Here is a 63,021-nt window from a genome sequence, read left to right as displayed (position 1 = left end):
CTTACAATCATGTACAAGCAAGATTATAATTGTAATTATCTTTCCTGTTTTAATTGTTTAACACTTTCAGTACTTAAAGGAACATAGCAGGATGCACTTTGCCTTTCTCCAAAGTACCAAGAGTTTTGGTAATGTCCATACTTTGTGCAACATAAATCATGAATTTGCTAAAGGCAAGTCATTTCTGATGAGCAAACACCAGCAGGAAAGACAGGTTTTAATTAATATTTAATCATACAAACCAACGCCTCCTCTAAAGAATGCATTGACGGTTTATAGGAATGTTTTAACAAGCAATCTGACACACATTGGAAAGGAAAACATTTAGTTTTCTAAAAAAAAAGGACAAAACTGCAGTAATATCTGTAAAGTTTTTGATCAGACTGAATGAAATGAAAACCTGCAGTCCTCCAGCTAGACAACTTCATTCTGGTTGAAAACCCAATGCCCCCTGTCGCTGCTGTGTGCTCTCTTCCACATCCTACACTACTCAGCTGTCAGCCATTCTAAAGTTAGTTGCCAGGTGTTATCAGTGCAACATAACCTATTTAAAAATGTGCTCTATTATTTTAGAATTGTGTTTTAAAATTATCTCTGTTGGGAAATGGCACAAGAAGTCAACAGGACCTGCAAGATGTGCACCAGATAAACAGCACGTCAAAACGACGACGTTTCATGGTGTTTCTCTATATTGTGAGGCATATTAGGAAAAGTTTGATACGAACAGACCATTCACCCCAACACAGTTTGTCAATTTGTATTATCCTGCGGTAAGGAAAAATAATGTTGAACTAAGAGCTAAAGACATCCAAGGTAATACTTTCATCTGTGTAGCTACCTAATTGTGACATGTTCTCTCTGCAAAGTCATTTTGATAAATGTCGTCTTACTGGACTTACTTATTATTGCTGGCATCAACCTTTTTCAGTGTTTCTAATCTGAAACACTTTGGGCCAAGTACATATTTTAAGCACAGGACAGCAATTGCACGTCAGTGGATATTCACTCAATGCTGTGTCACGGCATTTCGGCGCCATCTACAGGGAAAAATCATCACTTACTGTTTATTCTTCTTCTTCTTTCGGCTGCTCCTGTTAGGGGTCGCCACAGCGGATCATCTTGTCCGCATATTGATTTGGCAACATTTTACACCGGATGCCCTTCCTGACGTAACCCTCCCCATTTATCCGGGCTTGGGACCGGCGCGAAGAAACACACTGGTTTGTGCATCCTATTAATTCTCTTTATTTAGCTAGAATATGTAGCAGACATTTTGAGTGAGCATTCAGCCAAATATCAGGAAGCTGAAGAAGTGCAATACCGTCCATCTGGAAGCAAGATACAGGATTTTTTCATCTTTTTTTAACAAAAAGGAACAGATGGATGCCATACATTTCAAAGATGAAACTGAAGACACACCATGTCTGCTGCTACAGAACTGTCCTGCTCCGTTCCTTTCTCTTCCTCCTGTCAGCAGAAAGTGCTTGTTGACAGAACAGGCATCAGTGATTACAATTTGCCCAGCTCTTGAAGCTAAAATGAGCCTTCACATTTAAAAACATGGTTGGGGCCTCGATTCAAAGTAGGACTTAAGACTTAAGACGCTGGTTAAAACAGGGCTAAAGAATTCAAAAAGTCAAGAGGTAGAGAGGAAGTGTAAAAACCCCAGGTTACAATGACAAAGACAAGTATTTTTTTAAAATTTATTACAAAAAGTAAAAACAAATGTAAGGTGGCAAAATTACTTGCCGGACAGGCAACATGAAGGTTAACAAAGTTTAATCTGCAATCCACAATTAAAATTTTGAAAAGCAAGAGCAAAGTTTATTAAAGCCACTGGATATGTCAGACTTGCCGACTACAGTTCTGATCTCATCGTTGGATCTTATCAATTTACATGACTCTTAATCAACAGGCATGTCAAATTAAACAACTAAGTGCCAACCTCCCAGTACTTTCGTGCCCTCCGCTTTTTCTGAGAGCCAATGATGTGCTACCTGATGGAGCCAGCACTGTACAAAGGGTTACATGTTGGCAGATTTCAGCCACAATCTATTCATTTTTTTTCATTTTTTCCATTCTGTAGTGGTACATAGAACATGCAACATCAGACATCTCTTCTGTCTGTGAGGTCCAAAACACCCACATTCCTTAAACCTCATTGCTATATTGTACTTCTGGGTGAAAGCTCAATAGATGTCAGTTCTCACGCACACAGAGCCCTTCCCTACAACTAAAGACAAAATCAGTTGGATTAATCACGGACTAGCTGGAATGAGTCGCTAGAAATTACGCATATTTCCTATAATTGTGTAACCGAAGACTGTGTGTGGAAATCACTGAAAATGCTGTCTAATGTGACATGGCCTTCACCGGAGAATCAGGGAAAACAAGAACTCTTACAGAATATCAAAGATCAAAACTTAAATTACAAAAAGTAGGGTGTTACCATTGAGGCTTTCACAGACTTATATAGCCCCTGGGATGTTCCCACAATTGCAGGTGGCCCTGCCTCCATTAGGGTGAGCATAAAAAGATAAAGGAACAGAAAACATAAAATCAATTAAATTGAAATGCATGATAACTACATAAACATTGAAAATTATGTTAAAAAATTTTAGAAATATAAATTACAAAGAACATTAAAATGAGAAAAAAGAGGACACTAGGGATGAAACCCTGACGCAACACGGTATCAGTGATACTACAAGGTGCTTGCTAGCCATGACCTCATAATTACTGCCATGATTCTAAAAGAATTATCTAGCCTGGCGATCATCTGTCATAAACACCAAAGCAGACCTCACTCAGATTGTTAGTAAAATGATTAGGAACTCAATCTCCTAATCTTCTGGAAGAACTTCTGAGCAAACAGCACAAATTAGACCTCTGAATGCCTGAAGTCTGTCTGATGGACTGCAAGGGGTTTGAAAACATTGGGGGAGTTATATGATAGAAAAGACCCTTTTGGAGAAGCTGGACAAATGTATAAAAATCAGTAGCAGAGATGTTTAACTGAGAAGACTGAGACATCTCCTGTAAGAGTTGAAGTCTGCAAAGCATGGGGGAGGTTTGCCTTTTGTTATTTACCTAGGCACATCACAAGCCATTAAACCCATCAGCAGAAATAGATCACCCAAGGCTCTCAATGTAAGAGCAGTTTAAAAATTTCTGTCCCTATTTTCAATTTTTTACTAGTGTTATCTACAGAGAAGCCCAAGTGAGGAATGACTCCAGCTTTCATTGCTGTCTTCGATCTGTTTAAACACAAGCCACAGAATAAGAAACAGGGCGATTTAAAGAGTCGCCATTCAGCACAGGCCAGAGTGCTCATGATTGCCTTTCAATATGGTAGTGAAGATAAACAGCAAGTCAGGATCTGATGAGCAATGTTCTGTTCATAAAAACCCTATTCTTTATAAAAAAAATGCACAGGCTTCAGGAGTAAAACATAATAAACACGCAGGGCTCATCTTAATGAGAATGAAATCTGTTTTTCTAAAGATCGGACTGTACAGTAGCTATCCAGAGCAAAGGCTACTCAAGAGTAAATAGGAACATTGCAAGACTCAGCTTGGGACAGACCCCCTTGGTATGATAGGGAGGCAGGGAGCACAACACCTCAACCTGTATTCACTTTTATATAAACAGAACTTTGAGGAGTGTGTAAGCACTGTTCAAATATCTGCCATTTTAATGTTTATCTTAAGGATCAACCTGACAAAGTAACAATATCATATATATATTAATATAATCATTCTACATAACCAGCAACAATTCAATAGCTAAATATGAATTCTTTAAAGGCACATATTCACCTTATCTGCCTTCACCTTCATACATGCTCAGATATGACAGAGACTTCAGGGAGGAGAGTTTCTGTATTTAACATGGAATCCATATATAGGAAAATAAAAATGGATGGATGGATTTACATTATTTTTATTCAAACCGCACAAAAGAGTGCACAGCTGAACGAATTTGCTAGTCTCCAAACACAAGCATAAAGACAGTGCATGTTATACAATAGACATATTACCATAAACAGACAGAATATATGTCTAATCTAATGATGCCACCCACACTAATTGACTATAACAATGGCCCATCTCAAAGGTGTAGCACATTGTCTACCATTCGTGGATCTAGAAGATCAAATACTTCTCTATCTGGGCTGTAACATCATATCATTCCAGTTCATAAAGTGCAGGATTTATTAAATGCTCCACGTTATGCCCCATTTCTCACAGGCTATATTTAGAATGGGTGATTTTTAGTGTTATGGACACAGTCACATTACCTAAGGATAATTGCGAGCAACAGGAAGATCAGGAGATGATAAAGGAACCAAAAGATGTGGTTAGGGACAAGGCCAAAAGAAAGTCAGAAGATAAAATTAAAGAGCAAAGACAATTACGAAGGTCTGAAACAGAACTGGGCCTTTATCAAAAAATTCAAAAGTATTCCTGGGAATTGCACTGAAAGTCACACCAAGTAGAACACGATAAATATTTACAAAGTGCCCTATACCTACCCTGAGTGAGGAGTGAGAATTCCCATTTGAGAATGATGTCACAACCTTACAACACCCTTAGCTGGAAACTAGAAATCATGATGTTATGTAGTTTTCTGATACTAATGCAAAGGATGCACCACACAGATGATAATAAAAATAATATATTTCAAGCATAAGTAGTAGTAGTAGTAGTAGCAGCACCAGAAAAACATAATAAGGTAAGAAATTATACTAAGCTGCATGTAATTGTGGTTTAAAAGAAAAATTTTTTGAGCTTTCTATCCCCGTCTATATATGTGGCACTATCCTGATTCCACCAAGGAGGCTCCTGGCATATCACACTATGTGTGGTGTATCTACATCTCTTATAAGTTCAAACACAATGTATCTCACAGAATGAATTCGGGAAACAGAAAAGACAGACAAGAGCTCAAATATATTTCTAACATAAATATTACTCATTTTCATTTGGTAATGAGTAATGCAAATCTTTTTTAAGGAAATATTAGCCTAATAGTTTCTAATCGAAACAGAGAATAGGTAAATGTATGAGTATACTTTCCAATGTGGATATTATTAACAGCCAAAAGAGACAACTGTCAGCATTGTTCTTCTTCACTCTCTTCTGCTTTAGGTCTCAGCTGGCAGCTTGCTTAATGGCCATAGAACACATTTTTTAAAACTTTGTTAAAGAACACAACAGAGATTTAGTTTGATTGTAGTCCATAGACGAGTGTGGCACTGATGCCAAGTACTTTATTGACCAAGACTTTTATATAGATGATGGGAACAAGTCAGTATTAACTGCATAAGGAGCAATTCAACTTCTGAAAAGGACAAGACAGACATTGGCTTGATTTAAAGTCTTCACAAGATTGCTTTAACTAATCAAAGACATGGAGGCACTTCCTGCAAAAAACTGTGCTATTAAGAGCTGAAAGACTTCACATTGGGTGTTGATCTGTTTCCACCTAGCTCAGCCTTGGACTAAACTAAGAGCTACACCAAAATGGTTTTATCTTCAGCATGGGAACTGATGGGAAATCTTTCACATGTAGGAGTGTGCTGGCAACCAAGAAAAGTTTTATATCACCTAGAATTAGTTATGCCTTTTACAATTCAAGGCAAATTCCTGCTAAAAAAAATCTCAGGTTGAGGCTACTGAATGGGTTACTCTTTCTTCTCATGAAAAATAATCCACAAAGAACATGGGGAGAGAATCTCTCCAGAACCTCGAAGATAAAGATTCTAAATCTTTCAAATTAGCAAATATATTTTTTGCTAATCAAAAGAAAGATGCCATTCTTGCAGACACTTCAGTAAAAGCATAACTTGTTTTTAACTGCATATGTGTCAAATGACAAAAGTCTCAGGAATATTTTTATCTGTTTATGTCTAAAAAAACATTTTGTGGTGCTATCAGAAAAAAGAGAAACACTTTTGGAAATGGCTGGTGTGGCAGAATGAGATTAGCAATGAGCCACAGAATTAAATAACATTTCATTAGAAGCACGAACTGGTTTATAATTAAGAGGTTTGTTGGAGACTCTAGAAACTGAGGAGTTTGAGAACCTTGAGTTAGCGAAGATTGGTCGCATCCATGGCATGTTGCCATACCCATCACACGAGGAACCACCTGGATATGGACTCGAGGGTAGCGAGTGACACCTCACCACCACACTGGAACAGTGTGAGTCAGCTGGTCATGGAAAAAAAAATCAAACAACTGAGGGTTCAGGAAGTTAAGGAGCAAATCTTTTAAAAGTAGGGTGGGAGAAATGGGTTTTATTAGTAAAAGCAATTGGTCATTAAGCAGCTGGGGAAAAAAAAGCACTGAAGCCATTGTGGTCCTTCAGCATATGAGTTTGACACCTGAGAGCTTAAGAGACAAGAAGTTCTGTAGAAAATTTAACTGACTCAAGCAGGAAGCCATTTATGACCAAATGCAGAGCCTACTGGGAAAATCCAAGACCCCATTCCAAGATCTCAGTTTCATGTGGTTCTCTTCACTGTGACCTCTGGTTCATGCTATAGTACTAATTTTTTCACATCAGCAAGTACATCAAAGATGAAAAAACAATTTGCCATAAAATGGCCAGGGCAGCACATTATTGCATATCATCTCACTCACTGGAAGAAATATCTAATGCATGGAATATTTCCATTACAAAGAAAAACAAAAGGTATGATGTGACTGCATTACTCTTTGGAAAGAACTCACAAATTCAACCACTATGAAGACACTGGACCATTTTCTTGACAATAAAGATCTCCACAGAACATGAGGATGGGTGAAGTGTTCAGTATTGGTCTTAAAGTGAAGTACTCCCTCATTATTCCAGTCAATACTCATGTTTCCAATTTTCTGGAGAAGCAGAACTATAACAAAGTCAAATACCAATGTGATGTCATCACTGAAACAGACATTCTTATTGGGTCAGCAGCATATTGCAAAAGTGTAACATGCTAATGTATTTTTGGCAAAATTGCACTGCAGAAAATGTTAAGACTTTAATAACACATAATTCTTAAGATATAGATAAATAAAACTATATTAGTACTTTGTTAATGTTTTCTGTTTGAGGACTGGCAAAATAAATGTTAATGGTGCTTGTAAAGAGCGACATAAGCTAATAACAGAACCGTGCAAGCCTGATGTAAAGCATTATCTGAGGGAAGAAGTTTGTATATGATATTCAGCCTTTTCATTCATCTCATATGGAAGGTGCCTGGGAGCAAAAATCACTGGGATCATAACATGCAGAACTGAGTATATACTCTCCAATAATAGTACTATTCATCTCACTCACATGGTGCCATTTTCCTTAATAGTACTCGTCTCACCAGTGATTCTAGACTTCTCTTATCAATTTCCATATATCCAGACTCAAAATTTCTCCTGATGACATCAAAAATGCTGATGTTCACCTTAAGTCAATGGTTCTCAAATTCAGTGTTGGGGGTACACTATGGGGGCAGGTTTTTTTTTTTTTTTGTTCCATCCAACGTCTACTTTTGTTTGGACGACTTCTACACTATTCCCCATTTTGTTTGCTTTGGTATTAATCTAGAAATTACAAAATATGTTTATTTAATTGTATTAAGCATTTTATATGCTTATTTTTTTATCATGATTTTCACTACACTTGTTATTTAATTATGAGAATGCTAGTAATGGTGCTAAAATAGCTGCAGCCTTTCAATATTAAGTGGCATTTGCCATGGTGTCTACTCCACTCATCAATTATTGTTATTATAGTACAATCAAAACAAAAAACTCCACATAAAATAGGAAAATGACATGAAATTATTTAAGCATTTAAAGCTATGATATGATTACATGTTATTCACATAATCGTGTGGTCTAATAAAAACATGATAATTTACCCATTCCATCTTCAATATATATATGTATAGAGAGAGGAAAATGTACTTTGTATAAAAAAAATGTGTTTCTTGCAAGTGATAAAAAATACAAAAAGTATAAAGGAAGATATGTCCCAGTTTTCTTTTTAATTTGATACATAGTTAAATCAGATGGAAATAACCCGAGACTTCATGCATCAACAAATGCACAAGACTTAAATGCAGTCCACTCTGAATTATCTGAAAGCCACTGGAAATTGGTGGCTGCTGACGGGGAGAGGGGTTAAAGCACTTTATTGTAAATTGTCTCAATCTAGCAAAAAATAGAGTTATTTGGCAACAGTAACACAAAAAACCCAAGTGAAGTTTGTTCATACAAAATTTAAAGTTGTATTCAAAGAAAAAGAAAAAAAAAAAAACACTAAATTTTCAATGATCAGAAAACTGTCGCATGACCATGATCTGTACATTTGGATTTCAGCAGGAATAGCAACCTGGGACTATGAACCAAAGAGATCAATTTCATATCTATCAATTATATTAAGTGGGTATATATATATATATATATATATATATATATATATATATATATATATAAGATAGATCATTTCCCTTCAGGGTGACAGTGGTTTTAGAGCTGATACAGTAATAGATAGACACAAGACCACACGTTATCTACCATGTGTTTAAGACATCAACATGATTGTCCTTTCTATAAACTGCACCTAAGCAAAGGGTAATAACAAAGAACATAAATTTGTGTAATGTGCATGACTGGGACTGCTGCTGCAGCAACATCCTCACTTAGAGGCAGCTTTGGTGTGTTGCACAGTATTTTTTCCACCATAGAAAAAAAAGTGAAATTATGTGGGTGACAAATAAGAAGAAAATAATTTACAAAGATGTTAGTCATGGAGAAACTGCATTTTTATGATCAATAATGGACTCTGACAAACACCTTTATGCTACTTCTCAATAATTGATAAAATAAGTGTGTTGAGGCAGGTAAAAAATTACATTAAACATGTCTGCCCAAAATAATGAGAAGAAATATTCTAGGGTGGATTTCTCAGTTATTAGTTCCAAGCAGCTTTTGCAACATTTAATTGGTATGCAGTGTTGGAACTGCAGGCAAACAAACCACTTTAAAAAGGATCAGAGTGCCACATATTAAGCAAAATACCTATGCTTGAATTTAAGCAACCTAACAGCATGTTTTTTGGCATTTTGCTCATTGTTAATTTTGAGATTTACACATACATACATACAATATTTACATATACATACAAAAATCAGAGAGCTGAGTGTAGCTTGTTGATTCACCTGTGTTGTGGCAGCATTGGCTTAATCGTGATGTGCCTTACAATTAAACTGTTATTATCCAGATTGATTGCACAGAATCTCAGCATCACTGAAAAAAATATTTAGCCTAGAAAAAGCAACTGTTTACTTCTTGGTTATTAAGGATATCTGGCAGAGAAAAGGGTCAATTGTGTGTTCTTGATTTTCTAAACTAACCTATGACAATACAAATCCAAAGCGCACAGTGCAAGGTACGAGTCTCAGCCTTTTCCATTCTATGTAATAGCCTTTTATGTAAATCTGCTCTATAAATATTATATATTATGTACTATTACAAAACACATGCCTTCAACCGCTCCTTTCCATACTACAACCTAAACCTTACAATTTCATAAAGGGGATATGAATAGTAAATTACTTGAAACTACTTCAAGCAAATATTTAAAAAGTATAATTGAAATACTAATGAGAAAAAAAATTAATGATAACTTAGGCAAATAGCAAGAATAAACAGTACAGTCTGAAGTTTTAAGTGAAATCAACTCTGTTTAAAAGAAGAGATAGCAGCATTGTTAAATTAATATAAATTGAACGTTTACTTCAGATACTCTTACACAGCATTGTTCATATTTTTCCAATGCATTAATTTACCTGCATATCCCTTTAAAACCAAAGTATTATTGAACTGCATTTCTTGCAGGTCATACATGTCTACATGTTGGCATCTTGGGTTTGGGATTGGAAATACAGCACATAAAGATGTGCAACAGAAAACAATCAGTGGTGAGAACTTGAAAGAGAAATAAAAAAAACATAAGATCAATGAGGTACTATAAAGAAATGTACAACAGCCATTGATCACTCCATCATTGAAATACTCACCCTGTTCTCATTATCCAATTATATTTTGCATGCTTTTTTCATTTAAATGAAGAAAAAAAAACCCACAGGCCACCTTACTGCATCTGTAATGCTAAACTAAACTGCTTGGCAGATGTTTACAAATTATGTACAAGCTTTTCTTTGAACATCACCCATAGTACAGCTTTACTGGCAGAACAACAAATGCAAGATTCCAGTCTTTACCCAAGTAATACTGATGATAAATAAAAAAGACAAACAAAAAGAAATTAAAAAGTTTAGAAGTGAAAGCTTCTTTTATATTTTTAGTGTAAAAATAATTGTTATTTTGCACAAGTGGGAAGGTGGAATGGAAGAAAACAGCTACTGGAGACACCCGACTACTGGCGTACTTTCCCAGGGATGTAGTTCCTGTCGATTGTGTCTTCTTGCAGAAACATATGGAGGCAGCGCTCATTCTGTGCCAAGGGATGACCTGCAATTCTGAAGGGAGTAAAAAGAAAGAAAAATAAGATTTCCCAAGATCTGCCACTATGTATTACTGAATATTTATGTAGTCAAATTTCGAAGATAATTAAGTAGTGTAAAAACATTAAAACTATCGGCTATCTCTACACGTCATAGGAAACATTAAAATAAATAGGTGGATGGGCATGTCATTCAACACAACTTCTTATCAGCCCATTTCATTAAAATTCTGTTTCCAGCAAACGACCACTGTGGAATATGTGTATCAATGAAGAAAAATTATTTATTAATGACTTTTGGCTCACAGGAGTTTTGGTATAAGGTATATTTACAAGCATCTCTCTCTTCATATCAGGCATGCCATGCCTGTCAGTTTTGCTCTTTCCAGTACCTTAGTCATTACCATGTCACATTTGAAGTTTTCCAGCAGAACTACAAAGTCAGTAGACTTTGTGAGCACAAAACCCACTGGGTCTCATTCATGAAACATTTTTAAATTAATGAACATATCTGCGCATAAAAGGCAACTTTACTAAAATATTTTGCAACATTCACAAACCATGAGAAAAACCTCGACTTTTTCTTAATGCCCTATGAAAGTTCATAAATAGCAATCAATCCAGTCCAGAGACTTCATTTTTTTAAGAAATTAGATTCAATCATTATTTCATTTATTTGGAATTCGAAATATCCATGCATCCAAAGGGAGACCCTACAACAACCTAAATCAGAAGGTGGCATGGCCCTACCTAATTTTCAGTTTTATTACTGGGTGGCAAATATACAAGCTATAAAAACTGGGACATTGACACAAATAGATGAACACACACACTAGCTTGGTCCACAATAGAAATAAAATCCTGCAGTACTTCTTTATATTCCTTGCTTTGTACCCCAATAAATACAAGGTATTGTCAATATACTAACAACAGAATTGTCCTTCATTCACTCAGAACATGGAACAAATGTAGGAAGCACTTCAAGTTAGAGAATATTTTATCTGTGGCCTAGTCAAAAAACTGAAAGTTAGGTAAAGCCATGCCACCTTCTTCTTTAGGTCTTTGTAGGGTCGCCCTTTGGAGATGTGGATGTTTTGAATTCCAAATAAATGAGGTTATGGTTGAATCCAATATCTAAAAAAATGACTTATTGATGTATATTGGAATGTTTTGAAATAGAAAACGTGGGAAGGATATTCATCTTGACAAAATTAATTCTTCCAGCTAAAGTGAGATGAAGGGTAGACCATCTATGCAAGCCTTGCTTAATTTTTTCTATGCACACAGCAATATTTTATTGATAAAGAGCTTTATGTTTATTTGTGATGTTACCCCTAAGTATTTAAACTGATCTGCAAAGATAAAAGGGAAGGTGTCCAATCTAATATTGTGTGCTTGAGAATTCACTGGAAATAGCACACTTCTGTTCAAATTAATTCTGAGACCAGAAATCTTTTAAAATCCTGTAAGTGCTGTTCTCACTTAGAGTATCTGTTCAAAACTTTAAAACCTGGTAGGATCTAATCAATAACATTTTAGAATAAAACAATATTTTGATTGGGGAGAAGGGCTTAACCAGTTTGTTTCTTCATGCTGGTCCCAAGCCCGGATAAATGTGGAGGGTTACGTCAGGGAATCCGGTGTAAACTTTTCCCAGATTAATATGCGGACAACAATACAGATTTCCATATTGAATCGGTCGAGGCCCAGGTTAACCATGGCCACCAACAGGGTGCTAGTGGAAATTGGGCTACTGTTGGCCAAAAGAGGAGAAGAGGAGGGAGACGTGTCCGGAGGCAGGAGGAATTAAAAGAGAGTAGAACTGAGGGTAGGAACTTTGAATGTTGACAGGTAAGGGGAGAGAGTTAGCTGATGTGATATAAAGAAGGAAGGTTGACATATTGTGTGTCCAAAAGACTAAATGGAAGGTGAGTTAGGCCAGGTGGATCAGAGGTGGATTCAAATTGTTCTATCATGGTGTGGATGGTAGGAGAAATGGTATAGGGGTTATTCTGAAGGAACAGAATGTCAAGAGTGTTTTGGAGGTAAAAACAGTGTCAGACACAGTGATGATTACGAAGCTATAAATTGAAGGTGTGATGATGAATGTTGTTAGTGAACATGGCCCGCAAATTGGGTGTGCAATGGAGGAGAAAGAAGATTTGTGGAGTGAGTTGGATGAAATGATGAACAGTGTACCAAAGAGACAGAATGGAGATAATTATAGTGTAGTTGGCTCTGCTTGGGTGAGAGCGCAGGTTCAGCCATTGCACGGCGACCCTGGACCAATTGCAAGTTAAGGGTCCAGCAGAGTAGAATCTCTTTTGGCAATAACAAGGAGTTGAACAGACAACCTTCCATATACATGCGCAGGTCCTTAGCCTCTGCGTTAACATTCAATAAAATATTTGTCACCATTAATTAATGTGGTAACTTGCCCAGCCCTAAAATAAATACATTATAAATATATATATATATACATATATATACACATATACATATACATATATATATATATACATACACATATATATAAATATATATATATATATAAATATATATATATATATATAAATATATATATATATATATAAATATATATATATATATATATATATATATATATATATAAATATATATATATAAATATATATATATATATATATATATAAATATATATATATATATAAATATATATATATATATATAAATATAAATATATAAATATATATAAATATATATATATATAAATATATATAAATATATATAAATATATAAACTGCTCAAAAATTAAAGGAACACTTTGAAAACACATCAGATCTCAATGGGAAAAGAAATCCTCCTGGATATCTATACTGATATAGACTGGGTAATGTGTTAGGAACAAAAGGATGCCACATCGTTTGATGGAAATGAAAATGATCAACCTACAGAGCCCTGAATTCAAAGACGCCCCAAAAATCAAAGTGAAAAAATTATGTGGCAGGCTAGTCCATTTTGCCAAAATTTAATTGCAGCAACTCAAAATTGTACGCAGCACTTTGTATGGCCCCTGTGTTCTTGTATACATGCCTGACAACATCGGTGCATGCTCCTACTGACACGACAGATGGTGTTGTGGTGGATCTCCTCCCAGATCTGGACCAGGGCATCACTGAGCTCCTGGACAGTCTGAGGTGCAACCTGGTGGCATTGGATGGACCAAAACATAATGTCCCAGAGATGTTCTATTGGATTTAGGTCAGGAAAGTGTGGTGGCCAGTCAATGGTATCAATTCCTTCACCCTCCAGGAACTGCCTGCATACTCTCACCACATGAGACCAGGAATTGTCGTGCACCAGGAGCCACTGTACCAGCATAGGGTCTGACAATGGGTCCAAGGATTTCATCCTGATACCTAATGGCAGCCAAGGTGCCTTTGTCAAGCCTGTAGCGGTCTGTGTGACCCTCCATGGATATGCCTCCCCAGACAATCATTAACCCACCACCAAACTGCTCATGCTGAATGATGTTACAGGCAGCATAATGTTCTCCATGGCTTCTCCAGACCCTTTGACTTCTGTCACGTGCTCAGGGTGAACCTGCTCTCATCTGTAAAAAGCACAGGGCACCAGTGGTGCATCTGCCAATTCTGGTATTCTATGGCGAATGCCAATCGAGCTGCATGCTGCTGGGCAGTGAGCTCAGGGCCCATTAGAGGACATGGGGCCCTTGGGTCAGCCTCATGAAGTCTTTCTGGTTGTTTGGTCAGAGACATTCACACCAGTGGCCTGCTGGAGGTCATTTTGTAGGGCTCTGGCAGTGCTCATCCTGTTCCTCCTTGCCCAAAGGAGCAGATACTGGTCCTGCTGATGGGTTATGGACCTTCTATGGCCCTCTCCAGCTCTCCTAGAGTAACTGCTTGTCTCCTAGAATCTCCTCCATGCCCTTGAGACTGTGCAGGAGACACAGCAAACCTTCTGGCAATGACACGTATTGATGTGCCATCCTGGAGAAGTTGGACTACCTGTGCAACCTCTGTAGGGTCCAGGTATCGCCTCATGCTACCAGTAGTGACACTGACTGTAGCCAAATGCAAAACTAGTGAAGAAACAGTCAGAAAAGATGAGGAGGGAAAAATGTCAGTGGCCTCCACCTGTTAAACCATTCCTGTTTTGGGGTCATCTCATTGTTGCCCCTCTAGTGCATCTGTTGTTAATTTCATTAACACCACAGCAGCTGAAATTGATTAACAACCCCCTCTGCTACTTAACTCACCAGATTAATATCCCATAAGTTTCATTGACTTTATGCTATACTCTGATTAAAAGTGTTCCTTTAATTCTTTTGAGCGATATATATATATATATATATATATATATATATATATATATATATATATATATATATATATATATATATATATATAAATAAATAGTTGACTAGTTGGGAAAAAAAGATTAATATTTTCATACTGATTTTATGGACATTTTGTATATTTAGTTGGTTGCACTGTCTAGCCTCACCTTTTTATTAATGGACTTGCACCTAGTTGCGATGTCTGCTTAATTATAATTTTTATTTGTAATTTTTCGATTGCCAGGGCCCATTCTTATTTAATTAATTTCAATACAGTTTTACTTCATGTTATGCATCGAGAAATGCTGAGCACATGTCAACTGTAGTGCATCATTGTTGGAGTTTTTCATACGCATCTCTTGTCTTTCTGAAGGGTTATTTCAGATTTATAGAAATTAATACTTTAGAATATATATGGAGAAAAAAAAACATTAGGTAGAAGGGCAGATAGTTTAGAATCAGCTAAATTGTTACTGACAGACTTAGACAGAAAATAGATTTGGGCAGATTTGTGGCCAATGAAAATTAAAGTAAATGTAAAGTATTACATATAGGAAGTAGAAATGTTAGCTTTGAATACACAATGGGAGATCTGGAATTTAAAAGTACACCTTTAAAGGAACTCGGAGTCATAGTAGACTCATTACCATCTTCATTAAGACAGTGTACAAAAGCGATCTGGAAGGTTGATAGGATGTTCGGTTATATATCATGATGTATAGAGTACAGGTCAAGGGAGATTATACTTAACTTTTATACATCATTACTGGACCTCACCTGGAATACTGTGTAAAGTTTAGGTGTCCATCTCACACAATATACATAGCAGCACTACATAAATTCAATGGAGAGTGACTAGGCTGACTGAAGGACTGAAAGGTATGAGCTAAAAGGTAAGATTGAAGGAGTTCAGCCCTTTTCAATTTAAGCAGGTATTAGGAGGAATTTCACACGAATTTAAAAAAAAAGTTTTTTTCATGGAAAAAACAATGGACACAAAATAAATTGAGGTAGTGTGCTGGACAGTAGAACTTCAAACCTTGAACTGATGCTAGTTTAGGCTGTTTAAATAAACGGAGGATCATGTTGGGCTGATTGGCCTGCTCTGGCCAAAATTCTTCTAGTGGTCTTCCCATAGTTCTTCACTTACTCTAAGCCACCTGTGTGATGCTCAGGTTGACCACAGCGGACATTACCTCCTAGATCTCAAGACATCAATAGTCATTAAACTAAGACATACAAATAACAACAAAAGCAAGGTATAAATCCAGGAAAAGTACTTTTATTACTCAAGAGATAGTGTTCAAAAACAAAGTGCAGGGCTTTGTCTTTAAAAAAAAAAACCCATAAAACAGTGTACTGGTGAAGATTAAAATGCAGATAAATCATCCAATGAATAAGGTAAAGTTCAAAATTGTAATAGGGTCAGGATCCATTTCTAATACTCGGCTTTCAGTCCTCTGTGACTCTTTATAAAACCTCCTCTGCTCACACTTTTCGGTCTCCAATTCTTACAAGCAGCACAGTAAACCCTTTCATCTGGCTTGTGTCCACACTGACATAATTCCTCAGTGTTGAGTAGGAGCCTCACAAGCCCTACACCCTTTCTCCCATCACCATCCCTCAGCATTCTGCAGGATCTCCCAGAGCAGTTCGTGGTTCCTGCTCCCTGGGTCCTCAGCAGGAGTGACCCTACCCTGTGAGAGCCATCCACTCGCTCCACCCTGAGCATCATTCCCAACAGCTTGTCTCATTACTACAGGACTGACTCAACCTTGATCCTGTCCCTTCGTTTTTCTTTTCTTCTTTCTTTTTATACTCAAAGCTCTCTCTTTTTTGTTTCCATTCTTTTCAGGCTTGTCTCCACCCCCCCGCAAGCTCTTTTATACAAAATGTGGCTGAGGCATCCTCATTACAAACTGTGGAATGCCAATGTAAAACTGCTGAGCTAATCAAGCAATCAGTTAATCTCCACACTGATGCCTGCACCCATTAAGCCTGAACTGCACCATTTTGTTTTTTAATTTGCACATAGCCACAGACACCTAACATATCACCACAGCCTGCTATATGTTATTTGTATTGAAATTTCCCTTACTCTGACCTGCATCCCTAGGTTACTTTCTTTCTTTTCTGCTAAAAAACACTATTCTGAGAGTGCCTGATTAAATGCCTCTACTAATTTTCTTCAAAACACTCTGAATGTCCTCTATACACTCGTTTTTCTCCTACAGAAAAAGTTAGCTTACGGACTGGTTTTACTGAATTAACTAGAATTCTTTTCTTAGTTACTTACTCTACAATAAACTCATTTACTTATTTCGTATTAACAGCAAAAACTTTGGATAAACATTTACTTGTTGCTGTTATAGTTAAATCAGTTCATGGTTGTTCTGCTCTACAACACACCAGTCACTAGAACCTCAACTGCAAGCAAAGTATACAGTTCTCCTGCACAGATGACACTAAAAAGGTAAACATATCTTATGAAGGGAAAAAAGTAAAAATGTACTGCACAAGCCACTGAGTGGGAACCAAAAAAAAAGTTCTGGGAGTACATGCCTTAATTTGACACCACAAAATTCTCAGTTCAGTTCAAAAAGATGTTGGCACATCTACCAGTCTTAACAGTAAATTTATATTTTTCATGATGAGCAGTACAGAAAGCCGATGAAGAAGCTACAAATTTATACATCAACAATAGAGTTGTTCTGGAGAAAGTACAGGCAGTCCCCGGGTTACGTACAAGATAGGGACTGTAGGTTTGTACTTAAGTTGAGTTTGTATGTAAGTCAGAACAGGTACATAAATTTAATAAATGCTATTGTTGACCGACTGTAACTAAGTGCTCTGCCAATGAATAATGTAGTTTCACCTCTCTCTGACCTTTTTATTATTTCTACTTTATTTTCAATGGTTATGGTTTTTATCTTCTTTACTGTATCACCAGCACTTGCATCAGATTTGTGTTTCAGAGACATTGTTGAAGGGTGAAGATGAAAGATTAAGATGAGCTTTTCTGCACAGCACTGTACACGCTATCACAGCAGGAAGGCACCAGTCGTCAACACGTCTGATGTACTGACAAGAGACAACTTCCTGCTATGTACATAACAGTACAAGCAGGCTTGCAATTGAGAATGAATGGGGGCACTGAGGGGCGGTTCATCCCCAGCCCACCTCACAGTCACCACCACTACAGTATGCTGCCTGCAGCGTCCGCCCACCAAGAACAAACACGGTGTGGCCAAAGGCAGGTAGTGAATCGCACCCAATCAATAGGCCGCCATCTGATGCACACTACAATGCTACCCCCCGCCACCCAGTTCACCCTCAATGGCCTCCGTTCAGCCACAACAGGGTCACCGCTTGCAGCATTACCAGCCGCACACCGAGAATGAAAGGGGCAGCTGTGTGTGGTGGGCGGGCAGTGAAACTACTTGCTGCCAGGAGCCGTCCGAGGGACACTACACTGCGCAAGCAACGAAATTGCCCCCCTCCAGCCACTGTTTGCAGCATTACCAGCTGCCCACCGAGAACGAACGGGACATCCATGGGTGGTGGGCGGGCAGTGAAACCGCCTGCCACTGGGAGCCGCCCGAAAGACACTACACTGCGCAGGCAGCAAAATCGCCTCCATCCAGCCACCACTTGCAGCGTCCCCAGGCCGAAGATGAAGGAGCGGCAGTTACTGAGGCGCATGCGTCACAGCTGCGGCACCGTTCATAAGTCGTAGGTCGGATGTCCGTAACCTGGGGACTACCTGTAGATGACAAGTTGAGAGTAGACAGAGATATAGGCACAGCAGTGATCAAGAGGGTAAGGGTACAAGGAAGAAATTCCGGGAGCTAGCCTCCATTCTGACTTCTAAAGGGGGATCTGTGGCATGGCAAAGACACATTTCCAAAAGTTGTGTAAGGCGCAGTATGCTCCAAGGGAGTGAGTACTGAAGAAAGACAATTGGGTGAAGAGGTGCAGAAGGTGGAAGTTGAAGGTTAGTGGTCTGGGTAAGGCCGAGAAAGACCTGGTTAAAGGTGGTTTCAGATGACATGAAAATAATGGGTCTTAACACAAAAACATTCTTCAGTTCACTATTTAGTTTAATTTAGTTATTCTACAGTATATGATCCTCGATGCGACACGAGGTCAGGCTACCATTTATTCATTTCTCCCTGGTAGGCAGGTAGAAATGCCCTTGAGCTTTTTGGAGGAAAAAAAATGGACAAGATTGAAGTACAGTCGTCAATTTACATTTCAGCCTCTATCAAAGAAAGTAAAAGTCAATTCAGTTCTGTTCCTGTAGCTTTGTAAACCTTTGAGACCTTTCTGTATTCATGCTTACTCAAACCAGTAAACAAGCACAGTCCACCCACTTCCTTCCCACATATTCTACTCAAGTTTTAGGCTCCTGCCAGAATAAGGCCTATTAGAACTATGCTCTGTTGTCTCCACCAGTGTCAGTAGCCCCCTTAAAAGAAAAAAAAATGCCCCTTTGGCAGGAAAACTTGTATGCTGATCCTTACCACTGTTATAACCATTTCTGATTAACAGCATTCTTTATGTGTCAAATAGGTTTGTGATGGAGTTTGCAAATAAACAGTAAGTTAGATTATTTGGGAAATAGTGGTCATTATTCTATTTAGCCCATTCTTTAGGTGTAATGAAAAAGAATGGGATGATTAACAATATAATCTGAAGGGTTCTGTGTATGAAATAGGTCATCGACATGGTAAATTACCATCACAATCTATTTGTTCAGCACCGCAGATGGTACACACTAAACTAAAATGGAAATATTAATAACTAAACAAAGGTATCCATCAAATTATTAGTTACTGAAAAACACATACTTGTTAATGAACTGTTCAAGACCTTGTCGTCGCTCCTCAATGAAAGACTCTTCAAAAATGCCTTCATCACCTCGAAATGGGAGTTGACGCTTCAAGGCTTTTCCAGGTAGTGGAGGCACCACAATCTGAAACAAAAGTACAATCTCATAACTTAATGCCCACTCTGCAACAAAAGCATGGCCTGAAAATGTCAAAGGCTGCATGACTCATGTTTCAGAAATAAAGTTACTAAATATTACAGTTCACACTGGACCAATTACTGATACAGTTTTCAAATTAAATGAAATGAGTAAAAAACAACTTACAATGGCCACATCCAGTAAGAATACAAATGAAGTGCATTACATTTGCAAGCAAACCGCAATTAATGATGCTCTGCATTTCTTCTTTCTTGCCTTTTAGTTGTCTTTTGCACAATGAGCTTTGTTGCATTTTAAACGCCACTCTCCATTTGAGACACACTACATTTGTTCTTTATGCACTAGTGAGCACTAGCAGCTCTTTGAACAATCAAGAATGACATCCAAGTGTAAATGAGGAAGCAAACAGAGTTTATTTTTACTGTTAGGAAATAATGGAACTAAGAAGGCTTAAGGGATCTAAGAAGGAAATTAAACTAATAAGTATTCTATTTAAGTTTTATGCACTTTTTTGTAACATACATAGTAGGGAAGAAAGAGTATGTTTATTAAAAATAAGTGTTAAAATACAAAGGAGATTGAGGAAGGAATGGAACCAATTTTAATCAATATAAAAAAATTAACACAAACAGTAACAATTTGCATTTGGAGATGACTGAAGATAAAAGTATTAACATTGCAATAAGCGTACAGAACTACTTTTATTTATTTTTCACTCCAAAAGATAAACTTTTTCCCCCATAAAATGGGTGCAATGTCTGCGAGTCTTATGGAGCAAATATTGCATCTATCAAAGACCGTGATGCGTATTAACTGACCTGTCACTGGTAGTGGCAGCTGTTAGAAGAGAAAGTGGTAGGCCCACGAGAAACCCCTGGGGACCTTTAAATGTCCCACTTTACTGCTGAATCTCGTCTGGTTAGTTGCCACCCACCTCTGCCCATCACTTGGGACCTAGGAGACTGCAGAGAGCCCTCTGACACTCCCAACTACAACCACTGGCCTGGGCGGGCGGGCGATCTTTCCAAAAAAAAACAAAAAAAACCATATAACGAACCTTTTAACAAAAAAATCACGATCCACAATCTGAATTGCAATCTGTCTTTTCAGTGTGGCATACACTTAAGAGAATATCCGGACTCAAACTCATCAAGACCTAAGTAACACTTTATTTTAAATATCAAACAAAGTTTAATTCAAATATTCTCTAATTCGCTAGCTAAGCGAAGTTAAGGAACACACCCCAAAGCTGGCGAGTGAGTGAGGAAGGCCCTTTCCCTTGGCCCAGATTCGCGCAAATAAATCGGTACTGCAAGCGAACTATGATACATAGCAAAATGAAAGAAGTTGCAAAGTCAACCGGAATGTTCAAGCAAATTATAGAAAAAAAAAAAAAAAGATCAAATCCGTAAAGCAGTTCTCTTGTGAAAAGCGGACAGACATACAGACATTGGATTTTATATATTACCAGACAGTAACGGCGTACTGCATAAATACACTTCACTTGAGCATTCCTAGTTTTTCTACTCTTTCTGTATGTTTAGCATTCGTTTGCTCAGAGGTTGATGCGCTTGCTGAGCTGCCTGCTTCTCCTCTTCTTTCGTCAGCATATTTTCGCATTAAAACCGATTAAGTCAGTGTTTGTGTTGCAATTACTTAGTACACTTTCCTTAATTTTTCAATTAAGCTGGCGCTCAAGTGTTCAATCTGCCTCAATGATTTAAGATTTGTTAATGACTAGGGCTGCAACGATTAGTCGATGTTATCGATGACGTCGACTACAAAAAATTGTCGACGTGGATTTTTTTTTATTGTCGACGCGTCATAAACAGAAAACTTTAATAGACGCTCCAGTCACAAAGAACCACATTGGTTTTTGTAACTGCAATGCACTACATGAATGTCTGGGGGCAATATCGTTTGTTATTGTTTGTCAAGACTGCACACAGTCCTACCAACAAATAACGTTTGAGGAGAAGAAGAATGTAGAGGAAAATAAACGTGGTTGCAATGGCGAGTCAGATAGAAGGGGGGGAAGGAGATGGAAAAAAATTGAGACAGAAACTTTCTAAAGTGTGGGAGCACTTCACCGAAAAAGAAAAAAAAGTTGAATGCAGATTATGCAAAGCGGAGCTTTCTTTTCATAGAAGCACCACAGCGATGCATGAGCATCTGAAACGCAAGCATCCTGGAGCTGTGATGCGGCCGTCCCTTAAGAGATAAGCTTTAGCGAGTAAAGTTAGTGTCACATGTTAACGATGTTTGTACTATAATGTGTATATCAAGGTTTCGACAATGCTAGTTAACCCTTACCGACACATACTTGGGTTAATGCACCCCTGGACACCAAATACTTTTTAGCTGCACTTTTTAAGTAAACGTCACAATTCACAAAGAAAATGTGAAATTTTAATGGAACGCATATTTTTTTTCATGCAAAGAGCATCACAAATACTCCAACACTAATCATTTTACACACTGCAAATGAACTGTAAAAACTATAAAAAAAAAAAACCCCAACTACTGCAACAATCTATTACTATATATTAAAGGTGCAACTGAGCCAACTGCACTTGAACAGGCTGCATGCAAACACGCAGAGGTAAACACTGATGATTGCAGACTCGTCTAGTGCAGCGGCTCAATCCCAGAGACAGTGGTGCTGCAGTTCTGCCAGGGCTGGCAGTGCTCATGAGCTGGCTGCTCAATGACTGATCAGCTCTGGCGGGCAGTCAAATTGCAACGTGAAGCAAATATGGCTGGTTGCGGGGTTCAATGAATGTATATCGCCGAATATACTCGCCCGCTGCGTGCTGGCAAATTGCACCGAGACACGACAACAGCCGGTTGCAGCATTCACTGAATATACACTGCCGAATATACTCGGCTCCGGCATGCTGGCAAACTGCAAGAGAAACAACTTTAGCCGGTTGCAGAGTTCAATGAATGTATGTCGCAGCATACAGTCAGCTTAGGCAGTTTAAGGGTTAAGTGAATAGAATTTCAGTTATGTTTGCTAACGTGTTTGGAGCTATAGTAAACGAGTGAATAAGAGTAGCTGAGCCGTCCTAGTTTTTTTTTTCTTTTTTCGTATAATATTTGAGTTCATATGAATAGTAAACCATCTCTAACTAATGTTAGGTAACTTACTGTATGTTTTGGAGTATATCAGTAACTAGCAAAATACCGGCGCTTCGTAGCGGAGAAGTAGTGTGTTAAAGAAGTTATGAAAAAGAAAAGGAAACATTTTAAAAATAACGTAACGATTGTCAATGTCATTTTTTTGTCACTGTTATGAGTGTTGCTGTCTTAACATATATACACATATATATACACATATATATATATATATATATATACATATATACATATATATACACATATATATATACATATATATACACACATATATATATATATATATATATATATATATATATATATATACATATATATATATATATATATATATATACACACACACACACAAAAACATATAAACATATCTACATATAAACATATCTACATATACACATACATATTATATATGGGGGGGTGGGGTTGAACGCACACTAAGGAGAGGCTCATCTGCTGGCTTCCTGCTGCTGCTGATAAGCTGCGTGTTCTGCTTGTCGCTGTTTTAGGAACTGGGAGCACATGATGCCTGTCTGCCAAAAGCATTCAAACAACTGCTTAGTTAGATGTCCGTGAACTTGTTTTAAATGTTGTCTCACTGCCTTGTCTCGCGTGAGGTTAAAGTGTCTCTCGCGTGACATCAAATTGTCTTCTGAGAAGATCACGTCTCATCTCCCTAGTCTCCCTCCCAGGATTTTTTTTTTTTATAATAGAGAGATGAAGAGGAAAAACCTATTGTCTGCACTTCAGCTGTAAAACTACCAAAGGCAGCCTGCCAAACATAAGGCTTCTAAACCTCGGGTTATGCAGGAAAAAAAAAAATTAAAAAGGATAAGTTATCATAATCTGCATAATTCTAGCAAGGTGATATAGATGATCAGTATCAGCCCCAAAAAAATTTTTTATGATTGTCTTTTTGTTGAAAACAGAATATCCATCTGTCTGAAGTACTTATTGCCCAGGAACAAATTAAAGAACAAGAGAATGGTTGATCCCATAGATGCCTCTATTATAAAAAAGGTTCAAATGAAATCTCAGTGAATAATCAATAAATCACTGGGAAATAATGTAGTTGTCAAACAATTGTGAAAATATAAAAACTGTTTATATTTGTTTGCATATATTATTTTTACTTTATAATTGTCACTTGGTAATGGGTGGATGATGCATCAGCATTATCACTTGTATTACCTATAACAGCTGTAAATGCAACATTATGCATGGATATAACCACTGCTTCCCAGAAGCTCAAGTTTGCGTAAAGAATGTACTTAAAGTGATTAGTTTTATAACCGTGAACCAGACTGGGGTGTCCTTTGTTACTAATGTTTGTCATTTATCATCAAACCCTTCTAAATCTAATTATGCAACCAAGAAGATATAAAAAAAAAATTGTTAAGGAGGGTTAAACAGGATTATGCAGATGAAACTGCACTTTAAAATTACTGATCTATATGCATCACTTCCACGTGACAAAATATTAGAGAAGAAATGTAATATTTCTGGGTTCAAGATTAATTTGAATAGGTGCACTTATCTTTAAAAATCTCCTGGGAGTTTACATAAATTGGAATCACAATTACTAAAAACTTGTTCAAATTAATCTTCAGCAGCTTGACTAACCATGTTAAACAAGACATTATAAACTGGTCAAATCTTTATCACACAAGAAGAATAAACAGTTAAAAATAAAAATCTTCCAAAAATATTTATACCTTTTGCAATGCTTTTCAATCTGTATTAACAAACTGTAAACACATTTCTGAGTGCAAAGAGGCCAGAGATAAACAAAAAAAAAATATTTCAAAGATATGAAGCAGAAAGAATCATGCAGCACAACTTTACATTCTGTATTAATTCCTTCCCGCGCACTTTGCATTGTGTATCAGTTACCATTACTTATAGCCAATTAAGTAAAGATGTGGTGGCTGGGCACTCACATCAACTGCATTTTCATCATCCCTAAAGTGCACAATATTCACTAACAATATTGCATCCTTTAAAAACTGTGCCCCAAATAGAACCTTACCGTAAGCCATTTTACTTACCACATGCAAGTTAGATAATAAATAAATAAATAAATTGAACCAACTTTAAGACTGGTGTTTCTGTCACACAACTTTCCCAAGTTAAAGTTAAAATTAAAGTTTCCCAAGTAGAATTTTGCAATTTTATTGTTTCTTGTATCTTTGTACTATATTGGACAGAACTTGAAGTTAGTAATTTGTTTAAAAATATAGGTTTGGGTTTTTTGTATCTTTGTGCAATATATAACAGTACTTGTTTACAAATGGTATATTTTTTTCTGTGCAGTATTTTACAGAACTTTGGATTTTTACTCTGTAGTATAGTACTTTTTTGTTGCTTGTATGCTACACAATTCACTTTGCAGCAGAGAATTTTGTTTATCCAGGCTGTTATGACCTATAGTTCAATGATTAGAATTTTATTCCTGTTTACATTAAGGGTAAGTGCCTGTTTAAAATGGTCTCATTTCAATAGTTTTGTTAGTCTTAGTGTAATGTTTTGTGTAAATCCTGTAGGCCACTTTGAAATAGTTTACTCGTATTTGCAAATGTTTGATGTCAGTAAAACTTTGACTGGTGATCTTAATGTTTTTGTGTTATTTCACTTCAGTTTTAAGTAAATAAATAAGACCAGTTTTCCTTAACTTTTTAAGGACTGAATATTTTTCCCAAAAAACATGTTTTTCTAAAAAGCATACTAATCAAGGGTTTCACACAGAAATCCACATAAAATATATGTTGCTGCATGCTGTGGCTCCACGTGAACATTCCCATAGGCATGTCAGCTACACAAACCTGTTCAGCACCACGATCAACTGGGGACGGATCAGGGGATGCTGGTACCTCACACTTGTTTTCAATCATTTGTATCAAAATCGGAATCCAACAAGTCAGAGCATAATTCAGTGAAAATATGTACAACATCGTCCACATGGTATTTTTGCTTTACGCATTCACTTCAATCTCTCTCGAAAAATGTTGATTCCATTCTTGCCATTGTTTGCTCCTTGCTACTCAATCTCAGTCAAACCAATGAAGCTAACTTTCCTTTTAGCAAAGAGAGTCCAATTAAAACATAGTGGCGGGGGTTTATCATCACTTACAGTTGATTACCACCATCTTCCCCACCTTTTGACAAAAGTCGACATGTGCCCTGGAAGACTTAACTGTTTTTTTCATTAATCTCATTGGTAAGCTACAATTATTATCCTATTAACAAGAACGAGCTAAATCAGCAAAACATTTACAAATACATTTTTAAAGTATGCAAAATATTGTCTAATTATCATCATCATGAAAGTCCCAGAAAATAGAGAAACAACTTTTTTTGCCAATATTGCAGACTCCTAGTATACACGTATTTTAAGTGCATTAAATACATTACAAAATTACTAATTATAACTATCCATTATTTTTTAACCTTTCCATAGAGTATAGTGATAGCTCTAAATTAAGCTGCATTAATGGACAAGATGCAATTAAGGGAATTACATGACCAACCATTAATATTTAATAAATCATAAAAGGTACTACTCTGATAATGGATGTGTGCGTCTAGCCATTTTTGCTAAATTTGATAAACTGGCACCAAATGCTGAAAAAAGGTACTAAACGTAATAAATATATAGGTAAAATTTACAAACTAAAAAAGTGTACCTCTAGAGAATTTGAAACAGTGCAGGGAAAGGGACCCTAAAATTGGGTGTTTAGATGATGAATGGAAGTCACTCTTTGATAATAAAAACACTCCTCAATTTGCACAAAACACAGACTAAACTCAAAACTGTACATATTTGTTAAGAGTTTGACTATCTAAAATTTCCCTATTATGAGAAATGTCACCAGGCACACAGTTTGGGAATATGAACTTATCAGACATTAATAGATTCTTTAATACTCTAACAACTCTGCAAGCAATAATATCTGATAGAACACTGCTATTCAATGTACAATCAATTGTGATAACTTACAATATGTAGACTTATCATACTCAGCTATGTATCATTACAAGTCTTCAAAACGGAAAGCATGTCAAGCATAACTGCAGTTGCTGGATCATGCTACATTAAGGATGTCAGATTACACGAGTAGAAACAACTTTTTGGCAGAGTTTCTCATTTTTAAAGTATTGCAAGCTCAGTGCATTTCGACTGCCATTAGTCACAAAGCCCAACAGCGCTGGTGGTTTTGCGATTCTCGCACAGATTATTGCAGTTTCCTCCATTTCCCCCCCTCATTTTCTATTTTCTCGTAGTGCAAACACAAGACATCAGACAGACAAGATTCAGCAACGTTTGTGTTTCAAAACGGCAGTTTTTCAGTCAGACATACAGTAAATAACCTTGCAGAAAAGAAACACAGAGACTCACAAGCGGAGCAACTGCGTGCTTTCACAATGATGTAGAAAACATTCTGGTCACTAATTACTCCACCCATGTGAACAGAGCCTGGTAAAGTACTTTGCCTCTGCACTACAACTTTCAGTCTGTGACTGATTAAATATTCATCAAACAAACTGTATGTCAAAGGGCAAACTGTCTAACTCAGTTACGCAAGACCAGATATAACTCCTTCTGCGAGATGTTTGATATACTGACAGAACAAAATTAGCGAGAAACTACCTGAGCATACCCGGAACATTGGTGCCATCAGAGTGGGTGTTCTCAGCTGCCAGTCTGACAGTTAACACACTGCGCACGCAGTGTCGATATGATCCTATTCCTAAACAAAAATGCATAAAATGCTTTTCAGTAATAGTAAGAAACAACTTGCGACGCGTTTTAATTTAACGTTAAACCAAAACAAACTCTTCTAAGGATAATATACAAGTAAAACTCTTCCTGAAAATTATTAACCTTGTATTATTTGGGGTTTTAGTATTCGCTCAAAGAGGGACAGTTACTGATTTTTAAATGTGATCAAAATTTACATTCCTAATTCACAGAGTTTTAATTAATAACTTCTCACTAATTCTATATTTTTCTTTAAAACTTCAAGCAATATTTATGCTTTTTTCAATATGCTTTTTTAAAATAAACACGTTTCATTTGTTCAAAATAAAACTGAGTTCCAGTTTAACAGAATAAGGAAAATATTTTGTTTTTATTTTTGTGGGTATTATGTAGTTGGTGTATTTTATTGTATTTTATTTTAAATCTAAACAAGCTCATAGGAAAACAATCATTATCACAATTAGTAAAGCTAAAGCCAAGAACCTGTACTTGTTCAATATTCATATTCCTACTATACATGTTAGCTAATCAAAATACTTTCAGATTTCAATTTGGATAATCATCTAGCAGTAAGCATCCAGTCATATCTCCACAAAACACATACATTTTCCTGTTCTTAAATTAAGGCATTATGATTTCACAAAATCAATGGATGGCTAAAAAGGTCTCTTATATTTCCTAAGCTCCCAGTTACTTCTAACTGAAAAACACCTAAAGTATTATCTATCTACTTTATTAAGTAAAACAAAAATGAAATATGAACAAATGAAACATACATATTGGAAGTATCATGAAATATGTAACAACACTGAAAATGATGAGATTATCAAAAACAGCTCCATCTATTCATTCGTACCTGAATGAAAAATAACATGGGCCTCAGTCAGGTCCTCACAGATTAACAAAAAAAATATGTTGAAGAGAGACATGCCATTTCAAAAAAGTGTCACAATTACATTTCTTCTTCAAGTTTAAACTCAACAAGCATCTGTTAACACCTACTTGGTAGCTACCAGTGTCAGGTGATAGATAAAGCGCTCTAAAAATTAAAATACAGATACTGCCCAACAGCCCTGTAATGGCTGCCACAGACTACTTTTACCAAAAGCAACAAAATTCCTGGGAAAGGGGTCAACTGATACAAGAACTGCATTATATTTTTTTAAAAACTTCATAAAAAATGCATGAGACAAAAAAGAATGTTCTTCAAACAAATATATGTAAAATGTTCAATTTAGGTACATTGTTCAGTAGATAAAATTTAAAACTTTTCTTCAACAAACTATGTTTTCTTTTGACATTTAAGCTTTAAAACCCCTATAGAATACAGAAGGTCAGCTTCTTTAGAGAAAGAAAGAACAGAAGTCTACCCATTCATTTTCTGAACCTTTTTTTGCCCTAAATCAGGACTATAATAGGCCAAGAACCTATCCCATAATCACTGAGCACAAGGCAAGACGCAGTTTTACTTGGGAAACCACACCATCACAAGGCATGTTCATTGCACACATCTACCTATCCAGCAAATTTAAAAAATGCACTTACTTTAAACCAAAACGTAAAAATTATGTGTGCACAGGCATGTATTTGGGAAGCAGAATTACTTCTATTTAGTCATTGACTGAAGCATTGGTAGTATCACAAAACATTTTCTACACATGTGAAAAGATAAATCATACTAATAAAAATGTGTAATATTTGAAAATAATAAATTTTTCTTTAGCTGTGCAGACAGTCATAAGCATTTCCTACCTTACTGTCTCTTTCCAATTCATTCTTCAGCCACTCAAAATCACTGTATCTTCTCCGTACACAAGATTCCTTCAGTTTAAAGATAGGAAGATTAGTCTACAGGAAAAAACATGGAGGAGAAAAACAATTGTTAATGATGGTATTAATTTGTATTAGCAATATTAACAAGATGACACTTGTTCTTAGTACTAATTAGCTAAAACATATCTACACAATTAATAGTACACTGAAACAGTTATGTAAATAAAGATAGTATAAAAAGTACATTTAAGGACAGACAAAATTGAGTATGAACAGAACAGAAATACAGTTATGGTGAGGGTTACTGTTAACTTTTGACAATAGCCAGGATGTTTGTTCCATTTGTCTCTCAATCCCAAACAGGACATCTGCTATAGAGAATGGGTACCACATGAATAAAATCATGTAACCATAGATGAGAATGTGAAAACTGGGTTGAAAATTGAAACTGTATAATCAATGCAAAAAACAAACTCAGCAAAAAAGGAATACAAAATTTTAACCATAGATGAAATCAATAACAGTGCTACAAAAATAACATTAATGTGTGAATTTTTTCTACTTACAGTAAAAATAAAAGTAATTTAGTTAATTTTGCAACCTCTTGCTACAGAAAGGGGCCCTGTATTTGTTAATGTCAATAATTAAGGAAAGTGAAGTATTTAAAAAACAAAAATAAAACAATTACAAGTACTGGTAAACCAACTTGCAAGCTTACATGACCTAATAACATTTTAGTCTAAAAAGATGAAAAAATATACTTTTTTATTAAACTAGGGGGCTTCACTCGCTAACCACTGTTTTTGGTTTTCCGGATACACACTTTTAAGATTTTTTTTTTCTTTGAATTGTTGCTATTTCATTAGTCTCACTTTCATTTCAGAACTTCTGTAAAAATAATATTTGGAATCTTTCAAGTCCCAATATGCTGAATCTTTTAAATGAGGTCAGTGAGACATGTGTTTAATGACTTTGTACCATAATTCAGGATAGGTTTCTGTGTTTGAAATTTCAGCACAGACAAAATGATCTACATCATCAGCAGTTATTTTTTTTGCAAAGTAACCAATACAGTAAATGCATGCGAGGTTAACCCAGTTTTTGAAATTCTCCGACTTAAATTTCAAAGCCTTACAATATGTACATACTTCTGACATATCACCTATGTCCATATATTCAATCTCTATTCACCTTTTTGTTATTTCTCTGAGTAATAATTTCCCTTTGCGCGAATGCAATGTTTACTTTCTTTGTTTTGACACTTTCATTTTTTTCTGCTTTCATATTCTGTATCCAGCTCTGCATGTGTTTTGCACCTACGTTGTTTTTTTTTTTTTTTTTTGAGTCTTTTGAATTCCACTGTTTTCATTATCTCTAATCTGCTCTGCATGTGTTTGGCCCCCTTGTTTGTTAACTTCTTTATGATGTTTTACTTTGTTTTCTACTCTGTCTTTTATTTCTGACCTCGCTTTGTCTTGCTTTCCCCCCAATGACACCTGGTCCGTGGTGATTATTTTCCCTTTTTTCGTGTAATAATTTCCATTTGTTTGCGCTACTGCGATCTTTACTTTCTTTATACTTTCTTTTTTTAATACTTTCTAATTTTCCTACTTTCATATTCTTTAACTTTCTCCACATGTGTATCGCACAGTTTGTTTTTTTTTGAGCCTTTCAAATTCCACTGCTTTCATAATCTCTAACCTGCTCTGCATGTTTATAGCGCCAACATTTGTGAAAGTCTTTATGAAGTTCTACTTTTGTTGTTTACTCTCTGTCTTTTAATTCTGAGCCCGATTGGAGGTGCTTTGTTTCAATTCCACTAGTTACGGGCTGATAATTACTTTTCTTATTATCTGAATTTGCACCTAGATTTTCTTTTTTCTCTACAACACTTTTGAGTTTCTTTTCACTGCGCTGCTTTCTTCTTCGCTTAGTCGTCTACGTTTCATTTATAACATATTGTCCTTATACGTTTTATATGCGCGGAGAGCCCTGGAGCTGTGTGTGCTCAAAGCCTTTACACGACTGAGTGTTTTGCTGCCCGTGGTCTTATTTGACATTGATTGTAAGTAGGGCGTGTCTTGCAAGAATCTCATGTTCTACGTCCCCGCGACACATTCCTGGGTCAATCTCTTGGCACAAAGTCTAATGTATAAGGTCCCTGCGAGACGCTCCGTGGCCAATCTCTTTCGTCTCGCAGGTCTTCACGTCTCATTTCCCTAGTGTTTCTCTCCAGAATTTTTTTTTTTATAATAGAGAGACATGGACAATTTAAAAGAGGACTTTTTAAAATACAGCACAAAACTAAAATATCACTTGAAGTTATCTGGCTACTAGAATAGCCTGGCTGCACACAACTTCAAAGTATCCCATTAAAATCTTCACTAATACAATGAAGTTTAGGACAGCTCATTTATTGTAGATTGATTAATTCAATAGGAGAATTATGCATGAAGAGGATGCTAGCTCACCTCAGGGCTCAGTTGTGCGCAGACACAGAGAGTCAATTAGGAAATTGCAATTTAACCTAAAATGCACATATTTATAAATGAGGAAGGAAAATTTTGTAGTATATGTTTGTGTACCGTGAACTTCTTAGGTAAGTCCTACTAAGTAACCCACCTGCAATAGTTTACTTCACAAATTAGCCATATAAAACAACTTTGAGAGGAATGCCTTTTGTATCATTTAAGTAATTAATTTATTAATTTACTCTAAAATCTAACAAAAATATTTTTATTGTAATGCTTCCTTGTAGGACATTCAATGTAACAGTTTTTTTCCCCAATTAAATAAAAATATTTATAAACAGAGGTTTACCGAAACTATTTTCTAGCTTTCCTCCAGAACAGCCAGCCATTCAAAATCTATTACTAAGAAAAGCAGTAAGGTAAGACTGAAGAAATAGGGATTGATACACATACTGCTCATAAAAAGTGATTTTGAGCAACTAGTGTTCTGCAAGTTAGCAAATGACAAACAATATAACTTCAGTATGAAAATGCCACACTTATCGCATTGCAACCACAAGACACCACATCCAAAATTTGCGTTACTAACTGGAAAAACCATAGTTCTGCTAATCTACTATCACTATAAAGCATTTTGCCTAGGTGCTTTTAAATAGGCTACACAACAAGCAATTAAAATTCTCAGTTACAAAACTAATTATTCCTGAATGCTTGCAACTAGACAAAAGTGATTATTTAAATAACTGCAGATTTTAAAAGGTAAGATATTAACTTTCAAATTCTTGGTATTATTTTCTTTTGTCCCAACCAACAAATTGTGAAAATTACCTTAAATTTACTAAAGGTTTGGCATTAAAATACTACATAATATAAAGATTGCTATTGGTAAATTCTAATCAGATAAAATACCAATTAACAGATACAAGCATTTCTTAAAGTGAGAAACCTAGCCATGTGAAACAATTTTTATGTATTTTTAATTTTTTTTTTTAATGGCTGAACTAGAATTTACATCCTTTGCCTAATAAAAGTACTTTTTTCTGGATGGGAAACTATTAATCCATCTATCTATCTTCTATCCCATTTAAAGGAGGGTCACAAGAGGCAGTGCCCATTCCAGCAACCACAGGCAGAAATCGGTCCTGGGCAAGACACATTTACATCAGCTCATCCTCACATCGATCCCACTTAGAAACCCCAGTTAACTAAACATGCATGTCCGTGAGAGGAAAACTAGAGTGTCTAGAGAAATATCCAAGTTGACTTGTTTACTGGGAATCAGTGCAAGTGCCTAAGAAAGTCACACATATAGGAGGAACTGCAGTTAGCACAGAACCAAGACTAAGGGCCCGCTTATAATGTATGCTCAGAACGCATATGCATCATGGCTGCCACGCATTCCCAGTGTTCATTTGACGCATCCTCTGAGCACATCCTTAGAAATTAACGAGACACGTGCGCGAGTTGCAGTACCAGCAAAAAGTCGGGGGCTGCAGTGTGATAAAAGTTGGAATGTGATGTCAAAGTCTGTGTTTACTATCTACATGCGATAGGAAGCAGCTTTGAGGATCCTATAGGATCAATGTGCGTGCTTCAATTTTTGATAAATGGTTCGATGTGGGTAAGCAAAATGCCGACATACAAATGCATTTGTGATGCTTTTATATTCAAGTGTCGCATATTCCTGATCGTAATGACACGATACATTTTAAAAGTCTCACATACCATTTGTTTTTTTTTTCCCCCAACTTCACAACAGCAACATAATGTACAGCGCTGTATTTGAGCCACAGAGGAAAAAAAAAATTTAAGGACGTGGGGAAAAGGTGTATTTTGTGATTAAAGTGGACATTTTGCCTTCAATCTTGAAATGTCCACTTAAACCTCGTAGTTTACTTTTTCATTAAAGCAGACCGTCGTAAACATCATACCAGTTCTTAATCGCTAAGAGCTTCTGGGGCTTCCTCCTGACCTGACAGCAGCGGCAAACAGCAATAGATCACCACACAGAACAAATTAAATGCATGATATTCCAACTCTCTGCACATTTAGAATCCACATTACATTTTACAGATAAATCATTAATTTTGTTTAAATAAAGAATATTGTTAATAATTACATACATTGGGGTGACACGGTGGCAGAGCGGTAGCACTGCTGTCTCGCAGGGAGTCATGTCGCTGGTATTCCCTGCCTGGAATATACACGTTTTCCTGCTGGGTTTCCACAGTGTGCTCCGTTTTCCTTCCAAAGATATGCAGGTTTGGGGACACTAAAATGACGCTAGTGTATGTGAGTGCTTGTATTCACCTTGCGATGAGCTGATGCCCCATCCAGGAATTTTTTTCTGTCTCAAGCCCAATGCTAGCTGGAATGGGTACATCCCTGGATTGATGGATTCAATCATTAAACATCCTTTTCTGAGATATTGCAGCAAGGTGTCATTGGAATTTAATGGCTGTCCCAGGCAACTACACTTCAGAGTACAAAATGAATGACCAGACATTCTTCTGAAGGAATTTCTTAATACAGAGCATAATTTATGCTTCCTTTCATTAAGGCAAGCTGCCTAGGTCATGTTGCAGTAAAACATCCACACATTATCACCACACTGAACATTTAGTATGACATTCTTACTGTGGAATGCTGTCCTTGCTTTACACCAGACATAATGGGAACTATGTTGTCCAGAAAGTTTTATTTTTGTTTCATTTGTCCATAAAAAAACTCCCAAAATATCAGGGATCAACAAAATACACCATGTACATATGAGAGATGTGCATTTAAGCTATGATTGGCAAGAACCAATTTCTCCCTTGCTGTTCTTCAATGAAGTATATGTTTGCCTAATGGCTTTCTGATTATAGAGTCATGAACATTGGCCTTTGCCGAGGCAAAATAAGCTTACGGTTATTTTAATTCTTTTAGGATCATTTGCGACTTCCTTTGTTTTAACACTGTGTACATGAAGCAATTTTGACACATTAGCCACTCTTAGGAAATTTCACTACTGTTCCATATTGTCTTCCATTTGAAGAGTGTGGCTCTAAATTGTGGTTCTATGAATTCTCAGATTCTTAGAAATTGCTTTATAGGTCTTTTCAGGCTAACAGATTTGAAGTTTTTTTTCTAATCTCTTCAGAGTTTATTTAGTCATGCCATTATGTGCTTGTAGACTATGCCCTGGGAACTGACTGTGATAAGTATCAAAAAAGTGAGGTTTATATTGAGCCTGACTGTTCTATTACCTGATTTGAGTTGTTTTAACAGGGGCCAATTACTTCTTCGCATAGAGGTCAGCTTGCACTGGATAACTTTTATTACATGAATATTTTATTTATTTTATATATACACACACACACACACACATATACACAGTATATATATATATACATACATACAGTATATATGTGTTTGCTTAACTGGGGATATTTTTTGTCTGTGCCATTTGTTCTTTAATATTGCTTTTTACTGTACTTTGTTAAAAGTTTACTGAAATATTTTAAACAATGTAAATACTACTTTTTGGGGAGGGGGTTAATTTATAGTATATAAAACCTATCTTTATTTTGACAAGGGTTGTCCCACCAATCAAAGATAATTCATAAACATCTTTCATTCATGATATACTGTAAATAAGACAGCAATTAAATCTGCCCCTTTATTTGAAGCATACAGCTGACCAAAGTATCTTAACTTATGTACAATGAAAGAAGGAAGAAAAAATGCACCAAAGACTGGTCAAAAGGTTTTACTTCCTCCAGTGGCAAAAGTACAAAGATCCATCCATTCATTTTCCAACCCGCTGAATCCGAACACAGGGTCACGGGGGTCTGCTGGAGCCAATCCCAGCCAACACACAGCACAAGGCAGGAACCAATCCCAGGCAGGGTGCCAACCCACCGCAGGACACACACAAACACACCCAGCACACACTAGGGCCAATTTAGAATCGCCAATCCACCTAACCTGCATGTCTTTGGACTGTGGGAGAAAACCGGAGCGCCCCGAGGAAACCCACGCAGACACGGGGAGAACATGCAAACTCCACGCAGGGAGGACCCGGGTTCTGCGAGGCAGCAGCGATACCACTGTGCCACCATGCCACCCAGTACAAAGATCTCTGGTTTTGTGGAAGCTGGAATTAATTATTAGAGCAAATAAAAATATGAAAACTGTAGTAAGCTACAACATGAAGTGATCACAGAAACAAATTGTTTATGGTACCAATTAAACAGAGATTCAAATGAACAACACCACAAAAGGAAACAAATCTTGGCAACTTACCTATGGCCTGTGCGCTGGCATCTACTGTAGTGTCAATTGATTACTTTAAATAATATATTCCTTAAACAGGCATAATTTTCAAATTATTAAATATTGTAAACAAAATAGTAATTGTATTTGTTCAACTAAATGATTAACTACTGGATAAACAAGTCATTCAGTAGATACCACTGGAAATCATACTGTTCTTTTCTGCCACAATGTATTCTAAAATATATTATTATGAAAATACACGAATTTCACAGCTACAGAATGTACTTTCAAAGAAGGTCAAGAAAAAAATACAATGGAAGTAGAAATAAGATGGTAGAATAAATGTAATGATTTTCTGAAAACAAGGACTAAAGAAGGCAGAAAAATGCATTTAGGGAACAGAGGTGAAAGAAAAGTTAAACACGCACAGCTACTCCAAAAGGACAGTTTACAGGCAGGAAAAACTGATGGACAAAGAAATATACCAATTTATTTGCAATGAATACTACGAAAATAGCGTCTGCCGTACACTGAAAAGTAAAAACTCTACTTTGTACACTCAACTGAGTATGTTGTATTTTGTTAAGTCATATCAGGTAATTTGGGCTCCAATGAAGAAAAAAAAAAAAAAAAAATATATATATATATATATATATATATATATATGACAGCATTGAACATAAGAGCTTATGACATCAAAGACAAGTCTAGAGTGAACATATAATAAACCATTTACATTCACAAACTTAACTAAATTAGCATAATTAGACTGCATTATTTAATACAGAATGAAAAGTATAAAAATATATTAAAACATAGGAGTATGCACTGATACAGTGCATTGGCACACCCACCACATGACAAAACTACCTCAGGATCCCAAATTAGGACCCAAGCACAGCCGTGCAATGGGTGACACCTCTGCACCACACTAGTTTGAATGGAACAGTGCGAGGTTTTTGTTTTTTTTTTTTACAGCGGTTGGAGTGCCAATCCTGCCAGCAACCTCCAAGTTGGATGCAATTTAATGTCAAGATGGAGCAATTGCAGGTTAAAGGCCTTGCTCAAGAGCCCACATAATATACTGAATTACCCTTCCAACTGCGTAATTAATGTTATTTGGAAATTCCGAACAAATCCAGAATAATCTTAGGGTTCTGGAATTACAAAGTTCATTATGCCACTGATATTTTGACCTTTCAATTTTAATAACAAATATGTATGTTTTCTACAATGGTACATCATGGTAACACTAACACCTAAGGACATCTTACAGAATCTTCCCCTAGGACAAGGCATCAACAAGAATATGCTAGAGGCCCTGTCTGAAACAGCATAGCAACGCAGTACATGTCTCGGGGTGATAGAGGATGCAGTAATTAAGAATCAGCCAAATGTCTCGGGAGGCAGTTCAGCTTGTCACACTTTAATAAAATGAAACAAGCATTTGGTTAATTTAATAACATTTCCCGTGTAATTTAAATACAACTTTCAACGCAGTTACTAACGACCGACTGAAATGTTTCTGTGAAACACTCACCAACAGTCTGAGCAACTTTCTAGCTTATGATTACCCTTTGGTCCATTTTAAACATGGATTTTAACCTCTGATCCTAGAGAAACTTTAAACAGTAATGTTCGTTTAATGTTTCTTGTAAAATTCAGAATATTTAAAATACATGATGCATCTCGGATTAGGTATTTCGATAATTCGTAAAATTGACGATGTAATTGATTATCAGGCTTGGAATTCTGCTGTACAGTCTTCACTTATTTCCTTAAGGATATTTATTGCCAATTCAGCAACATCCTTACAGAATGTAGCCGATACATACCTATACTTGAAATATGTTAAAATATGCACTCCTGCACAAATACTTATAATCAGTTAGAAGGTCTCTTTTTCTAATTCAAAATGTCTACTATTTTTAGCAGATCGGTACAGCTTTATATCTCACATTTCCAATGAATGAAGAGTTTTTCATTTAGATTCTGGCGTTTGTTCCTTGCAGCAACAAAAACGCCCATTTCCTTCTGCCATAGATGTGTCTGCTGTGTTTTCTCTTTTGTCATCTCACCCTTCTTCTGTGTCTAACATATTAGCTCTAAACAGTGCGTTATGTCAGGGGTACACTTCAAGACTGTTAACCGATTGAAGGCCCAACCTACATCCTCGGAACTCGGGTTGCTCCCTTTCGGCGCATAGCCTTACCCGCATTCGGACCTCGTACGTTGTGTATCGGTTCCTACCGACCCCAACTGTCTGTGGGTTAAATACGTCGATTTCGAGAAAGTTACTCGGAGGCCCATATGCATCCGTGAGATCCTGGGGTTTAGAATTTAAACGACGGGTGTCCGCAACCGTTGCTTCCGACATTTTTCAGCGCAAAGAATCCAGTGTACAGGGTCCACAATTAGAGCAAGACAACAAGGAGCTCCTGAAGACTGTCCAGCTGATTCAACCAATAGGAGGTAGAGAGACAACGCGGCAGGTTGATCTCGTATGAGTGATTGAAATAATCAACCAATTGTAGTGGAACTCTGAGAGGGCAATGTTTTAGGATGGGTGGGCCTTACTGCATGCAAAGCCAATCTCTTTAAGTTATGTGGAAGTAACTGCAACTTCCAGAAGGAAGTGGTTTAGGAATATCTTGTACATAAACTGTGTCAGTCACAAAACTGTTGTGTGTAACAGTTAAAAATCACTTTTTGAAATCTGTAAAGGACAAACGATGATTGTTCTTAAAGCCATAACAGAATAGCATAAAGTCAAGTGTGTTCCATTTGTTGTTTCCCCAAATGTCAGTTAGTTCTACAATTGTCAATTATAACGAATAACTAATGAATCGTTTCCCATCCCTGATTTGTGCCTCTTATAATGCTCAAGTTAAATATTTCAATCTTTTTTTTTTATACTAACAAACTTTACAGTTGCTGGGAGAAAGCTTCAGACACAGCAGGCTCCCACCTGGTTGAATTGCCTGTCCATACACTTGCCAGGACCCTCTCACACACATACTGAGCAGGCCAATATTAATTTGCCAACTAACTTAGCAAGCACGTGATTCAGATGTTGAAGGAAAACGTATTACGATAGCGACCTTCGGTTTACATTTAAATACATGGCAATGAAGAAGACAAACATTCTAGTCCACAGTACAGCAAGGTATTGGCAGCTGTCACAAATTTCCATAAAATAATAGGGTTTAACACTTGGTCCATTTTGGGGGGCTTTACACGTCCAAGATCAGAAGAGTTTGGCAGAAGTAAGCTTCACTCCTTGTTAGGGAGGAGAAATAGAGATCTATATTGCCAGAAATACTTGCTAGCTAGCTGTGATATCATGCTTTCATGGTCAGTTGGTAGTAGTTATTACCAGATATAACTACAGTTTCTGATCTTTACATAGTCATTGTTATTCATCTATACAAGGCAAGGTTAAATATGCAGCTGCTGAGATGAACACAGCAGTCTCTTAGCTTGAGAATGATTTTGGGACATTTGACACAAGCCCATATTATACAAATGATCTTCTACAACAGATAGTTTGATTTAAATTGCAGTGACACTAAATGCAACTGCAGGATACTGAAAGAAAAATGAGAATGACAATTACCTAATAACAGTTAATCAGACAAATTGCCACAGTTGTTAAAAAGAAACCAGCAAAGTTTAAACAGAAGCTCTGACAAAAGTATACAGTAGTATATTAAAGACATACCAGCCCTTATTTAAAGCGAGAGTCCAACAGGGCTTCTGTTATGTTGATAGGCAGATCATTCCAAATGTGGATACCTAAAGTTAAAGGTTATGACCTTGCTTTACCTTTATTTTACTCTTACATACAGTAACTAGTTTTGCATATCCTTGTAACTGCAATGTACACTTTGGAATCATGACATTGGTATGTTCTGTAAGGTAAAGAAGGATTAAGCTATTTACAGGTTATGTGTGGAAATGAAGTATTCTAAACTTTGCCCATAAATTATATACAAATTGGAGTTATCTTGTCATTCTTCATAGTTTATGCTTCTTTGTATTGTATTAGCTGTAGAGTAGCAAGCAAGTAATATGAACATGCTCAAGACAGAGCAAATTCTTATTGATGGAAATAGAGTAGCTTTTCAGAACCCTCCATATTAAGAAACTAACTTAATTTTGTAAAGCAGTATTTTTGAGCTTAAAAAACATGTTAAAAAGGTGTCTATCTAATGATAACTTTAAATAAGAATGCCTAAAATCTGAATAGTTTAAACCAAATTAAAATTCATACTCTTTGAAGTAATTCAGTATTGCCTTACTAAGTTATATGCAGGATTCCTACTGATTAAAAATGTCCATCCATCTATTAATTTTCCTTATCCAGGTCAGGGTCATTGGCAATTGGTGCCTATCCTGACAGCACTGATAAAAAAAACTGTAAGCTACAGCAGCTGAGATTGGGGAGACTGTGCAGACAAGTGTTGTTCAGGTTCTTAATCAGTTGTAGCTTTATGTGATAAAAAGGAGGACACTGTTAAACTACCACACATGACATCTCAGCTAGACACTCTGAAGTCAGCTGGAAAAAGGTATTATAGTCTAATGAGGCCAAACTGGAGCTTTTGAGCGTCAGACTAAATGCCATGTTTGTGTCTGAACACTGCACCTTATCAAAATCACACCATCCCACCATGAAATATGAAAGTGGCAGCATCATGCTGTGGGGATGCTTTCCTGCAGTGAGCCCTGGAAGGCTGTGAGGTCAGAGGATAAAATGAATTCAGCAAAGTACAAGGTACTCCTAGAGGAAAATGTAATGCAGTCTGCAATAAACTTGTACCTTAGGATTAGATTTGTTTTCCTAAAAAGACAACAAGTTAAAGCATAAAGCCAAAGCTACACAAGATTACTTAAAAAACAACAATGTTAATGTACTGGAATGGTTGAGTCAGTTCAGTTCAATTCAGTTTGTTTTTGTATAGTGTTCTTCATTGAGTGCAAGTGAAGAAAGCAGAGACAGAGACTTAACTAATTGAAAATTTGTGGCTGAGCTTGGACGATGCTGTCCACTCCTGATCACCGTGCAGCCTGACAAAACTTGAACAGATTTGCAAAGAAGAATATGAAAAAATATGAGTGCATATATGCAGCCCTAACTGAGACCTGTGCACACTGACTAAATAGGATGTCATGGCTTCCAAAGGGAGCATCTACTAAATACTGACTTGAAGGAGGTGAATACTTATGCAATCAATTATTTTGTGTTTCATATTTTTAATTAATTTAGATCACTTTGCAGGGATCTGTCTTCACTTTGACTTTAAAGACAATTTTTCTGTTGATCAATGTCAAAAAACCCAAATTAAATCCTCTGTTCCACTAATTCAGTGTTGTATAATAATAAAATTTGAAAACTTCTAAGAGGTGATGAATATATTTTATATGTACCGCACATATTTTTGAATGCTTTAAAGTTATATTTAGTATTTTTGTTACATATCACTTTGTATTATATTTTAACAAAATTTAGTGGATACCATGTTCAGCTTATAATTGGAACTGAGTTTTATTAAACTAAATTTAACTTTTTTATTTCACTTTTTAACGTTTATGATTCTGTTGAATAAATACAATAACATTTGATATGCATTTATTATAATTTTCTATGGCAAAATATATTTTTAGAATAATCATTTTTAGAATGCTAGAATCTACAATCCTAATATTTGTCTTTACCTTAAAAACCTTAAGTCATTCATTATTTCTGATCATACTTTGTATTTTATAGGATTGCTGGGAGGCAAAGCCTATCCGGGGGAAAAGTACAATTGGAACTAACTCTGGATAGGATGATTTTACACACATTCACAATCATTCATGCCAAGCTGATCAAGAGTTATCTATTAATATAACAGCATTTATCTAGGATATGAGTAAATACCAGAGAACCAAGACAAAATCCATAGATCCATGGAAAAAATATAGAGACTCATTATATAGTGTCCAGGCTAAGATTTAAGCCCCTTCCCTCTAAAGCTGTAAGACAGTAATACTAAGTAGTGTGGCACTATGTCAGTGCTTTTATTAGAAACCTGAGAAAAATAATCAAAATACTACTTTTACTTATGTACTATGCCAAAATGACATGTTGAAGAATCGGCTGTTCTGAATTTGATATGACTTTGCACTTTATTTTGTGTTATATCAATGTATGTTTGCTTTATGTCTATTTACACAATTATAAATGTGCAATATTTTATCATTTTATATTAAATCTTCAGTTTGTTGTGATTCTATGTCATTTAGGCATACTCTCGGCAGACTGTGAAGTATAATATCATAGATACTGAAAACTGGCCTTATTTTAGGACCAATTTTCTTTTTTGTTATCTTAAAAACATGTTTATTGAAAAAAAAATATGGGCCGTACTGTGAATTGAGTGAGAATGAATACACATAGCTTATTATTGAGCTAAAAAGATAATGATTATGATAAAAATACTGTACCAATTTGCCTCTAAGCTTTAAACTTTCATTGGAGCCATGTATATGTTACAAAAAAAGCTCTTTTTTGAATTTTGAAAACATTGTTTAAATACAGAAGAGCTGAATAATTATCAGAAACCATTAAAAAACAGAATACAAGGGAAGGCTGGTAAGATCATTACAAAAGTAGGCAAATGAGAAAATAATTTCTTCCAGAAAAAGACAACTGTTCCTTTTCATTATCTTTTCTCTGCAGCCTTGGCATTTAGAATGGACAAATGTGTAAAGCAAAGTCATCTGTCCAAGGTCAGCACTTAAACAATGAAGTAAAAGGAAGCTACTTCTAAATGAATCAGCAGTTTCTTTAAAGTCTAAATACAGTAAATGCACTTGCTCTTTAAGCAGCAAGAAAGTAAAAAAATGACAAATTAGTGTAAAATGTCACTGTTCAGTTCTGAAAGATGAAAACAAAGCCTTCTGCATAACTTATGAAATCAAATTCACTGATTGCTAAACAGGACTATTTTTTCTTTTATTTAGGGCTTGGATCGCTAAAAGTGAACAAACTGTGCGGAAAGTCTGAAAAGTATTATGTACAGTATAAAGTGTTATGAATTTAGTTTCCTTTGGTCAATTTTGCAATTAGTATAAACACAACATAATACACAGGTCTGAATATGTAACACAGAAGACAATATGACAAAATGTCTGGATATCAGATTACTTCCAATATCCATCTAAATATAGCTTTAGACTGCTTAGGTGGAGGTGATTCATTTAGTTCAACATTAGGAGACTGAAACTGTCAATATGTCAGTATCTTTGCACACCATGTATTTTCATTTTATTTTACAAAGAAATAGCAAGGCCAAAGTGTTGAAAAGTGCAACAATGGTGCTTTTATGTCATGACACTGGGTCACCAATTATTTTTGGCATAACAGTCTTGTTTAAACAGCTGTGTATCACCTGAGAAAATAAATACCCCCAGTGTATGATTAAACTATATAAACAGCTTCAGTTTTTACTTTTGAATTTATTCGCACCCCATGTCATTCCCAGTTTTACTTACTGTATAAAGCTAAATATAAGTGTCCATAACAGTGGAAACAGAAAAAGAAGTGATAAAGAACTATCAATTACTTGTTTTAATAAGCTGACATAATTATTCTGGAGAAAACGACAAAATACTTTTGCCTTCATAGAGTACTTTAATTATAATAGCCACAGTCATAACAATTCAGTCTTTTGGAGACATTTAATTACAATTTTCTTCAAGAAAAACAGCAAAGAAGAGCTAAAATGCTTGGATTGAATTCGTATCACTCATTTAAAATCCACAGTTTGAATATGTAACCAAATAAACTATGTAACAATAGTTAGCACTGAAGCCAAAAATATGATTTACATTTATTTATCTTCAAAATATTTAAATAGTTTATTAAACATAATGATAGTTATATTTATATATTTTCTGGAGTTGGTAAATAATTGGCAATGGTTTATCTCTTTTGGTTTTCACTGGTACTCTGTTATTTTATTTTTTTTTACAATTGATGTAATCCCAGTATGTTTGAAACAACACATTTGTGATAGTTATATGAAGAAGTTCTTGTGCACCTTCAGCATGGGTGTTGTAATTCTAAAATGATTTGCACAGTTTGCTTGTATTATGAAATTAGCTTGGATATCTTATTGGAATCCTGAGAGAATAGACTTAGTGGCTCATGTTTTTCTTTCTTTTTTTCTTTTTTTTAAGTCAGTGATGTACAGTGCTGAGAAAAAGTTTTTTGCACCCTACCCACCCAAGACTTCCTCTGTATTTTAAGATCTTTGGTCAAATTTTAGTATTTGATTAAGTACACCCGATTGAACAACTAACTTGTTTTATTTACCTAAATTTATTTACATATCACCAACTGGAATTGTTTAAAACTTAGTTGCCCCAGGTAAATCAACCCAATTAATGGAATAATCAGAGTCAGTATTGACTAAAGTTTGGTTTTTAGCACAACAATTCAACAAGCACATATGCCCACAGTCAAGTAAACGAGATCAGAAAAAAAACTTGCTGATATCAATTAATTTGGAAAGAGAGAGAGAGAGAGAGAGAGAGAGAGAGAGAGAGAGAGAGAGAGAGAGAGAAGTTAGGAGCACGCGCTGATACAGGCTAACAAGCAATTTATAAAGCTCTGGTACTCCACTCCAACACTACTCCAAGGGCACAATATAAAATCCTCCAGAAGACACAAAGGTTCCTAAAAAATCTAAGAAATTGCAGACTTTTTCTTGCTTGAGGAACAGTCAGTGTTCATGACTCCATATTCAGAAACACACTGGACTAAAATAGATTTCAATGGAGAGTAGCACGGTGGAATACAATAATAAGCAAGAAGATCACAAATGTTCATTTCCCATTTTCTAGAAAGCTCCTGGATGACTACCAAGCAATTTTTAAGAAGTAGAACTTTTTGTGTGACATGGGTACAATTATATCTGATGAAAAATAAATATGATATTCAACAGTAAGAATATCATACCTGAAGTCAAATTTGATGTTGGTTGTAGTAGTAGTGTGACAATGTGGGGTAGTTTTACTGTCTCAGGTGCTATGTGTTATATTATAACTGAAGGAACCATAAATTCTGCTCTATATCAGAAAATTGTTAAAACAGAAATGTTAGATCATCTGTCCATGATATTTATCATATCATGACATGGTGACATGCTCATGTATCTGCCATATAACAAGGCCATGGCCATCAGCTTGCATCTAATTTTAAACCAAAGAAATTTCCTTCTTAGTAAAGACAGTACTTTATTTTTGCAAAAGAATTACTACTGAAGCAAAGCTTCTGAAAATTACTAATCCCATTTTTTTACTTTTAATGTCAGTCATTTAATTTCTCTGCTTTCTTTCTCAAAAATATTTTTTTCATTTAGCCATCCCAAAATAAATAAAAGTGCTCACTTTGCCCACCACATGGGCTGAAACTGAAGTTTAGTTGGATCAGTGGTCAAAAGACTAAGGAATGTCCACATGAAAATAGCTGAAAAGAAGCAAACCTAAAGTTCTGAACTGGTCAGGTTGAAGTGCATCTTTAAACCCAATAGAAATGCAATGGCAGGACCTGAAACTGTCACCAGTGCTTTTATGCATGCAAGGCTATGACTTTTCTCTGTTAATCAATAATAGATTTTTTAATGTCTAATGTTATTTTATGGTTTTTTCTGACACCGTCATTTTGCATTATTCATAGACAATGCCATTTTCTACAACTTTCTTACAAGGTGCGGCAAATCATTGTGGTTACCATGACTATTGCCGGCCATGTCATCACGTGAAATGTGATTTGTGTTGTCATCACTTCCTACCTATTTAAGATGGTGGCATGCCGCAGTTGGCATCCTAGCTTTGGATCTTGTTCCATCAAATACATACAACTGCAGCGTTAGGTTATTTAAAGAAAGAAACCTTTGGACTATTGACAAACATTTGCTTTGACTAGGAGGATTCATTTTTTTCTATTTTCATCTTTGACAGTTCTTTTTCTTAAATCTCTGTGTATTTGACTTCTGCTTGGTCACTGAGTTCTCTTTTATTTCTCATTAAACAAACCGTTCATTTTCAATCCATAAGATTTTAAAAGCCTTGCTTCCCAAGGTCATTAAAAATGCACAATTCATTTTTAAAATCTACCAATGTTTCTGAAGTAAAGAATTTCAACAGTTAACTAAAATCCTTCCCCAGTAATGTAGAAGGTTGATATAGAATTATAGGATGCATTTAATTGCAGACATTGTGGCTAAAGGTGCTGCAAGTGTAAAGGGACAATTACTTTTTCACACAGGTCCAGCTGATGTTTGGTAATTTTGGTCAATCCATACACAGCATAAGTAAAACAAAAAATATTTTTCACTAATATACCCTTAATATAACTTACGTTTTGACTGAAGACCTGAAACCTTAATGTCTCTAAAATGTGCAATAGCACATTAGAAAATCTGGAAATCAGGAAAAGGACCATCAGTTTTTTACAGCCCTGTATATACTTTTATACTGGACTATTTAAGAGGTCTAGCTGTGCATGTATGTGAATACTGAAACATTTTCCTCAAGTTTTCTTCTTTCTTTCTTTGTTGTACATTAAGGTTAGCATTAGTCATCAGTTTCGGCTCTATTTTTCATATACAGCTCCTTTCTTTAATAGACATGGATTAAAAAGGAGAGGTTGGCTTTATTTTATTGAGTTGCATTATTTGTTTTTAATTGTATTTTAGGCCATAGCAAACTAAACTCCTAAATCAATCAGTTAGTGCCGTTAATATGTTAAGGTATATTTTCTAAATTAGTATTGCTATTTTAGAACAATTCAATGTATCTATTTTAGGGAAGGATGGGTTATTTTTTTCTGTCCACAAGAATATGTTTGTCGTATTCTTGTCATATTTCTATGAGGGACAGCATCTTATTTTATTTTCTTTTAGATGATGGTTATTTAACCTTCTGTTTTAATTTGGAGAAATACACAAGTTTTGGACTAAACAAGTTTTAGGTTTAGTATTTTTAAGAACACCATTATAAATAATTTTGAGTATGATGTTACAAGAGCTAATATATTTGACCCAAAACTTGTTTTTATAAATCCAGGTATGTCAAAAGAATATCTTATCTTTTCAAAATGTAATTATATTACTTTTATGTTACAATTTAATTTAATATTTTATTGAATTTTAGGCAAATTATTGTTTTACATGAATATTTTCATGAACATTAATAGAGTGGTATTTTGTCTTTTGTTATGTAATAATATTTACTATTATATGTGTTTTGTTTGAAGCACAATGTAAACATTGTGGGTTATATCAGCTATTTTTTAAATATTCAGAAATCAGTAATATAATTTTAAAAGTTTTTAATTATTATTATCTATTTGGCAAAGTTCATTCTAGAGCTTGAGAAAGTCAGTGGTTAAGTAAGTAAGAACAAAAAATAGGCCAAAAAATTAAACCATGTAAACTCATAAAAATAAAAATGCCAGAGTGGTTTTTCAGAGTGATGCCATAGGGGAACCATTTTTAATTCCCGAAAGCCCCATCCAGATGAAGGCTCCAGAAAGAACCTTTATTTATTTAGATCCTTAACAGGATCTATATAGTAAAGAACTATGAATAGATGATAAAAGATTTATGAAAACTCAGTGGGCTCCTGCTGCATATATCCAGTAACACAGGCCAATCTGTTAGCGTCCTGCTAGTTAACCTATCCTACATGAAATATTTTAGCTTCTTTTTACTAATTAGAAAGTTTCTCAGCACAAAGAATCAATTTCATATCCAAAAAAACCTTTCCCAGAATAAAATGGTGCTTTGTCAAGCAAAGGTTCAACAAAGAACCACACAACTCAGTAAAGCACCATTAACTGCCATTAAAGTACCATTATTTTTAAGAGTGATCCTGTGATCTGCACACAACTAAATGTTCTTTTGGTTAGCACGATGTACAGTAAAGTACTTGTAGAATTTATAACAATCTGAACTTGATGTTGGTTCTAGGGAAGTTTTCTGAACAAGATTATTTTTGAGAGAAAAAAAAACATTTCTGTAGAAGTAATTTTGGCACTAAGCAGAAATATTTTAAATCAAATAATAGCATAAACAGAAATGTAAAAGGTTTTGAATAGAAATCAATTAATATCATATTCTGACTCTATAAAATATTTTCTGTTTTAACTACTTTGTGTAATTCTGGCCATATGGCTACAAAAATACATAGCAGCATTATTTTCTGTAAAGTGAAATCTAAGGGTGGCACGGTGGCACAGTGGTAGCGCTGCTGCCTCACAGTTAGGAGACCTGGGTTCACTTCCTGGGTCCTCCCTGCGTGGAGTTTGCATGTTCTCCAGGTTAGGTGGATTGGCGATTCTAAACTGACCCTAGTGTGTGCTGGGTGTGTTTGTGTATGTCCTGCGGTGGGTTGGCACCCTGCCTGGGATTGGTTCCTGCCTTGTGCCCTGTGTTGGCTGGGATTGGATCCAGCAGACCCCCCCGTGACCCTGTGTTCGGATTCAGCGGGTTGGAAAATGGATGGATGGAAAGTGAAATCTAGCCAATATATCCCAGGGCTAAATTTAATGTCCTAGTCTAACAGGTTAGTCCTGAGCAGAGAAAGTTACATGGGGATCTTCAAAACGATAAAGTTAATCCAACAAAAGTTTGAACTTGAAAACAGTGATGAAAGTTAAGGGGAAGAGCAATTCAAAAATATGACAAATTGTAAGTAACTGGAGGTGACATATCATATAGTTCAAGTGGAGACCCTGAAAGCTTTTAAAAATATTTGAATGAGATATTGGGACTGTTCAGCTATTAGTGAGCCAAAAAAAACTTTGATATACTGATTGACTTCTAACTTTTCTATATAATATTTCTTATGTTCTTTACACTCCATTCTGGTTCAGTCAGTCTTTTACATCTGTTTACAGAACAGGCTACTGCCTTGTATCTAATGACTACAGGTTGAGGCTACACCTCATATTTGGTTCTGACTGTAGACTCTGCATGTACTGATTTATTGCACATCACACGTTTGTTTTGTTGGTCTGTAGTAAATTGTGTTATATGTCATGAAGATACACTTGACTCTGATTTTAAATATTCTCTTGTAACTAGGGGAGTTAGCTGGTGTTACTGAAAAAAAAATGATACTGCATCCTTCTAGTAGTTTAAAATGTGCATGTCTTTTTTGGTATTGTACTATTGTTACAGTTCTGAGATTAAATGCAATTAAGAATTTAATTGTACAATGTACACTATGTACTTGAACTTAAATCACTATCTTCATTGAAATTCACATTTTTATGTTGGGTAACATCTTCTAAATAGCTTTGAAAATCACTTTCATACATCCTTTGCATGAAACCTTTCAATCAGTTCAATCCGTCTGACTGATTAGCAAGATTTCAACATGAACACGCCTCAAATTTGATCTAAAAGCTCTTACCACTGTTAAAAAAGTCTGGTGCTGACAATCTTAACAATTTTTGACAAATTTCTAAATTTTTCTGTCAGATGCTCTTGAGTGTGTTGTAGCTTCCCAACTCACCAATTTCTTAACTTCTAATAATTTAATGGACCCTTTCAATCTGGTTTCAGGGCACAGCACAGCACAGCTGTGAAACTGCTCTGCTTTGAGTAACTAATGATCTGCTTATGGCAGCAGACTCTGGACAAACCAGACATGACATTCTGTGCCTAAAATGGAGAATATGATAGGGTATCTGTGGAACTGCCCTCCAGTGGTTTAAATCCTATCTGAATGATGGGCAAGAGTTTGTTAGTATTGGTAACAAACACCTCAGCGCCGGTCACACAAGGGGTTCCTCAGGCTTTGTCCTTGGACCTCTGCTCTTCAGTATCTATATGCTTCTCCATCGGCCATTATCATTTGTACCTATGTACTGGGTTATCATTTGTATGCAGATGATACTCAACTCTATTTTAATGTTAAAAGTGAAACTTCATCAGGGCTTTCTAAGCTCAGAACTTGCCTCAGTGAAATTAAAACCTGGATGGTGCAGAACTCTTTATAATTAAATTGCAACAAAACTAAACTCCTGCAAATGACACTAAATCATAACTTAAGAAAATTAGCTCTTATTCAATCACTCTTAGTGGTAAACTTCTTTTAATATAAGGAATTTTGGTATCATTTTTGATTCCTCCCTTTCTTATTCCACCCACATAAACCACATTAAGAAACTTTCCTACTTTTATGTCCATAACATATCCTATGTTCACTCATTCTTCTCCTTTTCTAATGCTGAGAAATTTGTTAATGCTTTTTCAAATCCTGCATCGATTACTGTAAGTCCCTACTGGCAGGTGCCACTTCTAATCTTATATCACAGCTCCAGTTGACTGAAAACTCTGCTGCAAAATTCGTAACACAGACCAGCAACAGCGAGCACATCACACTCATTCTGATTCACCTCCACTGCCACCCAGTCTCTTACAGGATTGAATATAAAATTCTATTAATAACCTACAAAGCTTTAACTGGCCTTGCACTGGAGTATATCAGGGACCTTCTCCATCAATATGCTTCTGTTAGCCTACTAAGGTTCTCTGTTGCTGGCAATCTTCTTGTGCCCCATACTAACCTGCACATTAATAAAGTATATATCTATCTATCTATGGGTGACAGGGCCTTTAGCTGCATAGTGGCCAGACTTTGGAATGACCTTTCTAAATTAATTACATCAGCTGACTCCATTCATTCTTTTAAAAAACAACTTAAAATTCTTTTTTGACATTTTTTAAAATGTTCCTCTTAGCATTCAGCCTCCTCTTTCTGCTTCCTTTTCTTGACATTCTGTCCAGATGCTCAGTATACATAATTAGTGTGTGTGTTATATCACAAATGATGTTATTTCCTATGCTATCTTTTAGTACTGAATTTAGAATTTTTCTCAGGTTTCTTTTTATTCTATTTAATATATTTTTATATCCTGTGTCTATCTGTTTTAATGCTCTGTTCAGGAAACATCTGTATCCAAAGTTACATAAGCCTGTTGTTTCTTTATGAGACTCTGTGAAGCACCTTGAGCATGGGAAAGGTGCTATATAAATAAAATTCATCATCATCATTATTACCTCCTCTTTTTTACAATTTTTTTTTGTATTTATGAAATGTCAAAGTACAACAAGCTGTGGAGGCACAGTGGCACAGTTGTGGCACTACTGCGTTGCAGTAAGGGGACCTGGGTTCATGTCGTGTCTGTAAGGGTTTTCTCTGTGTGCTTCGGTTTCCTCTCACAGTACAAAGTCATGCAGGTTACGTGGACTGGTGATACTAGATTGTCCCTAATATGTGGTTGGAGTGTGTGTATGTGTGTTCATCTTGCGATAAACTGCCACTGTGCCCAGGGTTTGTTCCTGCCTTACGCCCTGTACTAGCTGGGGTAGGCTCCAACACCCCCCACAACCCTGTGCAGAACAAAGCAATGTAGAAAATCACTTAATTCAATATACAAAAATATTAAAATACAACAAATGAAGAAATATACAAAAGTACTGCAAGAGATAGAAATTTCTATATTTAGGGAAATTTATAATGGTTCACAGCACCTATGGGGAAAAAAACAGGGACACTAAAGGGTCCCTTAAAATAATTTAAAATCATCAATAAGCTTCAGCAAATTTCCTTGGTTTCTTATTTATATATATGTTTCATTATTAATAATACATTATAAATCATTTGATTAATACACAAATAAAAGTTTGATTTGTATGTATGTATATTTATAAATAAATAATTTCCAAAAAATAAGTATCTAACAAGCACTAATTTTTTTTTCCTCAACTGGAACTCCAAAGATTATAATATAATGTTTCTGGTAAAACTGGAAAGAGTGGAAATTGTAGGCGTAACAAATCACACAATTAATACTATAGAATTTGAGAAAACCAGCTGGTCTACCATCTCAATATCCACAACACAAAATGCACAATTATTGTGATCAATAATAAATCTATGACTAAGAAATTCTCCTGATGGATAAATATCTATAAATATTTTACAGTGAACATATTTCGTTTTTGGGGGCAAAGATAACTCTAAGAAGGTAACACTCAATTTCTTTCAATTACAGATTGACTAGAGATGAAAAAATTAGTTTATGTAAAAACTGCATAGAACATAATTGTTTTATGTAGAAATTACAAATTATTTTATTTGGCAAAATCTTATTTATAAAATTCTGATCATAAGTCAGTAACAGTGGAAAAAAGTGATATATTTGTGTGTTTTAATCATCAGAATAAAACAAATTAAAATAGCCTTAATTAGCTTATCATATTGTTTTATGGTTGCAGAAGATATAAAATTTTATACAGAACTCATCAAAGGGTAAGAGATAACTAGATTTATCGAAGAGATGATAAACAAATGTTCCAGTCCATCCGATCACTAAAAATCTGAGATCTATTTATAAAAAAAAATAAACCAGCTGCTCCATATAAGAATATCGTGCAATGAGACTTGTAAAAATCATTCTTGTACGAATGTTTCCAGTATATAATAATGCGTTTTTGAAACAAGGAAAACGTCACGTGTAATTTTTCAAGTTAAAGTCACGATGCAGTACAATAAAACAGTACAACCCAGCATTCTAAACACTTCTCTTGAAACACAGTATCAAAATTAATTGCCCCAAAAAACTATATGTATATTGGAAGTTTCATTTGAATCCAGTATGCAATCGCGGAAACAATCAGATTTCGAAGACCATAGACGAGCGGTTCAAGCTCTGCACCCCTGTACGTTAAAACTGAGAGAGAAAATCTCGAGGTACTGAACACGTTATGCTTCCTGTCAATGTGCTACTCAATAGGTCTTCGATACTACCGAATGCCGCAGTATCATTGGTCAGGCATTGCACATAGACGTTCATGGTGCTGTCACTATATTAATGTTATTTTCGACGAAAATGTAGCCGTCGATCCCTTTTTGGACGAGAATATAGATACATGAAAATTTTGTTTCATTCGCTTGTTCCGTGTCCAAGAACAAACAGACAAGCTTTATTCTTCCCATGTATATTACACAAGTATTTTCCCAACTGTATTGTACACGTTTGATTAATTTGTGTAGTAAGTTCATTGTGTCATTTTAAATACTTAAGTATCTTAATGCCAGTACAGAATGTCACAAGGGGAGTGTAGCAGTCAGTCTTAAATAATAAAATGCGCAGCAAAGCTGAATGAGCCAGCTTTTGCAATGATCACTGTTGTTACAAGCATCCGCATCTGGCTACGGCTCCATTCTTAATGTGAAATCTATGTTTAATGACTCAGATGAGTATTACTATTTTTCCTCAGATGTGGTTAATTACTGTTATTCAACATGCTGCTGCTGTGTTCTGGTTACCTTTACCAAAGATAATAACAAATAGGACACATCGGTCTATATCTAATAAAATAAAAGTCACAGCAGCACAAATAATTATAGTAGACAAAACTTCGCTCAATAGTCCCGTTGAAGTTTAAACTGATATTCCCACTGGCAAAACATCACTTAACTTTTCAGTGGTCGGTGACCAATTTCCTTCACTTTTAAGGGAAATACCATACAATTTTCTTACATTAGATATCTAACAATAACCAGAATGCACAAGGAATGCAATGGTGTAACACAGTAGAATCGCGATATACATTTTAAAACGTTTTCAAGGTATCTAATGGACATGCGCATAAAAGGAAAGAAATCTGGATAAACAGAGCTTCCGCGTTGTACTATTACAGTACAGTATATGGAATTGCATCATCTTTACACCAGCGCATCCCCCTTCCTATAAGCTCCTCCTTTGCTAGACTCGCGCTTCATCCTGCTCTTTGGAATTATGGGAATTGTGGTTTATTTGTGATCCACATTTTTTGTCCACAATATTAATCTTTTCTGGAATATTTAGGTTTATGAAAGTTCAGGAATATAGATTTTAGGATAATGTAACACATTCCTGGCTGCTCTGATTAGTTTTCCAAAATAAAGCAAATATTCGAAACGCTTTATGTAAAGCCCACTTGTAACAGGCATCGCAGTTAAACAAACACGAGATTGTTGGTTAATTCGGCGACACCAGTTCAATGTGAGAGCCTCAGCAAATAATTTTGCTCAACGTGTAAGCATTGGTCGATTCACAAACAAACAAACAAACAAACAAATAAATAAATAAACGCGCTGCCTCTTGCAAAGAATCGACTGCACTTTAAGCCAACCTAAAATCGCCTTATAATAAACGTACTTTGTGCTCGGGTATGTGGGACGAGGGCCACGTATCCTAATGTAAATTTATATCGAGAAAAAAATCTTCTAGTTAATGTCCTATCAAAGATAACTTATGAAATAAAACGATTAAGATAAAACACAGAATCCCATCTTTTGTACTTAATTTCTATAAACGCTTGATACCTATAGTCTGAAAATGAAAGTAGCAGTGAAAGCGAAAACAACCAGAACAACGATATCATTCATGTTATATGGCTTAATTTTTTTATTTCGTCTAGTACATCATTTCCCAGCACTCCTGTCGGATTTCCCTCCACGCCTGCGCAGTTGGCGTTGCCCAGTTGTGATAAACAGACGTCAGAAGGGAGTTTTCACCGAGTCAAAACAAAACCAAGTCAAACCAAAAGAAAAGCTACTAGGAGTAGAAAAAGTGCAGCTGGAATTTGGATAAAGTGTGATTTCACTATCGTAACGTTATACTGGATGTGCTGCTTCTGTATTTGTGCTTCTGAGGAGGTAAAAGTCGGGGGAGATCCAAGAACGAAGTAAACTGAAGCTGGTCGCGGCTTTAACTCGAGGAGAAGGTGCTAGTGAGGTCGCCAAAGAGAGTGAGCGAGGGAACGAGCGAGCAAAGCGTGCGCGTGAGAGAGCGAGCGACAGGGGGGCTTTGGGAAGCGCGGGGCGCCGAGCGCTCTTGGGACATGGCATACAGGAGCACGCGCCAGCCCGAAAACTTGAAAACAACGACAAGTTATATTAGCCACTTTGTGGCAAAAAGCGGCAACCACCTGTAAAGATTGCGTTTACGCAATAACGGAATAGTCTCGCCCTTGCCCGGACTTGATAAAACGTCTTGCGTATATATTTGTGTACATATAAGAAAACGTGTGGCGAACACTGAGAAGCTGAAAGGCACAAACGTGTGTATATTACTTGACATACGATTTGGTTGTTCTCAGTAAATACTCGGTTTTCTTCTGGATTCTAGTCAGTAACGAAAAAAAAACGAAATCATACGAGTTGGATGGATACAACTAATGACAGCGAACTGGATCCTCCTTACGTCTGTTGGTCTACTAGCTTACCTGTGTTAAAACGCACCTGACCCCGTTGTGATTGACTTCTTAATGCTACCTTTGGATGAGCAGATTTTATAAAGCCGGACAAAGTTTCGCCACAGTTTTGACGTTTCATCTATTGGATTCGCTTTGTTTATAATGCAGTAGGAAACACCTTTACAGACGTCTGCCTCTTTGTGACACTGACCGAGTAATCCCATTTTTCAGAAGACATCAGAGTATTCTTAATTTTTGTAACAAAAAAGCATTTTGTCATTAAGGTGATTTGTCTATGCAGCATTTTTTTTTTAATTATTAGAGTTTATGGTCTGTAGCAAATGTTGTTTTAGTTCTTTATTTTTAAAAAGTTTTTTTAAACTATTTTTACAGAGTTAAATCAGTATATTAGTTTAAAATCTAATTTAAATCAAGCTTAATCGGCACTTATTTAAAATAATTCTGCATATTTTTTTAATATTAAGTATAATTTTGTTATTAATAAATGCTACATCCAGTATTCAGCAGCATTGAAACTATATGGATGTAACAGATATTAAAAAAAAAAAAACAGACATAAGATTTCTATTAAACAACTATATTGTTAACCCTTCCCCGGTGGGTACATTTTTCAAGCATAAATTTCTTTTGTCCCTTTTTTTTTTAATAAACACAGATTCTAATCAACTTCCCCCACCCCACCATGAAAGGGAGAGATTTGACTATTAAGACGATTAAAAAAACGTAATCCCTCTTCTGTGGATTAGAGTTTTATTGCTGGATTTGGATTATAGTAAATCCTTATTGCCAGCTATTGACATATTTTTACATTATATGTTGTCAACATTCCCTTTTGCTCTTGGGAACTTAATTAGAGGAAGGAAATTTTCTAGTGCAAATTGGTCATACATGACATTATAAAAATTTTATTTATAAACAGGTGCTATAAATTTGGCAAGTTTGTTGCTTTTTGACAGAAACATTTCTCAAGGAATTTTTGCATTTTCAAAACATTAAACATTTCATCTGCTTTTCAGAAATATTTTGGTATGTTTTAATTGTATTTCATTTGTCATTTTAAAATAATAATCTTTTCAGAGAAGAAGGTTTTCATCTTTTTTTTTCTCCAGTCAATAAAAAATATGGAGAACGAACAGATTCCAACAGTGGAAATTGACCCAGATTTTCAGCCTCAAAGTCGGCCTAGGTCATGCACATGGCCTCTGCCTAGACCAGACATTTCTACTGTAAAACAAGAGGGGGTGGAGTCAGCAGTTAACACTCCTCCAACTGAAGATGAGAAACCAGAGGTACTTCCAGTTATTTCGGAACCAGAGAATGGGAATGCCCCAGAAGGAGAAATTCTATCTGGAGGAGCTGGTGCAGCTCAGAGAAAAGGCCCCTCACGTCGCAATGCATGGGGTAACCAGTCCTATGCAGATCTGATTAGCCAGGCTATTGAGAACTCGCCTGAGAAGAGACTTACACTTGCGCAGATTTATGACTGGATGGTGAACACAGTTCCTTACTTTAAAGATAAGGGAGACAGCAACAGTTCTGCAGGATGGAAGGTGTGTTTTTTGCTTAACTAATGAGATTCTAGTAAAAGTAATGTAGGTGTATTTGTTATTTGAGTATATTTGTGGGTTCAGTTCTCATTAAACATAAAAAATGTGTATTTGTTAGATTATCCCTTTTAATTAATCGGAATGCCAGTGGGATGTTTCGTAGCAAGTTGTATTGATAGATGCATGATAGTGTAATGTTTAGCACTAATGCCTCAGTGTTCTGAGGAGTTTGGTTCATGTGGAATTCCTGCTGGTAACTGGGTTTTCTCTCAGATGCAAAAAATATGAAGGGTTCTTAAAAAATTACTTAGTGTGAGTAAATGTAACATTTTTGATTGACATTTCTTCCAGGTTTAGTTCCTTTGTACCAAATGCTGATTTGACAGTCCTCCGTCTGTCTGACTGTGACCGTGGAAATGGATGGGTTGAGGATTGGGTGGAGTTTATAATAACTGAATGGAGAGACCTTTATGCATATTGATATTTTGTTATAAGAACACATTTTTTATAAAATAAATAGTAAATACAGTAGAAAGCTAAATTTCAGTAACATAAAAATGTAGTTTTTAGATGAGCTTTTTTTCATTTTTCAGACTCCTCAGGATTCTTATTTGAGAATTCTTGACAGGGTCTGGATATTCAGACATTTTGCAAAATCCCTCGAAGTACCCCTCCGTGTTTTAAACAACCCATTCAGTATACAAGCTTTGCTGACTTAAATTCATGTAGCACAGTGGTTTCCAAGTACTTTCCTGTGGCTGCAGGTTTTTGGTTCATCTAGTTTCACAATTAGTGAGCCATCTTACCTCTTATTGAGCTGACTGTTTTATTAGCCTTTTTCTTCTTGTATTTTGAATTTAGAAAAGAACCATACTGTGTTTACAGTAAATTTAGAAGCACTCCTACTCCACTTTTCCTATTAATTTGTCTTTTTCTGTGACTTTTGCTGCCTTAAATACATGCTAACCACTAATGGTGCACTGTATGATAACGTGCAGTGAATATGCTTGCCTTGAGCATTCATAGTTTTCATACTCTCTCTCTGTACTGTATGTTTAGCATTGATTTGCTCAGAGGTTGATGCACTTGCTGTTTCCTGAGCTGCTCTTCTTTTCTCCACTCTAGCAGCCCTCTTGTTATCATCTTTCATCGACATCTTTTCATGTTAAAACTGATTAAGTCAGTGTTTTTGTTGCAATTACTTTTTTTGTGCCTGCTTTATCCAATATATGATTGTGGGGTCAGTCATTGGGGTCAAAGCAGCAGCCAACAATAATATAGTGCCAGTCTGTCATAGGACACATTCATACATCGTCTTAATGCAATTTCAATTAGCTAGTTATTATAACATGCACCTGTTTGTCATGTGGGAGCAAAATAAAGGCAAATGTAAGGAGAATGTGCCAACTCCAGTGATTTTTATTTAATATACTGTACTTATGTGAGCCAGTTTGCATGCAAGTTTCATTAATCAGTCTTCAAATAATTTTGTTGTTTTAATTATTATGTTCATTTTATGTAATAAATTAAGGTGGGCTATTGAAAGTAAAGCTGGAGAAATTTGGTATTGTCAGCTTGTCAATGTCTTTTAACTGTAAATTCCTGTGCATCTGTTAACTGTCTTGTTCACAATGTTTTACTGTACTAACTTAAGTTGGTTCTAAATGGGTGGATGATATTTTTCGCTGTTATCTGGAAGTGCTGTGTTGTAGATATTATATATTTAATAAACTTAATTAAATTGGCAATAGAGGAAACAGAAGTCTGAGTGCCATTCTGCTTTTTGAATAGAGATTAGATTTCTTTTAAGTGTTTTGGATTTTGTTCAGTCCTGTTTGAAATGACAAATTACATGCAGTCCTAGATAATTATGTTCAAAAGTTGTTTATCTGGATTAATTACCATTTATAGCATACTGTGTCTTACCTTCTAGACCAGGGGTAGTAAATTATGATTTACAGAGATCCAGATAGAGAAAATTTCCTCATGTACAGGTCCGCAGCATCATCATGTTTAAGTTGCATTATAATTTAGTTATGCATTACAATTAACATTATTACATTATAATTAACTATATATATTGAAGTAGCATTGCCTTTGTATCAGCCCTGTGAAGTGAATGATTCAAATCAAATGAAGAAAGCTATAATTCAATGCCATTTCAACAATATTTATTTTCAGTGCAACTCTGGACTCTGGAGGGCTACATACAATAATAAATAAGAAAAAATAAATAACAAGTTAACGCAAGGTAAATTTGACATTCAACTGAGAATTATAAATAATAAGTACTTCAATAATAATAAGTTTCAACATTTCAACAAAAAAGACTTGGCCTCATATAAAAATAAAATATATGAGTTTTTAATATGTGCACAACTGAACAGGCTTAACCAGTTTCACAGTAAATCTGGACATCTTCAAATAACTGAACATATCTTCCCCTCTCTCTTTCCCTCATATCCCACTGCCTACTTTCTCTTGTTCAGTGAGAGAAGTGGGCTCTTGCTTAGTCTGCCAGGATTTTAAATCTGGGCTGGAATGGTGTCAGTGCTATCCCTCATGCATGGGTGAAGATTGTCATCACTGAATGGTTTTTTGTGATGTCCTGAAATCCACGCAACTCTGAGGGAAATACTTGTTAGAGAGTTATTGGCCAGTAAATTAATGTGTTAAAATCCTCGTCGACATATTGTAGTTGGCTTTAAGATCGTTTATTTTCTGTAGCCTGACTGGCCAATTTAGTGGGTAACTTTTCTCAAATGTAATTTTGAGCTTCATTTCATAGTGGGCGTTTCACATTCCCACTTTTAACCACTGCCATCTTCTCAGAGAAGATGACACAGCAGTTTCGAGCTTCCTAGGAGAAGTATTAACATAAGCACCTCGGTCCATTCCGGAGTAAAAGTCCAGTTTTTGGTGTCAACCTGCCACTTAACAAAAGCCATGTCACATTGACTCACAATTTCGCTGCTTTTCTCTCTGTCTTCTCACTCCGTCATATTTTCCTCTCCCTGTCACTGCCACAAGAGTGCCAGCTGTTTTCATGCAGAATGCAGGTTTTCCGCACCTTTATTCAGTGAAGGCCCATCCTACTCTGCAGTGATTGGCTGACATTCTTGCCTTCATCTTGACCAATCTCAGTCTTTATTCTTAAACCCAACCAACTTGAACCCATGAAGGCAACAAGTACTGGCCAATCAGAGACATGTAGGAGGTCCCTTTCACTGAGTAGCGATGTAGAAACACTGTCAGAAAAGAGTCGCTGGTAAAAATGTAATCTCTGCCAAAACTAAATAAAACTCGATATGTCTGTTCCAGATCTGGGTCCGGACAGAAGAGAGTCTGGGTCTGGACCTGGACCGCAGTCCTCCTGTTAGTGACCTGTGCTCTAGAGGCTATCCTGACAAATGCAGTATCAAACCTTCTCAGAAGGCAACTCTCTGCTACAAAGCAGTCATACTGCAAAAAGAAATAAAAAAGTATTGACATCTATTTTCCTTGTATTGTTAATTGCCAAAAGTAACTTATGAGTGTTTGGGAGGTATATGATGATTCAATATATACTGTATTATGTATTTTTACTTGTTATTGGTCTTGCTCATATTTTGGAGCTGACTAAAAATTCCCGTATCCAAAACATATTCATAATATAGAATTCCTCATCTGCGTAATCCAATTCGTGGTCACAGGGGTCTGAGACATTTTTCCAGTAGCACCTTAACATGCCTATCTTTTACGATACAGAAGGAAAACTAGAGTACATTGAGAAAAACCCTGTATAAACTCCATTTAGACAACAACCAGATATGGGACTTTAGTTCAGATTCCATGAGGCAGCCAGCCAATGCAAAACCATGGCATCCAAAATTGAAAGTACTATAGATTTTATTTCTTGTATGTTACAGACCTAGCTCAGAATAACATTCATCCATCAGTTATTTAATCCTATTGAGGGACTAAAGCCTAACCAAGCAGCAGTGTTCACAAGGTGCAGATGAATACAAATATTGATATTCCAGATAATGCAAACATAAAATTGTTAGATATATTCTTTGCTTAGATAAATAAACAGATACCACTTTTTGTCCCTTTCAGGGAATTTTGCTTTTACTAACAACAAAAGTAAAGCAAATGTACATAGGTGTGTATTTCTTTTAATTGACTGTTAAGGTGGTGGAGATGAAATATATTAAAAAAAATTAACAGTCATTGCTGTTTATATGAATATTTTTAAAGGTGGTCATTACTAAGTAGCATTCAGTATTTTGTCATCTTTTGATATAAAAGTCGTATAAATTTGAAAAGGCATGTGTTCTTCTGTGGCAGTAACATTTTGTTTTATTATTATTTGCATAGAATTCGATTCGTCACAACCTTTCCTTGCATAGCAAATTTCTACGAGTGCACAATGAGTCTACTGGGAAGAGTTCTTGGTGGATGCTGAATCCGGAGGGTGGCAAAAGTGGAAAAACTCCACGTCGTCGTGCAGCATCAATGGACAACAGCAGTAAGCTTCTGAAGAGCCGTGTGCGGGCAGCAAAAACAAAAAAACAGACCACAGCAACCAGTGGCATTACACAAGAAGGACAAACTGGAAACACCGAAAATCCCGGGAATGGTTCTCAGCAACAGTTTCCTAAATGGAATGTCAACAACAGTAGCCCTTCCTCCCGGGGGAGCATGGAGGATCCAGACATATGGACTGCTTTCCGCCCACGTACTAGTTCTAATGCTAGCACTTTAAGTGGAAGATTGTCCCCTATTGCTCCAGGCCATGAGGATGAAGATAATCTAGGTGATGATGACCTCCACACTACTTTAGCCACATATTCTGCTAGCAGTGTACCTCCTACACTAACTGAAACATTAATGGAGGATCTGGAACTCATTGATAGCCTCAATCTCATATCTTCTCAGCAGAATAACAGCTCTAGTACGAGCTCTGTAAATTCTTCAAGCTCTGTGTTACCTTCAGCTGCAGTGCTTTTGCAAAGGAGCTCTAGCTTTTCCTCATACCCACAGCTCCAACAAAGCAAACCACAACTAGCACAGAACAATAACAGTACTGGTGGTACAGCAGTTAGCAGTTTTGGAAATTCTTTGTTTAGCCCACTATCCAGTACAGCTGGTGCTAACAGAGTAGGAGGTCATTTCAGTAGCAGTGTTGATGGCACTCGGCTGCCAACAAGTTTAGAAACTCTTCTGACATCTGACTCTCCACCCCCTAGTGATGTCATGATGTCGCAAGTGGACCCCATAATGCCAAGCCCAAGTAGTACCAGCCTTCATATCTTAAGTAGCCAGCTTAATCAAGGCAAATTGACAGGGCAGACAATATTGGGTAAAAATCAGGAACAAAATTCCTCACTGAATCTCACCCTTCAGCAGCAGCAGCGAACTCATCTGCTTGGGAATTCTGCCCAGGCTCTTAGATTGGGGATGTTGGTTCAAGGAGTAAACTCTGATTCTTGTAACTTACCTGCACTGAAGCCACAGCTCCCTCAAGGGCCCAGTAGTCCTTCTGGGTTACTTGTAAGTGGTGTTCAGTCATCTGTTGGTAGCATCCCAGGAATAAGCCAGTTTAGTGAAGCTGGCTGTTTTCTTCCTGGTCATGACAAACTCCCCAATGATTTGGACATAGAAATGTTCACAGAGAACCTTGACTGTGATGTGGACTACATTATTAACAGTGACCTCATGGATGGAGATGGAATGGATTTCAACTTTGACCCTATACTCACCACGAACCAGAACTTCTCAACTAGTTCTACTACTCCTAGCTCATCACACTCCTGGGTGCCCAGCTAATCTATTTTTCTATGTGGTAAGTACAGTCAGGTGAATCTGTGCTCATAAAATTATATTTGTTCTAGTTTTCAGAGATTAAATATACTAGGGCTT

General features: G+C 36.0%; 2 protein-coding genes across 2 annotated transcripts in view; one reads left to right on the top strand and one right to left on the bottom strand.

Annotated features, from left to right (window-relative positions):
* Positions 1 to 8,000: 8,000 nt before the first annotated feature.
* On the bottom strand, positions 8,001 to 38,720 carry LOC120537349 (sorting nexin-12). Its single transcript, XM_039766234.1, has 4 exons — positions 38,452 to 38,720; positions 29,488 to 29,583; positions 19,702 to 19,826; positions 8,001 to 10,528 (listed from the first exon to the last, which is right to left on the bottom strand). Exons 1-4 carry the CDS (start codon positions 38,614 to 38,616, stop codon positions 10,426 to 10,428), a joined length of 489 nt encoding a protein of 162 aa, XP_039622168.1. The 5' UTR covers positions 38,617 to 38,720; the 3' UTR covers positions 8,001 to 10,425.
* A 16,106-nt stretch (positions 38,721 to 54,826) lies between these two features.
* Positions 54,827 to 63,021, top strand: part of foxo4 (forkhead box O4) — a 22,402-nt gene continuing 14,207 nt past the window's right edge. The window contains exons 1-3 of the mRNA XM_039766233.1: positions 54,827 to 55,833; positions 56,680 to 57,120; positions 61,477 to 62,944. Of these exons, the coding sequence (XP_039622167.1) occupies positions 56,692 to 57,120; positions 61,477 to 62,928 (1,881 nt within the window). The 5' untranslated portion in view covers positions 54,827 to 55,833; positions 56,680 to 56,691 and the 3' untranslated portion in view covers positions 62,929 to 62,944. The remainder of the gene's footprint in view (positions 55,834 to 56,679; positions 57,121 to 61,476; positions 62,945 to 63,021) is intronic.

This window comes from Polypterus senegalus, chromosome 10 (genome assembly GCF_016835505.1).
Source record: "Polypterus senegalus isolate Bchr_013 chromosome 10, ASM1683550v1, whole genome shotgun sequence".
Classification (NCBI taxonomy): domain Eukaryota; kingdom Metazoa; phylum Chordata; class Cladistia; order Polypteriformes; family Polypteridae; genus Polypterus; species Polypterus senegalus.
Note: the sequence above shows the minus strand (reverse complement) of the source record. Positions and strands in the feature narration are given on the sequence as shown.

Bases quoted from the DNA above. Each gene is read 5' to 3' on its own strand.
- LOC120537349 (XM_039766234.1), bottom strand. From the start codon at position 38,616: ATGTCGGAAGCAACGGTTGCGGACACCCGTCGTTTAAATTCTAAACCC. The intron at 19,827-29,487 runs GTAGGAAATGCT...CTTTTGTTTCAG, and splicing joins AATTGGAAAGAGACAGTAAG to ATTGTGGTGCCTCCACTACC. The intron at 10,529-19,701 runs GTATGTGTTTTT...TACTCCCTTCAG, and splicing joins CTTGAACAGTTCATTAACAA to AATTGCAGGTCATCCCTTGG.